Source organism: Ceratotherium simum, chromosome 31 (assembly GCF_057802395.1).
Source record: "Ceratotherium simum simum isolate JZ-2026a chromosome 31, ASM5780239v1, whole genome shotgun sequence".
In the NCBI taxonomy this organism is placed as follows: Eukaryota; Metazoa; Chordata; class Mammalia; order Perissodactyla; family Rhinocerotidae; genus Ceratotherium; species Ceratotherium simum.
In genome coordinates, this window is record NC_141930.1 from 5,522,388 (window position 1) to 5,594,476 (window position 72,089).

The 72,089-nt window shown below is 35.2% G+C and overlaps 1 long non-coding RNA gene across 4 annotated transcripts; it reads left to right on the plus strand.

The window, feature by feature from the left end:
* Positions 1 to 7,986: 7,986 nt before the first annotated feature.
* On the plus strand, positions 7,987 to 51,317 carry LOC147913005 (uncharacterized). 4 transcript variants are annotated; one of them, XR_015549211.1, is made up of 3 exons: positions 43,657 to 48,832; positions 49,444 to 49,584; positions 50,993 to 51,317. It is a non-coding gene; the product is annotated as an uncharacterized LOC147913005 (long non-coding RNA). The 4 variants fall into 4 exon arrangements; XR_015549212.1 differs by lacking the exon at positions 43,657 to 48,832 and adding an exon at positions 7,987 to 8,085 and having other exon boundaries at positions 49,444 to 51,317; XR_015549210.1 differs by lacking the exon at positions 43,657 to 48,832 and adding an exon at positions 7,987 to 8,081 and having other exon boundaries at positions 49,444 to 51,317.
* Positions 51,318 to 72,089: the final 20,772 nt, after the last annotated feature.

The following is a 72,089-nucleotide window of genomic DNA, read 5'->3' on the forward strand; positions in this document are numbered from 1 at the left end:
TGCCAATCCTCCTCTTTTTTGCTGAGGAAGATTGGGCCTGGGCTAACATCTGTGCCCATCTTCCTCCATTTTATGTGGGACGCAGCCACAGCATGGCTTGATGAGTGGTGCACAGGTCCATGCCCAGGATCCAAACCTGTGAACCCCGGGCCACCAGAAGACGAGCCCGTGAACTTAACCAGTACGCCACTGGGCCAGCCCCAGTGTTATGCCTTTTTTTAAGTAGTTTTATGTAGGAACTGTCAGCATGTTGAAGTGTGGAGTTGTAACTCTGTGTGGACCGTGGACAGTCAACAATACGTACTTAAAAGTTGCACTATTGCAAAATGGGTGCATTCTCCAGGTACTTGCGCACTATTTTTCTGTACTTCAGGTCCTGTACCAGAAACATTTTCTTTTATTGTTACTTGCTTTTTAAACCTTGTTTAGGCACCTAAAGAAAATCTGCTCATTGCAGAATTTGCCTCAAATCCGTTCCAAGTTGTATATTTGGTTTCCAATCAAAAAATTACAAATTTACCTCAAAATAAAAAATAAGATAAAACAAACGTTATGTAATAATAATAAAAAAATTCCTGCAAAAGGATGTTTACCTCACCCCAAATCTACGCTGCATGCTCCCACACTCCATTCTTAACAGCCCACACTTGGCCTCTACCATTCAGTAACTATTCTAGCTGAAATCTTCTTACTGGTGTCTGGCTGCACCTGCCATAAACCAGCAAGCATTCTTCATTTTTTCACATCTTAATGTGCTTGCCCTTATGAGGCTAGTTGTTTTCCCTGTAAACTCAGCTCTCTGATGGCTTCAAATAAATTTGTGAACTTGTATTTTAATCAGCTTTTTTTGTTGTTGCAACAGTAGCAGTGAAACTACATCTTTGAGTGGAAATTGCAATAACTTTTGAGTGATTCGTGGTGAGATAACTATTAATCTTCCTTGTAGGCAAAATAAAATAACTATGGTCATTTCTCATCTCATTTCAAAATATCATAAATATTCACCCCTTAAAATAACATAATCTGGGGGAGAGAAGATGGCAGTGTAGGCAGACTCTGAACTCACATTCTCCCATGGACACAGACAATTTACAACTACTGGTGGAAAAATTACCCTGAGAGAGAACTGAGAACTGGATAAGAGGAACTCCTGCAACAAACGACAATCCTAATTGAAGTGGAAGAGGCAGAAATTCCCTTCTGGAGAGAAAAAACACCGCCTTCACAAGCCGCAGCACCTCATAGCAGCCCAGGAGCAGCCCAGAGTTACGCAGCCCTCCCTGGAGGAGCAGAGCCCTGAGCCGGGAGCGGTCCCACTGTAGGCATGTTTTGGACTCAGCACAATCAAGATCAGTGGCATAATATCTGACTTTGCTTGCTACTAAAACATTGAGGAGTTTACCCCCAGAAAAGCTGGTTCATAAAGATATTAAAACCAGCTCTTACAGGGCCCACGCACAAACTCACCCATTTCAGAAAGCAACCTAAAATCACCAGAAAGAAAGGTGTATAGTGCTTTGGTGAAAAGAGACTCACCTGATAGGCTCTGAGTGCATCTCAGTGAGAGGTGAGACCTCTCCAGGGACTGGGACATTGGTGGTGGCCGTTGTTGTGGCCTGGGGTGGGTGTGCTGACACAGACACTGGCAGACTCTGTTGGAGTTCTCCATGGGGCCTGCCAGCCCAGGTCTGCCCCACCAACTAGAGCACAGATTTAATCCAGCTCAGCCAGGGCAGGCAGCCCACCCTAGGGACTGGCCCCACCCAACTACAAGCCCTAGGACAAATTTTGGGCCTGCTAAGTGAGCTGCCTAGATTCTCTGCAGACTGGCGAGTAGGTCCACCTCTGTGGGGCAGGGTGTGTGCAAGGAGTGGGTGGAGAGTGTGGGGCTCCCATCTTGGAGAGACTGGGTCCACTTCAGGAGGTTGGGGCATGTACACAGGGCCGGACTGTGTTGACTGTGTGTGTGGACCTGTGGGCAGTGGGGCTTGTCAGCTGCAGAAGACTTGTGCTTCTCAAAGACCCACATAAGGGGGTTTGCCCCACCTTCCAAAGCCTCAAATAATTGGGTGCTCCTGTGCCTGAGGCCAGCCCCACCCAGCTGCAATCCTCAGAGAGCTGACAAGAGCCCTAAAGGCTGGAGGCTTATAGCAATTGTAAGCCCCTGAGCCTAACAACCTGCCATGCTGGGGGCCTACTCACTTAAAAGAAATACTGCAACACAAATGTGGTATTAGAACTTGCAGCCAACTGTGCTGTGGCTCCCCACACCTGATAAAGAGACTGAAGGGCCCACAATAACTGCAAGAAGCTGAGCATTACACCAGCTGGCCAGGGGCGTAGCTCAGCCTCCCTTGGCACCTACAGGGAGAGCAAACACGCCACAACAGATGGACACATGTAGCCCACATAGGAGTCACTCCTGGAACATTCAGAACTGAGAAATAATAGAAATAATAAAAATCAGAGGAGAAATAAATGAAATAGAGACTAAAATAACAATAGAAAAAAATTAATAAAACCAACAGCTCGTTCTTTGAAAAGATAAACAAAATGAACAAACCTTCAGTTACACTCACCAAGAAAAAGAGAGAGAAGGCTCAAATAAGTAAAATCAGAAGTGAAAGAGGAGAAATTACAATGGACACCTCAGAAATACAAAGATTATAAGAGAATACTATGAAAAATTATATGCCAACAAATTGGAGAAGCTAGAAGAAATGGATAAATCTTATTCAACTCTCACAACCTTCCAAAACTGGATCAAGAAGAAATAGAGAATTTGAATAGGCCAGTCACCAGTAAGGAGATTGAAACAGTAATCAAAAACCTCCCCAAAAATAAAAGTCCAGGACCTGATGGCTTCCCTGGTGAATTCTACCAAACATTCAAAGAAGACTTAATACCAATCCTTCTCAAACTCTTCCAAAATTGAGAAAGGGGGGAAGCTCCCTAACTCATTCTAGGAAGCTGACCTTACCCTGATGCCAAAACTAGACAAGGACAACACAAAAAAAGAAAATTACAGGCCAATATCATTGACGAATATTGATGCAAAAATTCTCAACAAAATACTAGCAAATTGAATACAACAATACATTGAAAAGATTATACACCATGATCAGGTGAGATTTATTCCAGGGATGCAGGGATAGTTCAACATTCGCAAATCAATCAACGTGATACACCACATTAATAAAATGAAGAATAAAAATCACATGATCATCTCAATAGATGCAGAGAAAGCATTTGACAAGATGCAGCATCCATTTATTAAAAAACTCTGAATAAAATGGGTATAGAAGGAAACTACCTCAACATAATAAAGGCCATATATGACAAACCCACAGTGAATATCATCCTCAATGGTGAAAAACAGAAAGCTATCCCTCTAAGAACAGGAACCAGGCAAGGATGCCCACTGTCACCACTCCTATTTAACATAGTACTGGTAGTCCTAGCCAGAGCAATCAGGCAAGAAAAAGAAATAAAAGGGATCTAAATTGGAAAGGAAGAAATGAAACTGTCACTATTTGCAGATGACATGATTTTAAATATAGAAAATCCTAAAGAATCCACCAGAAAACTTTTAGCAGTGATAAACGAATACCGTAATGTTGCAGACACAAAATCAACATACGAAAATCAGTTGCATTTCTATACACTAACAACGAAGTAGCAGAAAGAGAAATTAAAAATACCATCCCATTTACAATTGCAACAAAAAGAATAAAATACCTAGGAATAAACTTAACCAAAGAGGTGAATGATCTGTACACTGAAAACTATAAAACATTGCTGAAAGAAATCGAAGAAGACACAACGAAATGGAAAGATATTCTGTGCTCTTGGATTGGAAGAATTAACATAGCTAAGATGTCCATACTGCCTAAGCAATCTATAGATTCAGTGCAATCCCTATCAAAGTTCCAACAACATTTTTCACAGAAATAGAACAAAGAATCCTAAAATTTGTATGGAACAACAAAAGACCCTGAATAGCTAAAGGAATCCTGAGAAAAAAGAACAAAGCTGGAGGTATCACACTCCCTGATTTCAAAATATACTACAAAGCTATAGTAACCAAAACAGCATGGTACTGGCACAAAAACAGACACACAGATCAATGGAATAGAATCGAAATCCCAGAAATAAACCCACACATCTATGGACAGCTAATCTTCGACAAAGGAGCCAAGAACATACAATGGAGAAAAGAAAGTCTCTTCAATAAATGGTGTTGGGAAAACTGGACAGCCACATGCAGAAAAATGAAAGTAGACCCTTACCTTACACCACATACAAAAATTAACTCCAAATGGATTAAAGACTTGACTGTAAGACCTGAAACTATGAAACTTCTAGAAGAAAACAGGCAGTACGCTCTTCTACATCGGTCATAGCAACGTATTTTCAAGCACCATGTCTGACTGGGCAAGAGAAACAATAGAAAAAATAAACAAATGGGACTACATCAAACTAAAAAGCTTCTGCACAGCAAAGGAAACCATCAACAAAACGAAAAGAATTGGGAGAAGATATTTGCAAACCATACATCTGATAAGGGCTTAATCTCCAAAATATATAAAGAACTCATGCATCTCAACAACAGAAAAACTAACAACCCAATTAAAAAATGGGCAAAAGACCTGAACAGACATTTCTCCAAAGAAGATATACCGATGGCCAACAGACACATGAAAAGATGTTCAACATCTTTAACTACCAGGGAAATGCAAATCAAAACTACAATGAGATATCACCTCACGCCCGTCAGAATGGCTATAATTAACAAGACAGGAAACAACAAGTGTTGGAGAGGAAGTGAAGAGAAGGGAACTCTTATACACTGCTGGTGGGAGTGCATACTGGTGCAGCCACTATGGAAAACAGTATGGAGATTCCTCAAAAAATTAAGGATAGAACTACCATACGATCCAGCCATTCCACTGCTGGGTATTTATCCAAAGAACTTGAAAACACCAATGCATAAAGATACATGCACCCCTGTGTTCATTGCAGCGTTATTCACAATAGCCAAGACCTGAAAGCAACCTAAGTGCCCATCAAGGGACGAATGGATAAAGATGATGTGGTTTATATACACAATGGAATACTACTCAATCATAAGAAACCATGAAATCCAGTCATTTTTGACAACATGGATGGACATTGAGGGTATTATGCAAAGTGAAATAAGTGAGAGGGAGAAGGTTAAATACCATATGATCTCACTCATTATGTAGCAGATAATAACAACAACAAACAAACACATTGAGACAGAGATTGGATTGGTGGTTACCAGAGGGACAGCGGGGAGGGAGGAGGGAGAAAGGGATGATTAGGCACATGTGTGTGGTGATGGATTGTAATTAGTATTTGGGTGGTGACCATGAGAACATGATGTAATCCATGCAGAAATAGAAGTATAATGATGTACACCTGAAATTTATACAATGCTATAAACCAATGTTACTGCAATGAACAAAAAATAAAATAAAATAAAAACATAACATAAATCTGTAAATCCAACAATCAAGCATATGTAATTTATAATATATAAAATACATTAAATCTGAAGAAAACTGTGAGAATGATGTAGTTAACTTTTTTGTGCTTTGTAATTCTTTTTAGAATGTGTCACTTGTTTTATTCTTAGGTTATGTTATCCATAGGGAAGAAAAATGTCACTGACTATTGAAACTCCACATAACCCTCATGGTAACTGTCGTCCATTAAGTGGACAACAATATAGACTTTTTCAGTCTTTTGTTGTATCATCTCAATGCAAGGCCTTCTTCATGATTATAGAAGCAAGGAAGAGAGGAACTGGGCAAGTGCACCTCAGCTTTCCTCTACCTGAGCCTAGAAGTGACTCATCATTTCTGCTCTCATTTCACGTGTCAGAAGTAGTTACTTCGTCCTGCCTAACTGCAAAGGGCTACGGAGTAGAATCTTACAATAGCTTGGAATGGGGAAGAACTGGATGTTGGTAGGCATAAATCATCTCTATGACGGTTATAATAGATGTACACCATTATTAGCATACAAACTAAGTGTATTAAATATTAGTAAAGCTTCTTAAGTGATAATAGAAATAAGAGTTTAATATTTTCTTCTCACATCTCAGGAGACTCCTTTAGTTACCTTTTGGAAACAGAAATAAACTGTACTGCAATCTTTATAGGGTACTACAAGCAAATAAATGAGAAAAGACATACAGTGTTCATGTGATGCTGCTGAAACATATAATGAGAAGCAAAGAATGAGCTGAGACTTCCAAGACAACTGGCAGTTAACGAGGCAAAGCTGAAGAGTGGGAAGAATGTCCCAGTTACAACTAGAACTTACAATCAAATAATCTTTCTGATTCTGTTACAAGAGAAGGACAGAATTGATATCCAGAGACATATAGCAGTTTCTGCCAAAATAAGGTTATAGAGCTAAATCGTAAGTTAATTATTTTATTTGTAGAATAGCCTGTTCAATCAAATAACATTTTATATTATGTAAAATTTTAGTATTGCTGAACAAAGAAACTTAAAAGACAAATAAAATCCTGCATCTCTATACTTAATTGGTAGTGGACATTAATCAGAAATAGGCACTTTTGTATTATCTGTAAATTGAAACTCAAATGGATTAAGGCATATATTACGAATGATCCTTAGTGTCCTCTTTTGCAAAAAATTAAACAAATAATGAATCCCAAAAGCAAACCTATGGCCCTATAGATTTGGCCTTTGTCCTTGTTACCTTTTCAAATTCCGTTCATCAGAAAATAACAAGCAGTAATACATTTAACACAAATTTATTTTTCTTTGGTGTTCAGTTGGTTTTCCTATAAAAATGTTGGCATTTTTGCTATGATAATTCTACAGTGGTTATTTACGTATCTCAGCCACATCATTTAAGGGATAGATGGACAGGTTTAAAAAAAAAAAAAAAACCATGAAATTTTGTATATTTTCATGACCTATATTTGGCAAGAATTTTATATAATGGATGACAAAATGAAATTTGGATTAAGTGAGGCCAAAGCTTAAAATAAAGCTGCAATATATTCAACCAACTTGAACAACCTGTGAAATCGAGCTAATAGAACTTGTCCTATATAGTTGCAGTGAGGAATAAACTACATAATTTGTGTAAAATACTTAGCACAATGCTTAGAAAGCCAACTTATTCCAAATTGTTGTACGATAAGAATAAAATGGACCAAGGTAAGAAATCAACACTTTTATGCATTTTTCTTTTTTTTGGTGATAAACTATTAGCATCGTAATGATTGCTAATTTCTTTGAGTAACTGATTTTAAGAGAACAAGAAATGCAACATTATGGTAAACATTTTGTTTTGTTTTTAGTTTTATTTTTTTTAAATATATTTATTCTTCACATCTGTTGAGATTATTATTATCTTTAATCAATAAATACATCCTTTATTTGGTTGTCATGGACTGGATACTGGATGCAAAGAGATAAGCTAAAGGATCTGCTGAAGAAATCTAGGTGTGAGATAGTAAGAATTTGGGTAGTGAGGATGGAGAGAAGCAAATTTGAATGATATTTATAAGTAGTTCTGAAGAGTTTTATAACTAATTGGTTAAAGATTAGAGAGGAAGTAGTCACAGATCACACATGAGTTTTCACCTTAGGCAACACACAATCACCTTTCAAATGAGAAGGAAAAAAAGAGAGGAATTTATTCAATTTCTCTTAAACTTATTTTTCAAAGCATAAATAAGCATTTGATTGCTCTCTGTGAGAACCCAAGCATGTCTTGAATTATACGCTGTTGGAGGAGGTAATCGGGAGGATGTGAGTGCTGACTGACCGTCCAGCTGGACCCGGGCAATCGAAGGTTCCTCACCCCCTCCCCTGCCCTTGGAATGTACACTCTGTCTACCTTTCCCACAGTGGGAGCTGTTCCAAGGACACAGCCTTGAGAGAGCAAGTTGTTATTGAGACCATCTGGACTAAACACATGACTGAACCCAGTTAAGGCCTCTACATAAACTTTAAACTTCTGATGGCAGGTAGAGAGATCTGCTCTTCCTGTGGCCTCCCAAGACAAGCCTCGTAAGTAAGTCCTCTGTTTATTGAAACTGCCCCCTATTGATCTGGAGTGTCTGCTTCTTTCTTCGGTCTCTCTTTCCCCTCTGTGTATGGGGCCAGTTTGCAAAGCAATGTACACTTTAAGCCATATTACTTTCCTTTTTGTTTATGTTATTGCTTTCCTGTAAAAGTTGGTGCATTACCTTCTTAAAAAACATTTAGAGACTTTGGAATTTTGCTGTTTTATTAATAATATATTGAAGAAATTAGGATGTGTAGAATATGAATGGCATGTTTATACAGCACTTTTTGAAGTGGGTAAAGTGTTCTGTCAGTTTAGACCTACTATTAGATTTTTTAAAAATCACAATGATGTTTATCAGGGGTTCTTTCCACTATATAAAACTTTTATAAACAACTTTAAGATTTTTTTTTAAGAATGGTTTGTCTTTATAGCTGTTTTGAATAGAAAATCGGAGTACAGTTATCAATGCTTGAAAAAATTTTGGAAGTGGAAATATGCGTTCAACCATTTCATATTCAAGCTGCTGATAAAATCAGCCGGAGTCAATAAAAATTATGTGGGAATGTTGAAAGAATACAACATGTATAGTTTATTTTGCTTAATTTCACCTGGCTCAACTATTGATCCAAATTATCATCCTTTCTTATGGGAGTCTTAAACTGCCATATAGAGCACAATTTTTATGCGTAAAAGTTTAATAGCCCAAATATAAGGAATTCTTCAAAAAAAGATGATCAATATATCCCATATTTAATCTTTCCTCTTGCAGTATTTTACAGATACTTGTATTACTACTCATTCTGAATGTACAAAATGCTTTGTCAGTCTCTTCACCTTTATTCATAATTTTTAAACTCTAGCCCTTAGAACCAAATAGATAAATAAATAAAAGCAAAATGTCATTCCTCTGACATTTTTGGCTGAAAATCAAAAGAAGAATATATACTATTTTATTTTTCACATTTGCTGTGCGAAAACCCAGCCAATACTAGACTTTTTACACATAGAGGAGAAATTAAATGTCCTGTCCAACACCAACATTCCACTTTTCCTTATGCTAGTCACTGGTTTACCAAAAGAAACATGTTGTTATATAAGTCTCTCAATACAGGAAAATATCAAGTGGCTAAGTGGTCTGCTCAGAAGAAAACTAATCCATTTCAGTGACAGCATTAAAATTTTTTCAATCAATTCAAAATGTAGTATTGAAAATAAAGAGGAAAATGACTTAATTATATTGAACAGCAAAAATAAAAAACCAGCCCCTTCAAATGGAATCAAATGTAATTGTATATTTTTTTCACTCTCTCTCATTACCATTTTTATATTGTTTTTACTTACTCAAACTTTATTTGGTTTATTGTTCATCTTCCATTTAGAAGTAAGATGCTATTCTCAGGAATGGAAACATTTTAAGTACAGTAGTTCCAAAAAATGAATTACTTCATGGGTATAGTAAATATTGCATATTATAAATCCCCTTTCCTCAAAATAGGTTGGGGCATGAGCTTTGGAAATAAGGGAGAAACAAAAAAATGTAAGATTGGAAAATATATTATACATAAACTTTGTACTACTTCTCAGCCTCATCCAACTATATCTTTCTTTATCTTGGCTCTCATGTTACTCATGTGAAGCTGCCCTGTTACATCTGGACTTCAGTAAAACAAACACCATGCAGATTTTGGAATCTAACTTCATGAGCATCCAATACGGAAGAATAGAGGAGAGAGTTCCCACGTGGGGTGTTGCATAAGCAACAGGAAATAAGATCAGAGAGAGCCAGGAAATACATACATGCTGCTCTTTTCTCTCTAACCTGGTATGATCAGTGATGTATTTCTCCTTTCAACCTTTCCAGAGCAAATTTGTCTGCAGAGCAACTGGCTGTCAATGTTACGTCTCTTGGGGTGGCCAGAATGATAACACAATCACACTGCTTCATATCTTTCTTTGCTTGATTTCTTTTTTTTTTTTTTCATTATCTTCATTATCTTGGGCCTGCACATCTCAAATGAAGTGTTAGCTTTAGTTATTGACTTATGCTCTGTTTAAAGAGGAGTAAGGTTAAGGAAGAAAATAACTACTCCAGGTTAGGTCACAGATGAATGCTGTCTGTAGATATCCCCATATCCCCATTTCTTTTATAACTTTATTTTCTCTTGAAAAGAAAAGGAGTGAGAAGGAAAGATATCTGTGAAGAGAGGTAAATGAGTGAGAAATTTCTTATACACAGTCAGGCATTTCTTACCCCACACAGTCAATCCAGCTTTCTTTTGATTGGCGTTAGCTAGTACATCTTTTCCCAGCCTTTTACTTTTCATGTACTTGTGTTTTCGCATTTAAAGTGGATTTCTTGTAGGCTGCATAGAGTAAGAGGTTTCATTTTTATTCAATCTGGCAACCTCTGCCTTTTAATTGGTGTCTTTTGACTATTTATATTTAACGTGACTATCGATATGATTTGGTTTGAATTTATCATCTCGCTATTTGCTTTCTTTTTGTCTCATCTCTTCTTCTCCCCAACCCTTTCTCTGTTTCTCCTTTCTATTTGATTTAATTGAATATATTTTCATGATTGATTTTAATGGGTTTCATTTGCTTCTTACCTCTATCTCTTTGTTTTCTTTTCAAGAATTTACAATCACTGTTCTAGTATTTACAGAATAAAACTTTAATATATCACAGTTTACCGTCTAGGAATAGTAAACCACTTCACATACAGTATCAGAACCTTAGTACAATTCCAATTTCTTCTGAAGCTTGTGCTATATTGTATGTTCTAGTTTATCTTATTGTATAAACTCCACAATCCATTGTTATTATTTTTCCTTTAAACACTTAATTGTCTTTTACATATATACAAAAAATAAGAAAAATATTTTAAAAATATTTATTCAAATATCTTCTTTTTTCATTGCTTTTTCTTTTTTAGGTTAATCCTAATTCTGTTCACGTCATTTTTTCATATGCCTGAAGAGATTTCTTTACTTTTGCTTGTTGTATTGTCCAGCTGGTGATGTATTCTTTAAAGTTTTGTGTGTTTGAAAATGTTTTTATTTCAATTTTTTAAAGTCAATTTTGGTGGGCACGTAATTCAAACTTATTCTTCATTTTCTATTAGCATTTTTGGAATATTGTTCCACTGTCTTCTGCCTTGAGTTGTCATCTGTTACTCTAATTTTGTTTCTCTGTATATTTGTCTTTTTCCTCTAAAGGCTTTCAATATTTTCTCTTCATAACTAGTTTTCATCAAAGTAGTACGTGTACATATATGTGGTCTTCTTTAAGTGCCTTCTGCTTGGAGTTCATTGAGATTCTTAGATTGGTAGGTTTACTGCTTTCGTCAAATTTTTAAGCATTCTCAACCATTATTTCTTCCCTTCTTTGGGGACTCCAATTACACTTGTTTTAGACCACTTAATATTGTTCAAATGTGCACTGATGGTCTGTTTTATTATTATTTTATATATTTTTTCTGTTTCATTTTGAATATTTTCTATTGCTAGAGTTTGTGTTCCCTAGTCATTGATGCCACAGTGTCTAATCTGATGAGTATATTCCCCCTCAGACAGTATTTTTCATCACTATAAATTCAGTATGAGTGTTAAGTATATCGTCCATTTCTTTTCTTATCATATGCATGTTTTGCTCCATCTTTTTGAACAAATAAAGTTTATTTGTACTATATACGCTTTCCTACTATTTCTAACATTTGTCTCATTTCTGGGGTTGTTTCCATTGACTGGTACTTCTTTTTTGCCATATTATTGGTTGTATTTTCCTGCTACTTTGCATACCTGATTTTGTTTTTTAATTAGAGGACAGGTATTGTGAATTGTTCCTATATTTTTAAAATTATCATTTCCAGGTCACTAAGACAAGGTGAATTAGAAAAGAGACGGAGAAGGAGCAGCCAGTGAAGTGAGACGAAAGCCAGGGGAGTAGGGGCTAAAATAGTAATTATAGTCTGTGATCAAATGTTCACAGTTGCCCATTTTTACCCTCTGCTTTGCCTTGGCCAAACATCAGTCAGGCATCTCTAATCCTCACAGACCCCTGCACTTTCACTTGCTCTCAAACTTGAGCAAGCACTAAAAAGGGGAACATATCCCTTTTCAGGTTATTCTGAGTATCTTCTAACAACAGGAGACAGATTTCATGTCAAACTATGATCATTCTCCCTTTTGATTACCAATTTGAACTTAAAGCGTCTGCTAAGCATTGTCTATCCTTCCCTATAACATAAGAACTTTTTTCTGTTTTATTTTGAGATGCTTGCATATTTCTGAGATTGGAACATTCTCCCTATTGGACTATTCTTTTGGAAAAAAATTTCTACTTATTTAACTCTGGATTTGTTTTTATTTGACAATTGTCTTTATATCTAATTCAATGTTACATATATACATACATCTACAGCATAGTAAAAGGTAGTACCATGATGACATACTGAGTCAGTGTATGTGACAATCATACTCATCTATTCAGCACCTAAAACGAGCCAGGCATTTTTCTAGACCAGAAGTCAACAAATTACAAGCCACAACAAAGTGTGTTGATTTGTTTTTTTTCTGTGGATACTTTCACAGTTGTGACAGAGAATGTGTGGCTAGGAAAGCCTAAAATATTTACTATCTATCTTTCGAGAAACAGTTTGCAACTCGTTTTCTCGACACTCAATATACCTGGAAACAAGACAACATTTTTAATCACAAAGAGATTATGATCCTCTTTTGTAATCTCTATATAATTTTTATAAAATAAACTGAAAGATTTTCTTGAGTGATTGCTTAAATAGAATGCTAGCTAGATGGCTACAGGAAACATGATCATTCATCTGTGTATCCCTGTATATCTAGATTAATGCTTGTTAAATACTAGTGTTCTTGTTTGTCAAAGAAGGGAGAGGACAGAAAGAAGACAGGAGGGAACTGGGAGAAAGGAGAAGAGAGGGAATAGGAAGATAGGAAGGAAGGTATATTTGATAATATAAAAAAGCAATTATTTCAAATATATATTCATCAATTTGACTTCCATCATGTAATTTTCTTGATAACATATGTATTTGTTGACCAAAATATGATTTCTTAGAATTGTGAGTGCTTCTAATGCACTCATGACCATGGGGGCATTATTGTAATAATTTCTATGTTCTGTGAATTTCACAAAAAAACTTTGTTTTTATTGTGAAATTTATTTGATGCTGTGTATATTATTTCCGTATTATCATTCAAAGGTAAATAATTCATTTCTTTTAAAATTATATTTTATGACTTGTATTTATTCTTTATGTAAATTTTGTTTCTACTACAATATTTTTAAGGATTTTAATACAAATTCTTTGGGGCCTTACCAGAGATGAGTATCATGTAATATTAGCTATGTCATTAAAAATCCAATAAATCATTAAAAGTAACTCCAGTAGAGATAAAATAAGTAAAAATACATCTTATTAAAAATCTTGATTATGGAATATAAGATACCCATAAAACTATGGGTTTTTAAGCAAAAGGTTGATGATAGTACTCCAGGGTCAACTCCTTAATTATATTTTGGTAAAATTAATATTAAAATCAATTTATATTCCAAGATAATTTACCAACTAATAATAGAGAGAAGAGTCTTTAAAGCAGGGCAGTGCCTAAGGAATGTCAAAATAGGACAATAATTCGCTGAAGATAATTAACGAAAGATCACAAGTTGAGAGTATCTTGCAAATTAAAGGAAAAAGTTAAACTGCTGTGATTTCCAGGAAGCACATATATTAAGTTATTCAATTTACTTAAATTATTGCATTTACTATTTTTTGAAAACATGAAATCATTCTTCAAATTTCATTAATGTTAATTTTTCTTTTTCTTAAATTATGACATGTAAGCAGTTCAAACAGTTTTAAAGCGTCGAAAGCCTTATGCCATCAATATCAATAAAAAATGCTCCTTTTCAGCCCTTCCTCAACCCCTCTCCTTTCCTAGAGGAAACTGCTCTCAACAGTTAGACATGTGTACGTACTTGTGTGTGTTGTGTGTGTGTATGTGTATGTTTTGCCATTTACTGCCATCTATTGAAAACAATAATGAATAATCATATCTCCTAATTCTTTGCTTTAAAACTTTTTAGTCACTTCCTTTATGGGAAATGAAGATATCAGCTCACTTTCAAACTCATGCTTTTCCCTCATTCATCCTCCCCATAACATTATATCTTCAATTTTGGTTAAATTCATATTCAGTATTTTGGTTATTGTAACTACATAAACATTATTTAATACAGATCCAAATAGTTTTATTTTCCTTCTTGAATTTTTATTTTCACTGGAGTTAGCCACTATTTTTTCCTTTTGTCTCTGTTATTTTTCATGCCCCTCTTGCTAATCCAACCTAAACTCGATGAGACGTTTGTGAATTGATCTGTTAAAGCAGAAAAGGTATCTGCATTTTTTATAGCTCCTTCTTGAACCCTCTGATGTCCTGTTCCATTTCAAATGTTTTGCTCTCTAGACCTGCTGTCCTGCTGTCCTCAAAGGATTTCTACTTGTCAACATTCTAGGAATTTCCTTCTCCTCTCACTTCAGATGAGGTCTGTGAGTGTTGGATCTCTTGTTCTCGCTCTCTCTTTTGTTTAGTTGTTCATATTTGGTGGAACACAGTCTCAATGAATTTTCTGAAGTTGTGTGGAAGGTAAGTGTAACATACATGATGATGTCTTTATGATACCATCACATTTGATTGAAAATCTTACTAATAGTATAAATTTGTTTGAAAATAATTTTTACTCAGAGTAATGAATACATTTCTTCACTGTCTTCTGGATTCCAGTGATACAATGAACTCTACTATCATTTTTTTCAGTTCTTGTAATGTAACTGATTTTGCTTCTGGAAATTGTTAGAATCTTCTCATCATCTGTCACATTCTAAAATGAGACAATTATATACTTTAGCATTAGTCTTTTTTTATTCCTTGTGCAAAGTACTTAGACAGCATTTTCAATCTAAGAATTCATAAGCGTCAGATCTAGAAAACATTCCTGATACTTTGATGATTTTTTTTTTCTTGGTTCTTTGTAGAATGCCTATGTCAGACTTTGTATCTCCTACATTTATAGTCTAGTTTTCTTAGCCTTACTCTTCTTATTGACTTCCATTTATTTTACATTCTTCTATTTTTTAGTAGAATAATTCAACTTCATCTTACATTCTCTCTATGGACTTCTAAATTTGGACCATCATATTTTAATTTCCAGGATCTATTTTCCGTTTTCTTTTCTTTTTTTTTTTTTTTAAAGATTTTATTTATTTATTTTTTCCCCCCAAATCCCCAGTAGATAGTTGTATGTCATAGCTGCACATTCTTCTAGTTGCTGTATGTGGGACGCGGCCTCAGCGTGGCCGGAGAAGCGGTGTGTCAGTGCACGCCCGGGATCCGAACCCGGGCCGCCAGCAGCAGAGCGCACGCACTTAAACACTAAGCCACGGGGCCGGCCCCCCATTTTCTGATTATTACTTTTTCAACAGCATTTGGTATTTGTACCATGAATACCACACATCCTTTCTCCAAAAGCCTTTATTATAACTTATTCAACTTGTCTTCTTACCTCTTCATTGATTTTGTTGCTTCTGAGCTCCCTTTCCCTGTTCAATTGCATTTGCCTCTGGCTTCCATTTTGGAATTTTTCCTTGAATATTTGGTAATCCTTGGCTGTCCATTCTTATTTAAAAGGGATACACTAGTTTATTTCTGGGCTTTGTATACTGTTCTATTGATCTATGTGTCTGTTTTTATGCTAATAACATAGTGTCTTGATTACTACAGCTTTTTAATATAGTCTGAAATCAGAAAGTGTGATGCCTCCAGCTTTGTTCTTCCTTCTCAAGATTGGGTTGGCCATTGGGGATCTTTTGTGGTTCATACAAATTTTAAGATTTTTTTTTCTATTTCTGTGAAAAAATCCATTAGACTTTTGATAGGGATTATGTTGAATCTGTAAATTGCTTTAAGTAGTATGGACATTTTAACCCTATTAATTCTTCCTATCCATGAGCATGGACTATCTTTCCATTTATTTTATCCTCTTCAATTTCTTTCATTAATTTCTTATAGTTTTCAGTGTACAGATCTTTCACCTCCTTGGTTAAATTTATTCCTAGTATTTTATTCTGTTTGATGCAATTGTAAATGAGACTGTTTTCTTAATTTCTCATTCTGATAGTTTATTTTTAGTGTATAGAAATGAATCTGATTTTCTTTGTTTTTGTTTTTTTGGTGAGGAAGTTTGGCCCTAAGCTAATATCCATTGCCAATCTTCCTGTTTTTGCTTGAGGAAGATTGTCCTTGAGCTGACATTTGTGCCAGTCTTCCTCCAATTTGTATGTGGGATGCCACCACAGCATGGCTTGACAAGCAGTGTGTAGGTCCACACCCAGGATGCAAACCAGCAAACCCCAGGCCGCTGAAGCAGAGCACACGAGCCGGCCCTTGAAATGCATCTGATTGTTGTATGTTGAGTTTGTATTATGCAACTCTATGTATTGGATAATTGAAATTTGCTAACACAGTAGAACTTAAATATTTTCACCAAAAAGAAAAAAATTAAATGAATAAACATGTGTGGTGATGAATGAATTAATTAACTAGATGAGGGTAATGCGTTCCTAATGTATACGTATATTAAATCACTAAGATGTACATTTTAAGGACCTTGCAATTTTATTTGTCAATTATACCTCAGTAAAGCTCAAATTTTTTAAAAAGAAAAAGTGATGTACTGAAAGATTGATTGGAACTATTTTGTGTGTTAGAAATGGAGGTGGCCATAGATCATTCAGATCCTCTACTAAAAAAAAATTGGGTGACCAGTCAGCTTTTTCACTAGGAAATCCAAAGTAGAAATATTTTCTTCAATTTCTACAGAAAAAGAAGAGGTAAATCCAATCTCCAGCTTTGTGATATATGCTTCATAGTTGTGATCTGAAGGTTGGAAAGGTGTATGGGATGAGGGTATCACCATTCAATATGCAGAATATTTAACCTCTCTGATTTAGAATGTCTATCTCTCACTCTTCTTGTTCTTAGGATCTTAAACTTTTATTTTTTTATTTTATTTTTTTTTGCTGAGGACGATTCACCATGAGCTAATACCTGTTGCCAGTCTTCCTCTATTTTGTATGTGGGTCACCACAGCATGGCCACTGACAAGTGGTGTAGGTCCATTCACGGGAACTGAACCCAGGCCACCAAAGCAGAGCACATCGAACTTAACCACTAGGCCATTGGGGCTGGTCCTTTTAATTTTTATGTCTTTCTTGATTTACTTTATCTGGATAAGAGATGGGGATAGTAATCACGTGATTTCTTGGATTAAGTAATTTAGTTTTAGTATATTGCTTTAAAATCTGATGCTATGTAGGTAGAAATCATTCAACAAGTTATCATTGACATCTAAAATGTTCTTTTGAAAAATTAAATTGTTTTACTTAATGGTAAAAAATGCAAAGATTAATGAAGACAAGCATTTATTTTTAGTTTTTACTTTATATCTGGAAATTTTCTTATTTCTCGTTCAAGCTTTGTCAGAGACTAACGATTTTCCTTTAAGCATTGTCAGAAATTAATTTTCTCATTGTTGTACGTTTTCGGTACAACACACACACATACATATTCACACACATAACCTCATGGTGCCCTATTGCAGCACTAGTTGTTGTAGCATTATGTAGATTTCAAGAAGTTATTGGTGGGAAGTAGTTAGAAGAGTTATTTCTTATTCCCAGTCTCTTTATTTACTTACCATATGTTGTGTAACTATGCTATCTAGTTAATGGATTAACAATTTTAGTATGTTTGATGTATCAAAACAATATGAAATATTTTTGGTCAAATTTCTGAAACACTATAATAAAAACATTTGTTAAAATTCAAAGAAATATTTTCTTTTAAAATTTAGAATTGCTCTTCCTGTAAAACCCACATTTTGGGGGCTAGCCCAGTGGTGTAGCAATTAAGTTCACATGCTCCACTTTGGTGGCCTGGGGTTCAAGGGTTCGGACCCCGGGTGCAGACCTATGCACCGCTTTTCAAGCCTTGTTGTGGTGGCGTCCCATATAAAGTAAAGGAAGTTGGGCACAGATGTTAGCCCAGGGCCAATCTTCCTCAGCAAAAAGAGGAAGATTGGCAATGGATGTTGGCTCAGGGCTAATCTTCCTCACGCACACACACACAAAAAACACATTTTATTTTATAATACTATATTAACTGACCTTCACTTACTCTTTAATAAAACAAACAAAATAAAAATATTGTATGTAAAGTAAGAAAAGACAATATTAACTTAATTCTAAACCCTTTTCTCAAAGTGAAATAAAAAGTAGGATGAAGGCATAATGGTATAAAAATAGACTTGTAAAATGTTTTCATGATATTTTATTGCACCCTAGATATGCAAACTCGTTATCCTTACCTATCTTGATTTTATTTCAGAACTTTGGTGACACAATTATGCTTAGGGAAATTTAAAATATTTTTTAGATTTAACAAAAATGTACAAAACTTAACTTTTTCCAAGAAACTTAACATCCTAACATCATTAGTCTCCCTGCTATATCGCCAATAAAGACCTTAACTTTCTTGAATAATGCATTGCTAAACATATTTTATAGCAATACCATTTAAACATTAAATTAAGTTTAGTCAGCAAAATATTTTGCTAGAGGAAGCTATGCAGGACAATGGATTATTTTTTTTCCCTAAATGGAAAAGAGTTGTTTGTGTGTAGCGAGATGCTAGATTCACATGAGTCTATAATTTCTTATTTTAATTCAAAGCTAGCCTGTTTAATTAGTAGATTCATCTAAGAATTGTCTCCATTTTACATAGTAGGTGACACAGAGGAGGAAAATTGAAAAGATAGGAAAGGTCAACATTAGGTTACTTACATAAAAAATGCTGAGATATTTTTGAGAGAGAATATTCCAAATCTCTAGTAATTCCATGCCAATTAGACTATTTTGAACAAGATCAGCTATGAAAAAATGATTCCTTGAGGACTTACTTTCTAAACCTATTTTATTTGGATACTATAATCGATAAATATATGTACTAGGTCTAGAAGAAATAGCACAATTCCTTCATTATTTCCTGTGAATTCTCAGGCTGTATGGCTTATCTAAAGAAGGTTAGTCATCTATACTAAGATTTCAGAACTGCTTTTACCTACATGACAAAGGATGTGATGGTGCATAACTTGAATAGAACTAAAATATCTAACCATAACCCGTTTGCCATGATATGTCCATACGATCATGCCATGTAGCATAGCCTTAAAATATTAATTCTTCTGAAAACTCTGCTGGAAATTGGAATCACCTATTCCTTGTGTCTTGCTCAATTTACTTATGGACATATAGATAATAAAAAATCTCCAAGTGCTTTTTGTGACATCTACAGTCTATAATCAATTAATTTAAAAATCTTTAATACTTAATGGTTGACATAGAGAAAATTAGCCATTTTTTCCACAAGATAATTTATTAAGGGCACACACATATTGTACATATGCTTAATTCTGTATTTTCTCCCTGTTGGAAATAAGTACTCACTGATATGCTTCCATTTTATTATGGAAATATGCCTACATGACATCCTAGAACAATTCTCAAATACGTTATATTAATAAAATGTTGAGTTTATCAACCAACTCTGATGAAATACAAAGCTTAGCATTTGTATTTCTCTGCTTATTAAATGTAATAGATTTAATGTAATTGAACTGAACATTGGGTCATATAGATTAAAAAAATTCATTTTTTTCCTAAATAAAAGACAATTACTTTAAATCAATTAGCACAGACATTCCTGTATCTTTCTGATAATATCTAATAGCTTACTTGTAATCAAGTAAGGAAACAAAAAATATCTATGATAGATTCATTTTATAGTGAGAGAAAAGCACTCATTCAACATCACTATTTTTAATAAGATATGTCCACGGCTGAAATTTTTATTTCCCCACAGAACAGGTGCTTTCAAATAGTTTAGTCATTAGAAATATTTATATATTCTAACTTCATTGGAAGAGAAATACATTCAGTATAATCTTCTTATGCATCAAATATACTCTTACACCTGGCAGTATGGATAATATTTCTAGGGCACATTCCTTGATATTATTAACCTTATAACGCAATCGAGTAGGGGTGAATATCTTCTTCTTATGTTTTATAATGTGTTATCAAACATCTACTCTTCAAAAGAAACATTCTTCTTATTTGACATTTACTCTCCTTAGAGACTAAGTTGTCTTTGATATAAAATTTGCCACATTCTATTATAATTGTCTAAGCCTTCATTTGGAAATGTTCTATATTCTCTTGACACTCTGTCCCAGCTATCAATTTATTGCCTCTCCACTCCAAATTCATTCTTTACTACCTGCTCGGCAATAATGGACCACTGCCATATGGACACATGATAAATCTTCCACTGAACTTTCTCCAAAGGGCTGTGGCCATAAACAAGAGTGACTGAATGGAGAAAATAAAATACCTCTATCTTTTAGAGATTTTGAGACACTTGTTCTAAATGTACATTGATTATTAGGGACCCAAAATCCCACTGTGTTCCACCAAAGTGGGGACTTAATGGTGCTCTGGTAATAAATGAAGTCATAAGTCTGACTCACAGTGGGTCCAGCTGGTCCATAGGCCCATCATGTGTTTTCCCCCAGTTCCTGAATCTATAACTGGAACAGACATACTTAGTAATGGGAAGAATCCTCACATCAGCTTCCTGACTCATGGGGTGAGGGTCATTCTACAAGCTAAGTGAAGTTCTTGAAATTTTCTCGTACCAAGAAAGTAAACCAGAAGGAATACCGCAGAGATTAATTCCACATAAAAGACTAAAAAGAAAAAATGTGTTGACATCTATCTCAGTTCCATTTAACCCATCAGTATGACTGCTGCTGAAGTCAGGTGGATCTTGGAAAATTGGTGTGGACCATCACAAACATCATCAGGTGATGACTCCCATGCACCTGCTGTCCCTGATGTAGCATCTTTACTGGAGAAAATCAGCACATCCCCTGGTCCTTGGTATCCAGCTATTTACCTGACTCAGATCTTTTTTTTAAATACAGATTTGCAAGGACTACCTGAAGTAGTTTGCTCTTACTCACAGGGCTACAATATAACTTCACTTTGTTGCCGCAAGACTACGTAAATTCTCCTGCTCTCTGACACAGTTATAGTCCCCAGAGATCTTAATCATTTTGGCACTCCGCAAAACATCACACTGGTCCACTATACCGAGGACATTACGTTGGTTAGACCCGATGAGCTGTAAACACAGGTACTTTAGTGCCTTATTAAGACATTCGGTAACTAAAGGGTGGGAGACAAAATCCAGAAAAATTCAGGGACAGTATGTCAGGGAAGTTTCTGTGGGACTAATGATATGGCGGATTAATGAAAGACCCCACTCAAGGTGGAAGACAAGTTGCTTCAGCTTGTACCATCTATCAATTAAAAAAAAAGCAAAGATTTGATAAGATTTCTGTAATTTTGGAGGCAACACAAACAAAATTGGAATGTGTTACTTTGACCCAAGTAGTCATCCAGTTTCAAGTGGGTATAAGAGCAGCACACAGATTTTGCAGCAATTTCACACTGTGACGACAGCTTGGTGTCGTCTGACCCACCTGGTCATAAGGTTGAGTGGGCAGAGCAACAGTCAATCATCAAATGAAAATGGTATATAGAAGACCAAGCTTGGGCAGGTCCAGAAGGTACTACAATCAGTTGTATAAGCAAGTAGCCGAGACTCCTTGAGTACCAACTCTGGTTGTATTGCCTTCTCTTCAACAATCCATGCTGATGACCTCCTGACAACTATTGATTGTGGGAGGAAAAATTTGAGTCTGGTTTACAGATGGGAGTTCAAATGTGTGGGATGTATATGGAAACTGAGTAGCCAAAGAGAAGGCTGTACAAATTACGCATTCATTGCCTTTCAGCTCCAGACTTACATTCCAGAACCTCTGCTATGATAATGGCCTGGATTCTGACTCCTGGTATGATATATGGTCGAGTAACCTTGTGGGAATGTGAGGACATCTGGGGATGCTGTGCCCCAGCCACACACCCAGAGCGGTCAGTCTCTTGGCAAACTCTCAGCTCCAGCCACTGCCTGGTGGTCAACCTCCTGGGGCTCTCTTGTTATGGATGTTGTGTACTCCAGGCCTCATGAGAGCACTAGTGTACCCTCTTCTCGGTGGGCCCCTCCAACAGCCATGGCACCACTGCACCTAGAGGTCTGTTTCTTGTACCTCTCCCCATGTGGACATTGTATGCCCTGGACTTTGAGCTCACAGCAGTGCCTTGACCGGCTCTGTGTGCCCACCTGACAAACTGTGGCAAAGGCTCTTTCCTTGATAACCCAGAGAACTTCTTTGCCTTTTACGCACAAAGTTGAAGTGCAACTTGTGAGTTGCAACCACACCTTCTCCAATGAGGTATGAATCTCAGCTTTGGTAAAGAGGCCTCCCTTCCAAATTTGATTTTCTTTGGGACACTCCTTCGGCCCTAGGGTACCCTTTAGAGCTCTCTTTACATGTTTATATTTACTTTCCTAGCATAGCTTAATAATTCTCTATATTAAATTTCTCCTATTAAATTGCTATGCGATTTCTTTCTTTTTATTGGATACAGAATGATACATACTCATTTTATTATTTAAAGACTATTATTAAATGGAAATAGGGGTGTTCTCCTGAAAGTGTGACTATTCTTTGATTTCGCATGACTGTTCTCCATCGCTCATTTCCAGTCTTTCATTCTGTAGTTCTACACCAGGTTGAAGGAAGAGCCCCACAGCCTAAACTTTTTCCAACTATGTATTGAATAATCATAGTTACATTGCTCTTTCCAAAGAATCAGTGCCAGCTACAACACGTTTGCTAAAGTCCCTAATCTCAGTACTTTCCCTTTAAACTAGGACTCCTCTCTCTTAACCTTTCCAAATTAATCTTAGGGTTTATTTTTATTAACTGTCCTCTTTCCTGCAAAGAGATTTATCTGAAACTCTCTATGAGGGAATCAATTTTCCTTCTCATCTTTACTGGAAGGAGAGGGCAGGCATCCTTTTCTTTCAATTTGCATATAGTTGTCTCTGGGTATCTGCAGGGGATTGATTCCAGGAACCCCGTGGATACCAAAATCCACAGATGCTCAAGTCTCTTATATAAATGGCATAATATTTGCATATAACTTACACACACACCCCCATACTTTAAATCATCTCTAGATTACTTATAGTACCTAATACAATGTAAATAGTTGTTATACGGTATTGTTTAGGGAATAATGACAAGAAAAAGTCTGTACGTGTTCAGTACAGACACAACCATCATAGGCCTTTGGCTTCACAGTTGGTTGAATCTGTGGATGCAGGACCTGTGGATACAGAGGGCCGACTGTGTATACAATCCAGGATTAGATTTAACATCTTTGCTTCTCGTATACAGCTCGTCTGTGTTTTCTGTCAAATCTTTCTAGGAGCACCTAGGCCCTCTTAATCTGTTTTACATCCCTAGATGAGAATGTGGTCTTTTGGGTGCTCAACATGATTTAACCAATGAGAGGCAGATATTTGGAATAGTCTCTTCAAAAAAAAAAAAAACTATGCACACAAATATCACATATTACAAGGTTAAGTTCTTATAGATTTATGAGCTTAGCCCCAAGGATAAAAGGGCAGTGGCATAGTCAAAACTAATTATCTTATAATTCTGACCAGGGGCATAGTGGTTGAGTTCAGCGTGTTCCGCTTAGGTGGCCTGGGGTTCACGGGTTCAGATCCAGGCACCAACCTACACCACTCATCAGCCATGCTGTGGCAGTGACCCACATACAAAATAGAGGAGGATTGGCACAGGTGTTAGCTCGGGGCCAATCTTCCTCAAGCAATAAACGAGGAAGATTGGCAACAAATATTAACTTAGGGTAAAATCTTCCTTGGCAAAAAAAAAAAAAAAAAATCCTGACACGAATCTATCAGTTCAAAAAGTGTCATCAACGGATGTGCACTGCATTAGGAATCCGAAGGACAAGAAGGAAAAACTGTTGCCAGGATGCATTGCATGCACACCAGCAATGGTAGCTCTATTAATGGCAGTCTCACTAAATGCTGTGACTTTGAGTAAGTGTACCAGAGGATAATCCTTGTCGTTGGTATGTGGTCTTCTGTCCCATCAATCCCAAAGTTATCTGAATGCTATAGATGTATTATGAATGGAATTAAATTAAGAGTCTCATCACCAATGTCCAGAGTTTAAGGATATGACATGAAGCCAAACTAGTGACTGGTGAGATGAAATTCCAGGTGGAGAACAGATAGACTATGGCCTGAGATTATTAGATCATCAGGGGAGGATTACTTTTTTCTGGGGCCAGAGCTGGGAGGAATAAATTGTGACAGTAGAATATTTTTACTTCAAAGCAGTAAAGCAAAATAACATTTGAAACATGAAACTACCATTCATAGAGTACATTGCAAATTATGAATAGAATATATATGTATATGAATGAGGTGACCGTGAGTGGTAGTTTCTATGCCTCACTGGCAGAGCTTCCATCTTCCTTCCTATGAAAGGAAATTCAATTTAGGGAATTGTCCTAAAAACAGCTAAATAAAAAGCAAAAATTTTACAAAAAACACCAGACACATGAAACCCGAATCATTTTATTTAAACCCGAGTTTCATGTAAACAGGAAAAGAAAATCTAGCAGAAATCACAACACAGTAGAATATGGATAAAACCACAATGTAAACTATTAAAATCCAAGTAATTTGTATTAGCTAGCCCTGGTAGTCTTGTGGTTAAGCTTCGGCACTCTCACGGCTACACCCCATGTTCATTTCCTCGTCGGGGACTCACAACACTCGTCTGTCAGTTGTCATACTGTGGTGGCTGCGTGTTGCTGTGATGCTGAAAGCTATGCCACTAGTATTTCAAATAACAGTAGGCCCGCCCCTGGTGGACAGGTTTCAGCAGAGCTTCTACACTAAGCCAGACTAGGAAGAAGGACCTGGCCCCCCACTTCCAAAAAAAATGGCCATGAAAACCCTATGAATTGCAGTGGAGCATCGTCTGACATAGCACCAGAAGATAAGATGATAATGCAAAAAGATGAGAGGACAGCAGTGTTCAGATCTGCTGTACACAGGGTCACTAGGAGTCAGAATCCACTCAAGAGCACTAACAACAAAATTTATACATTATTAAAGAATACAAAATGTCAGTGGCAAGTCTCGTCATTAGATATTAAGTATAAAAATGAATATAAACATTTAAATATTAAAACCCACCATACAACATTTGTTATATAAAGCACAGATTTAAGACGAATTTAGGAGACGTTATTTTACTAAGGAAAATTATAGAACATAGAATTCTCCCTAGCTAGTAGTCTGATTCGTCTGATTAATTATCTAAAATTTTAGGGAAAGATCTGTTGCTACCAGACTCTTTAAATCTTGCAATAAGTAGTGAGCCTCAATCACTGCTAACCTATTGATTCTGATTAATCCTGTAGTGATTAAAATGCATTAAATGATCTTTAATGCACTAAGTGATTTCTTGAATTTCTAATGTAAATTGAAATTCAAGAAACTTGGAATGATATATGAACTCATTTTAGAAATTCTGAACAGGGTTTTAATATTTTCTGCCTTTTTATTTCTTGGTAAACATCAATCTGTGGATTGTAATATGAAGTTTCAAAAGACTAAAGATAAAGAAAATAGAAATTTACCCATCCCAATTCTATAACAAATCTAAGAGGAAAAATAAATAAAAATATCCCTGTTTTAAATAACTTTTTATTTATAAAAGTCATTGTAATTTTATATGTATATTTAAAAGGTATTTAAATAGTATAACTAAGAGTTTACATTTTTTAAGATACAAGATTTTTTCTTTTTTTTAAAACATTTTTTTAAAGCAATTTTATGTTCACAACAAAATTCACAGGAAGGCAGAGACTTCCCATATATGTCCTTCTCCCACACATGCATAGCCTCCCCCATTATCAACATCTCATACCAGAGTGGATTATTAGCTGCAATTGATGAACCTATATTGACACATCCTAATCACCCGAAGTTCATAGCTGACATTACAGTTCACTTTTGGTGTTGCACAGTCTATGGGTTTGAAAAAATGTATGATATGCATCAATCATTTTAGTATCATACAGAGTATTTTAACTTCCTTAAAAATCCTCTGTGCTCCACACTTTTATGCCCACCCCTCCAACCCCTGACAACCACTGATTATTTTACTGTCTCCATAATCATGTCTTTTCCAAAACATCATAAAATTGGAGTCCTGTAGTGTGTAGCCTTTTCAGATTGGCTTTTTCATAGTAATATGAATACTAATATGCATCTAAGTTTCCCCATGTCTTTTCATGGCATGATAGCTCATCTCATTTTTCAGCACTGAATAATATTCCATTGTCTGCATGTACACAGTTCATTAATCTATTGACCTACCTTGGTTGCTTCCAAGTTTTGGCAATTAAGAATAATGCCGTTGTAAGCATTCTTGTGCAGTTTTTTGTGTTGACCTAATTTCTCAACTCCTTTGGGTAAATACCAAAGAAAGCAATTGCCGGATCCTATGGTAAGAGTATGTTTAGCTTTCTAAGAAACCACCAAACTGTCTTTCAAAGTGGCTATACTATTTTGCATTCCCTCCAGCAATGAATGACGGTTTCTGTTGCTCCACATCCTTGGCAGCATTTGGTGTTGTCAGTGTTCTGATTTCAGCCGTTCTAATAGGTGTGTAGGGTTATCTTGTTTTAATTTGCATTTCCTGATGATAAACGATGTGGAACATCATCTTATTCTCTTATTTGCCATCCGTATATCTTTTTTAGTGAGGTGTCTGCTAAGGTCTTTGGCCCATTTTTTAGTAGGGTTGTTTGTTTTCTTATTCTTGAGTTTTGACAGTTCTTTGTATATTTTGAAGAAGAGTCCTTTATCAGATGTATCTTTTCCAAGTATTTTCTCCCAGTCTGTAGTTTGTTTTCTCATTCTCTTGCCATTATCTTTTGCAGAGCAGAACTTTTTAATGTTAAGTAAATCTAGCTTCTTCATTATTTCTTTTGCAGATCACGCCTTTGCTGTTGTATCTAAAGTCATTGCCATTCTCAAGGTCATCTAGGTTTTCTCGTATGTTATCTTCTAGGAGTTTTATAGTTTTGCATTTTACGCAAGACTCTCTCTTTTCTAGACACTTTCTCTTTATTAATATGTCAATAATGTACATGAAGGTGTTCATGAACTTGACTGAAACATGTTTTTATGAATACAAACACAATATAATGATAGTTTGTCTTTTTCACTACTTCAGCACATGTGTTTATGAATCTAATTTAGTATTTGTATTAGGAAGCATCTATTTTAAATATATTTGTGGGAAATGAATTTATTTAAATCTTAAATGTACTTAAAAATGAAAAATGGTGCAAACACTTGTAATTCTCATAGATGCATTCAACATGCATATTTTGAGACAAAAAAGCTAATTTAAATGATCATAATTTAAACTTTTTAATTAAGTATTTTCATTGACATCTTCTGCAAAATTCTTTCATGTGTAGTTCTCAGATCTTCAGAATACCCACAGCTCCAAGTCAAAACTAATTAAAGTTAGGTTATAAAGCCACAATTGAGATTGTTAACTTAATTGGTTATTTGGGAATTATATCTTTTAGAAAAATGTTTTCTAAGGTTTTTCTATTGCCTGTTTTTTGAATATATCATTGATGTTTTAGTAGTTTATTACATTAAAAAAGAAGTGACATGTTAATGTGCAATGTTGATATGTATAAATAAGCCTAAAATGGATTATTTTATAAATGGAATAATTCTCCTATGCAGAAAAGAAATTTTGAAAGTAATGAATTAAGGTGAAAAAATTACTAGAATTAGAATTATAATCAATGTTAAATACAGAAGCAAATGTAGGGAAAGAGTAAAATCTTGTACGTACAAGATATCACAGCCTAATTTAGCAATGTTAATGTGCAGATGAAAACAATATACTTATTTTTTCCAAAACATTCAATTTTTAACTAATTTTAGATTTAAGAAAAGTGGCATAAATAGTACACACAGTTTACCTGTATTCCTTATCACTTTCCCCTAATATTAATGACTGATACAATAAAAATATAATTATCATCAACAAAAAATTAACTTTGGTACAATATTATTGACTAAACTATATACCTTACTCTCTTATTTCACCATCTTTTCTACTAGTGTTATTTTTCTGTTCCAGGATCCTACTGAGAATTTCACATTGCACTTCATTATAATTTCTCCTTAATCTCTTCCAGATCATAGCATTTCTTGAGTCTTTCCTTGTCGTTATGATCTTGACACTTAGGAAGAGTACTGATCAGTTATTTTCAGAATGTCCTAAACTTGGATTTGTCTGATATTTTCCCATGATTGGAATGAGGCTCTGCATTTTAGGCAAGACTACTACAAAAAGGATATTGTGCTCTTCTCATTATATCATGGCTTGGAGTTCATGATGCCAATATGTCTTCTTACTAGAGTTTTATTTTATTGTTTTATTGTCTTGTTACTGGAGTTTTATTTTATTGTTTTATTTATTTTATCACTTGGTTAACTTGGTGTCTGTTGGGTTACTCAACTGTGAAGTTACTACTTTGGCTTTCATATTTAATAAACATCTTGGATAACATATTTGAGAATATGGATATATTATTTCTTCTCAAACTTTTGAGCACACAAAGCAATGTGGCTTCTTCATTCTTCTGCTCTTTGAGGTTGCCCAGAGTCACAGAGGTCCTGTCCAATGACTATGGCCATGTTTCTTGCATTGCTTTAAGCCTTTTTGGTTCTAGTGTGTCACATCTTATATCTGCACCCTGGCTATGCATGCAGCTATCTAATCCCACTTTAATGTATATGAGTAAATTAAATATTCAAAATATAGGCACATGTACATTTAGTAATATTTTGGAAGTTTTATATTTAAATGTATTTAAAATTATATTTGAATATTTTTATTTTGTTTTCACATATACACAAATGCACAAAGTAGCTATTAATATCCCCTCTTAAAAGTGAGACATTGAGACTTGCTAAAGAAAATTGAGATTACTAAAATCACAAGCATAGCTAGTATTTAATACTAAAATTATCTGAAAATTAATTCATCTGGTTGTTGTGATTGTGATTTTTACCTGATAACTCAATGTTCTAATTTTCTATTTTGCATATTAACATGGAGAGGAATATTATGTTGCCCTAATTGGTCACCTTATTACGTGATGAATGGCTGGGACAGGTACAGAGTTATGCCGGTGGGTGAATGTTCAGCAGGTACACTCATGTCTTCAGGGTTCTTGGCTGCACATGTGCTGCAGATGGGCATCGTGCCTTTGTAGTTAAGGCCACTGAGCTACAGACAGCTGGTGGCTTCACAGGAATCTCTGGGCTGGAGGTTCTATCCCTTTATCATCTTTTCTCTCCTCTGCTGACTATCTGATGCTCACTGTCAATCATCACTTGAAATCTTTCCCACAAGATTCTGTTTCTACCACTTTCTTATGTGTATTTTCTTTTTGTGTCTTTTAGAAAATAATCTCCAGGCTTTATTATTTCTCTAGAGCTACATGACCTTGATATAAAAAGCTATTCAGAGCATTCTTTTCCTTAAATCCACAAATTAGCCTTTCATTGTTTGTGAGATATTATCTGGAACCTCTGATAAGTGTTGCATTTGTATGTTGTTTAAATCCATGACTTTTTAAACTGCGTGTTTGTGAGATCAGTGCCACCCCAGAAGTTTAAGGATATTAAGGATTTGGGACTTTCTTTTTCCTCAGGATTTTTCCCTACCCTTGAACTTCAGTTATTTTCTGATTCATTTCATCTTCACTGACTTGTTCCTGTTTCTCTTTATTCATCTTTTCTGACAATTACTTAGTGTCGTGACTTCTAGCCCCTTTTTAAAGTAAAATCTAGTATCAACAAATTTCTCTATTCTCTTCCTGTCTATATATAAACTTCTTCTTCAATACTTTTATTTTTGTACCTTTTTCCACTGATTTTTAGGCTATTTACACAAGTTGGTTTATTAATCAGTTGTTTGAAATCCAGCATTGCCTGTTTTAGTCTTTACTGTCTCCAGTAGTAGATTTTAATCTAGCTATTTTTATTTTTTTCTTTGAAAATCTCATTTACTTTATCCCTTTTCCTACTTATCTTATTCTGGGCATTTCATTCCAGGTTATTGTCTTCTTATAGCGTTCTACTCCTTTATATAAAGAGTATCTCTTCTTTCGTTCTACTGAAGGACTACACGAGTTCATAACATTTTTCTTTGCATCCTTATGAATAGATTTTTTCCAATAAAATTTTTAGAGTTTTTGAGTCCTTGAGTTCCTACTCCCCCTTCCTAGTCCCGCTGGATAATTCACAGAATACAAGTTGTTGTATTTATTACTTTTTTTCATTTAATTATATTCTTACAAAGCAAACTTCATTTAACTCTTTCTTTGCCTGTTTCCTTTGTGTGTGTAGACACATATGTAACTATGTGCATTGTGCTTGGGCCAATGTGGGGTGAAATAAGTTTCTCAAATCTATAGTTGCAGATTGTTGTGAACAGAAATCAGCTTATTTCTATGTTTCAGACACATTTATCTTTTTCAAAATTTTTTCCCATTCTTGTTGCACCCAGCAAACATTGCTATTATGATTTATTTCTCCAATTTTGAGTCCTGAATCCAAAATTATGTTTATTCCTATTATATTTCCAAAAACATATAGTGGGACCTTCCATTCTCCCTCCCCCTAAACCTCTGCAGCAACTCACCTTTCTGTCTGTTTTCTTTCTAATAGTATTTCTGAATAGATACATAAAGACATTGGGAAAAAAAATACTCTGCCAACACCTGAAGCATGGCTCACATGGAAAAGATGTGTAGATCAATGTTTTCAGTTTTTAGGAACAGTTGTTCTCACATAGAGGTCAGAGAATAAAAAATGTGCAAACAGTGTTGCCAGCATTTTTCATAATTTTTTTCATAGTGTGCTTTCACATTTTAATATAATACAAATAATTTTAGAGTTAATGGGCCTTCTATGTCTGCTACCCCCTTTTGAATTCTAGAAGCTTTATCCATTATATTTAGTTTTTAGTAATTTTGTGGTTCTTCTATTTAGTCTAGGTATTTTTGTGCCAGTTTGAAAGCAGCTACTATTTAGATATCTTATTTATCCAGAAATGTTTATATTTGACATTTACTTCACTGAAAAGTTATTCAATAAACCAATAAATTTGTTCTATTTTGCCACTATCTCATTGATTTGCGCTAACTAGACGTCTTTGAATGCTACGATTTAGCCTTTACCACATAAAAGAGTCTTTAAAAACTCAAAAATATCCCCTCTGGTTCCACTGCACAGTGACACATAGTGGAAAATATAATTATTATAAACGTATTAATATATACTTTTAATCAACAACTGAATAGCAGCCTGCTGTGCTAATTATTTTTGGTACATGAAGACTGATTGCATTTTCCTAATTAAACATTTTTTCTTAGTATTTTTTACATTTACATATTCACTGAATCATGAAAATTTACTTTGCTGTTTCTAAAACTTATATTTAGAAGTAAAAAAATATATATATAAAATTTCTCTTTCTATAACAACCAGTAGATAAAATATATCAGAAAATATAGATATTGGACACATCAGAGTAGGTTTATTATAAAGCCGTTTCAAATTTTATTTAGGTCTTAATTCTAAGAGGTGGCAAAAGAAATAACTTACAAAATTCTAGTAAGACACAAATGTAAGACAATATATAATTTTTGATTTTTTATCATCGATTTAACAATATTTTTGAAAATATAATTTGTCTAGGTGTTGAATTCAAAAATGAAATAATATCTCTACTAGTCATGCTACATAGGATACAAAGTAGGAGGAGCCTCAGTTTGCATGAGACAGAAGGGGAGAGATTCCAAAGTATGTAGCAGAGGCACTGAGGCTTCAAATACAAAGTAGGGTTGTACCATGGTAAAAGATGATGGATTGAGAAAAGTGATTTTAAGATCCAGCAAATTTTGTGCAAACAGGGAAAAAAATATTTAATTGCAGAAAACTTCCAGCAACTGAAGTACTTCGATTTGACTGAAATATTAATCAAGCTAAAGATTGACTAATTAATTAATAGGAGTTATGAGAGGTGAGGCAATGGAGTTAGAGGCCAGGTCATCAATACCCTTCCATGTCAATCAAAGAAGTTAAGATTATTATCCTATTATCTTATGTATAGTGAAAAGAAGGAAGACCTTTGAAAAACTTTGTCTTGGTGATTATCAGCATAAGAAAACTTACACTACATGGAATGTGCAGGAAAGATGGGAAGGAAGGGAAGAGCTTGTGGGAAAGAACAGAAAAGAGCAAGGAAACTAGGAGAACGTCTTTGCAAAGTCACTGGAGAGACTATCCTTTCCCCATTGTGTATTCTTGGTGCCCTTGCCAAAAATTAATAGACTGTACATGCTTTGGCTTATTTCTGGGCTCTCTGTTCTGTTCCATTGGTCCTTGTGTCTGTTTTTAGTTTGAAATCAGGGAACACGATACCTCCAACTTTATTATTCTTTCTCAAGATTGCTTTGGCTAGTCAGGATCTTTTGTGGTTCCATACAAATTCTAAAATTATTTGATCTGGTTCTGTGAAAAAACAACATCTAGATCAAGAGTCAGCAACTTATTATTATTAATATATTTTTATTATATTTTAAATAGTTACAAATTTTTTCTTTTTGTGAAAGTACCATTATTTATTCCATTACTCTAATATTGATAAATTTAGATTAAATTATACTTACTTTGCATTATAACACCATCAAAAATAATATTACTGTAAATATACAGTAATCTCAAAGAAAATTTATTTCTACAGATTTAGTATATAGAATAGGATTCTTAGATCAAAACATACGGCAATTTTGAATTTTAATAAGTGAGCCAAATTCTTTCAAAATGGTTTTTTACTCATTTACATTCCCATTAATACACTAATAGTATGTACAGAGTGCCTACTTTTTTTATTTCCTTATGTTCCTTGAGTTTTTTGTTTGTGTGACTGTTTTTGCCCATTTCAAAGTTAAAAATATCATTCCTCAATTTGCATTTCACCAATTTCTAATAAGTTGGAAAAAACTTTCAAATTATTACTTACCTCTGTTTACTCTTCTATGAATTACATGTTACTATTCTTCTAAATACAACATATTGTATTATTTCTTGTTCTTACTTTAGGAATTCCATGTGTATTAGAGATATTAACCTTTTATACGGTATATAAGTTGTACATATTATTGTAGTAAATTGCTTGCAGTTATGGACCCCATTCCTCACCCCTATCTCTATCCACACCCCTTGCAATCTAACTTGCAGTTCCTCCATTAATGGATACAGTATATTCCCCACACTTTGTATTCAGGTTCACTTTGTAATTTACTTTGGCCAATAGAGCTCAATAGAAAACAGTGATGTGGGGCTGGCCCGGTGGCATAGTGGTTAAGATTGGTGAGCTCCACTTTGGAGGCCCGGGTTTGCGGGTTCAGATCCCAGGTGTGGACCTGTACCACTCATCAAACCATGTTGTGGCGGCAACCCACATACAAAATAGAGGAAGATGGACACAGATGGTAGCTCAGGGTTAATCTTCCTCAGCCAGAAAAAAAGAAAAGAAAGAAACGGGTGATGTGCCAGTTTTGAGCCTAAGCCTCAAGAAGCCTTACACACTGCAGCTCATTCTTCCAGAAACCTGCTACCACTACGTGAACAAACCCAGATCACCCTACTGGAGGAGGTAAGACAAATGCCCCAGTTACCCCTGTTGCCTCAGCCAACAGTCAACCCATCTCCTGACATAGGAATGAGCCCTTCCGGGACCAGGTATCCCCCAGTCACCGGCTATTTTGCCACAAGCGCATAAACAAGGCTAGTCAAGATCAACTAAGCCTGACTCAGATCAGCAGAACTAACAGAGAACCACAGAATTGGGAGTAATAATAAGTAGTTTATTTTTTCATGACACTACGATTTGAAGTATTTTAGGCATTTATAGATAACTGATAGAAATTTCAATCTTTTGATTTTTATCATATTTTTATGCCTCTATATTCAAATCTTGGTTTAGATAGTCTTCTGCTCCATGGGTTATAAAATCATTTTTTGATAATTTATTCTAAACTCTTAAAATTATAGCTTTGATTCTTTTGAAATTTATTTTATATATACTTTATTATTTTCCAAATAGGAAGCCAATTCAATATCACCATTTAGTGAATCCTTTTTCAACTGAATTGCAATAGTACCTATAATCACGTGTCACATGTGATTTGATCAGGTCTCAGCACCATTCTACTTTTATTGCAATTGTTTTGCTTTCCTTTTTTGTAAGGTAGTACAGAAATCACACATTACTATTGTCTTTCAAAAAATTCAAGCACGTGTGATTTTAAATTTGGAATTATTTTTACAGAATAAAAATAATGTCATTTTGTTGAAAATTTCATTAAATTTGCATGCTAATAGAATAAAAAATCAAAATGGTAAGAAAATGCTAATCCTAAATTTGCAGTTTACTTATTGTACAGGCATAAGTTCATTCAGTAATGACTTTTTTTTCATGGCATTCACTCAAATATCCAGATCAGGAGTCAGACTTAATTTAGACCAGGATCTTGATATCCACAAACTCTAAAATCAAGTCCCTATAGAGAAACGGATATAGAATAGGCCGTTCATGCAGTGATAAACAAAGGAACTGTATTTGAAACAAAAACAAGTCACCCCTCTCTTAACATGGTGATATATTACCATCTGAGCCTGAATATAGAGAAGATATGATTGTATGTTAAATTAATTCCACCTTACAAAGGCATAGGATCACCTGGCCAGATCAATGAACATGAGACTGGATTCAGGATAGAGTTCTTCATAGATTGTGCTAGAGCATGGATTTTCCCTCAGGATATCATAGGTCTTCTGTAAGGGAAGCCAAACTGAATCTCATTCGAAGAAAAACATGACTTAAAATATTGGGAAGACCAAATCCAAATACCTAAAACTAAAGGATGAGTTTCAGGATTAGAATTCTCATTTATCCATTCATTCAACCCATATTTCTTTTATTAAGTATATATTATATACCAGCAATAATTACTAAAAGCTGTCTTGTGTTCTAGTGAGAGTATATAGATAGCAAAACACTATATACGCACACAGAGATACTATATATACACATATACAAAGAGAGAATAAGAGATGTGTATATCCATAAGAAGCACATTCCAGAATGAGAAAAAAAAATAGCAAGTTCAAAGGCCAGGATATTCCAACATGAGCTTGGAAGGTTAAAGAAACATAAGCAAACTAAAGTAGCTGGAGAGGAGAGAGCCAGAGTGAGTTAGTAGATAATCAGATCAGAATAGTGGATGAAATCAAATTCTATATGTTGTCTAATCCCTTTTACTGATTTTGACTTTTACTCTATTAGTGTGGGAATGCATTTAAGTAGCTAGAGCAGAGGAGTTATATAATCGAATTTAAATATTAGGAGGATCACCTTGGCTGGCACATGGAGAATAAACTACAAGGACGAGGATGGAAGAAGAAAGAACAATCAAGAAAGTATTAGAATAATTCTATTAATAGGTGATGATGTCTCAGAAGAGAGTGGTAGAAACGTATCTCATGAACAGTGATAAAATTCTCAGCATATTTTGAAGTTAAATTTTGCAGAATTTATCCATTTCCTTCATGTGAGTATGTAAGAAAGAAACTTAAACAATGACTCTAAGAATTTTAAGCCTTAGTAAAGGGAAATTTTTTTTGATAAGGAGAGATGGGGTGAGAAGGTTTTTGGGGGAGAGAATGTTTTTGGTCATGTTAAGTTTAAAAGTTGGACGTAAAATAGATGGTAAATAGGGAGTTGTATAGATGTGAAAGTCTGGTTAGAGATGTATATTTGAGAGCTGTTAGCACACTGATGGTATATCAAGCCATAAGCGCGGATAGGATGCGTAAAGATGAGGAGAATTCTATTGAGTCCTGTGGCGGTCCAATATGAACACAGCAGAGAGACAATAAATAAAACTGAGAGTGATCAGCTGTTGAATTACAATAGAACCAATTGAAAATGGTGTTCTGGAAACTAAGGAGGTACAGTATTTCCTGAAAGACAAAGTGATCCATTGTCACATGCCTCTGATAGGTCAAGTAAAATGAGGACTGAGAAATGATCAGTGGACTTGGCAACTTGGAAGTCACCTGTGACTTTAATAAGATATTTTCTAAAAACCTAATTGCAGTGGTTTCAAGAATGACTGAAGGAGGGGATGCGGACTTCACAAGAATAAGAAATTATTCTGAGGGATTTTTCTGTGAAGTTGTGCTGAGAAACATGTAGGTAGTTAAAGATGAAATGTGTAATCATGGGATCTTTTAAAATATGAGGATATTATAGCACGTTCTATGATGATGGAAATGATGCAATAGAGACGAGGGCATATATTACAGAAGATAATTGGGACAATTGTTCAAGTTGTACCTTTAGGTAGGCCAAAGGTGTGGAAGCTTCCAAATGAGAACCTGACTGTGTACGAGAAAGGGGAATTCATGCCAAGTAACAGCGACAAGCGTGTGTGATACAATGAGGACAAGGGCGAAGTATGAAAGAGTTATTGAGAATAGATGGAGATTGAATGAAACAGGGAACTATACAGAATTCCTGGGAAGGACTTACAGTTAGTTGAGGTTTTTCTCTAGTGTTGAGCTGCCTGTCTACAGTGGCAAAGTACATAGAGAGTTGAATTGAACCAGTTGGTATTTTTGCCATTTGAAGGAGAGAAGGAGTGAGGGACAAGGAGATGTAAGAGGTATACCAGGGAATGATTATAATCATGGACAATGGAATATATCCCCCACAGAGAGGGAAATGAAAGTGTGTGTTGTAGGGGGTGCAGTTAGGAACAGTGAGCAGTTGGTGCTCCTAGCAATCTGATAAGTGTTGAAAAATTGTAGCAGTTAGGTAAATAGAGACGGCTACAAGGTAAAGAGGTGATGGAATGACACAGGGATGTTTGGAATTGAGATTTTTGAGGGATTCCAAGTTGCTTGGTGTGGGCTAAGATGATTGGAGTGGGTAGTTAAAGTAGGTTGAGGGACAAGATCTTTGGAAGAGAAGACTTGGAAGTCCAGGCTATTGGAAAAAATATTAGTCACTAAGAAATTGTGCAGTAGAGAGATCTACATGTACTGGATGTCAAAATCTTTAAGAAATGAGTGTCGATAATCTCTGGCTCTAGAGATGACTGGAAGGAGGAGGGTTAGTAAAGTACTGTCAGAGGGGCTCCAGATTTATGAATTTATTTCATAATAAACCCCAAATATTGAAATACACTGTGTACACAATGAGAAAAGAAATAAAATAAAGTAAATTAGATGAAATAGCGCTCATTTTCAAGGGATCTTGAAACAACTAGCAGTAACTAACCTGAGGAAATATATTTTGTATTCTAGTACATGAAAGGTAAAGGTAGACTTAAGAATAAATACTATGTACTTTTAAAGTTAAGATAAGAAAATAAAATTCTCTCAGGAAGAATTTAAGAGTATGAAAAAAGATTTAAGTGTGTGAAGGAGAACTTTCTTGATCGGAACATAGAAACTGCTTTGCTGTCTAGGATCCAATTGCAGGTCTTCAGTAACTGAATATTTTTTTAAGATTCTAGGTAAAACTTCTGTTGTTTTTGGTAGACTGAAGAAAAGTGAAAGGATGGGTGTTACCACAAAGTTTCTTCCAAGTGTTCAAATATATTTTCGGAGTTCTGTACAAAGTTTTGTTAAATACATAAAATTATTTTAAGAACTGTAATCATTGTGATTTATTCATGTAATTGCTGTAGTCAGAGTCAAATAATAGAAAAGTAATAAACAGCTAATGTATATGTATACATGTCATTGTTATAGTTGCTGCTTAATTTTTTTCTGCTAGTTGTTGCCACTGCATAACTTCTCCAAAGTTTATCTAATGGTCTCCGTTCCTCACTTTGTATATAGAAAATCTCTGCTCTTAAAATGGTTTTGAATAGTCATAGCATTCATAATATACTATGGATAGCTTTATAGAAAGACTGAGCAATAGGAATTTGTTATGAATAATTTATATGTAATGATTTCCAAAACAAAGTTATAAAACATAAACTAAAAATAAAATGGTTTTGTTTGGCCTGAGGTAAGACAAAAAAATGTTTGAACCGAAAACTTGTAAGCTACTTAGAGTTATGTAAAACAGTAAAAATATACACTTTGTTGTGTGCTGTTTTTAGGTCCTTACCATAACAACGAGTAGAGATTTTTCTCTCATTTACCTATAATTCAATATTACTGAAATTTGTTTCAGCTTAGTATTAAACATTAAAAATAAGAGGAAGACAAATGAATCGACAGGGGTCAATTTCTTCCACTCCACAGTCTTTAAATCTCTGGGGGACTCAGAAATAACCTGACGTCCCACACTGTTAGCAAAATGGAATCAGTATGTATGACTGTAAAAATAATCTGAGGAATAAATGAAGCCTCCTACTCTAATAAACATGCTCGAGGAAGCTAGCCTTGAAAAATACAGTTTCTTGCTTGAAGCAAATGCGCTGTGAGAAATGGAATTCTGCATCTCCAACTGTTTCATGCTTAGGCAGAGGCCGAGGGCTGCAAGAGATGAATCGTGTAACTTCCTGCTTTATGTTTGCTCCTTCGTGTTGGGGAGACCCAGAGGCAGCAAGGGTTCTGCACATGATAATTCTACTGTATAAGAACTTCTCTTTAATTTAAAAATGACAATGATGATAATAATAAAGATAATGAACTGCAACTAAGTTATTTTTGTTTACTCAAGCATGATACCATTCCTTAGCTATCGAACTAAAGATAGGATTTTTATATGATTATATGGTGATTCATTATAACAAAAACAACAATAATAGAACAAATATTTATTAAGGATCCAGCATATGCCAGACACTGATTTTCAGTGCTTTAACATGGATTATTTCATGTCATCCTCACTATAACCCCATGGCATAGGTACTATTACTAGCTACTATTTACTAATTGGATAAAGAGATGTAGAGATTTGGAGAAATTAAGTGAACTGTTAACTATCATATAGGTAATAATTTCTGGATATTACAACTAAAATCTGGGAATATAACAACCCCAGGCTGAAACTATGATCTTAGTCATCAGTCTTCTTTCACTCTGATAGGACTGCCAGATCATTTTTTTTTTTTTGAAATTTTTATTTTTTATTTTTTATTTATTTTTTGAATTTTTTGTTTATTGCAGTATCATTGGTTTACAACATCGTAAAAATTTAAGGTGTACATCACTACACCTCCAGTTCTGCACAGTTCAGATCATTTTTTAAAAATTTTTCCTATAAGATTTCTGACTGCATGATAATAATTCCCATCTTTCCTTGATGTAGTTAATATAAGAGCAGGATGTGAATCTATGACATACAACTATCTACTGGGGCTTTGGGGGGAAAAAACTGAATAAATAAAATCTTTAAAAAAAAAAAAAAATATAAGAGCTATTCCATATTGGTCCAGAAACAGAAAACTGTTTCTTACAATAAAATTTTTTATAGTTATCTTCAGTAACGGGAGACAGAGATATAGGTTCCTAAGCTTCTCTGCTTCACCTATAAATTATTCTAATTTAGAAAAACATTTAAGCACTTTATAAATTTATTCCTATTTTTAGCCTATTTAGCTTCTTAAAAAATTGGGACGTGAGTTCATTACTTACTGCATAACCCTCTTTACTACTTCCTCAAATTCGTTTTAAGAAATACTTACTTTGAAATTTGATGGTTTAACCACAGGTCCTATGTTCAAAGACTTGAAGAGCAAGTTCATGCTTTTGCATTCTTTCAACAAATATTCGGTAACTGCTGCCTTACAGCTAATTACTATGGGTTTAGTGCTAAGAATGCTACTATCATAATTCTCTTTTTACCTTTGCCTTGAGATTCGCTAATAGTGGATTTATCACCTTAACGAGCAACCAACATAATAGGTAAATCCATTGTATCCTTTTCATCTTATACTCTTCCCTGTAGCCTTTAACACTGTTGACTACTCACTCTGTGGAAGAATTTTTATCCTAGAATCCATGTCACTAAACTCTCCTCATTTTCCTTTTGCCCATCTGATACTTCAAAATATCCTTTCTGCACTGCTTTGTCTCTATCTATGCCATAGATTTTCAGAACTTAATTCTAGGCACATTTCCATTCTCACTAGACTCACATTCAATGAGAGATATGATCTACCATCTGTGAAATCAAGTACTCGTATTATGTAATATGCTAAATCTGTATTTCCTTCCCAGAATTCTCTGTTGAGCTCTAGATCAAGTTCTTCTTGGACACCTCCACTTGATGTACAAAAAGCCAATCAAATTCAAGGTACTAAAAGGTGAACTTATCAACTCTACCTACCCCTCCAAAAATTCTCCTCCTTTTGCAACATGACCTCAACCCTTGCCCAAACCAATCCCGTATCCTCTTTTCTCATTCTTCATAGGCAATCCCATCACCATGCCCAGTTAAGTCTACCACCTCAAACATCACCAGTCCCTTTACTGATGTCTATTTTCCTAAAAATCATTATAAGTCCTTTTATCATTTGTTCCTCCTTCTTTCTCTATCTGGCCACACATACATCTTGCACTTGACATTTCTGCCACACTATACCACTTGTGGTTCTCCCAATGACTCCATTGTCACTTTGTCTAAGCATCTCACTTGGCATGGAGCACTCATTCTCATCCTTCTCCCCAACACTTCCCATCCCTGTTTTTGCGCTTTATCTACCTAACTTTTATTCATCGCCTTTAGTCCACAGATTAGAATTTCTACCTACAGAACATATTCCTTGATAATTGAATACTGAATTAGGTGACCCTATCCTGTTCTCTAATGGAAATTTGTATTTCATCCATTATTGCCTATCAGATACATTATAATTGCCTTTTTAGTTATTATTATTCCTTGAGATTCCATGTCTTTTAAGGCAAATAGAATAGTTTGCCATTGCAGCTTCAGGATCTAGCATAGTAAATTTTTCAAAATGGATTTACAAAATTAATAAATAAACTACAAGCTAAATGAATCTTTTTCTTCAAACAATTCACATATATATGACTACGGTCATAGATGCTGATTAAAAATACTCTTATAAACAGCACTGAAATTAAAATGAGGATTTTTTTTCTCTACTGAATTTTAAACAATTTAACTCCATTGGGGGAAAAAATTTAACCCCACCCCAGAGGTCTTTCTTTAAAAGAATACTAGATTACAAAATCCTTGTTTCCTTACTGCTAAGGCCTTTATCTGGGCTTTCAAAGATCCTATTATGTGACAATCTGGATAGATTTTGAGGATATTAAACTAAGCGAAATAAGTCAGATAGATAAAGTAAAATACCATGTGATTTCACTCATAAGTAGAAGACAAAAACAACAACAACAACAAACAAACACATATATACAGAGATTAGATTGGTGGTTACCAGAAGGGAAGGGGGGGGAGGAAGAGGGTGAAAGGGGTGATCGGGCACATGTGTGTGGTGATGGATGGTAATTAGTCTTTGGGTGGTGAACATGATGTAGTCTACACAGAAATCGAAATATAATGATGTAGATCTGAAATTTATATACTGTTATAAACCAATGCTACCTCATTAAAAAAAAAGATCCTGTTGTTACAGAGACTTCTTATTTCAGAAAAGTATGTCTATTTCCAGTCCCACACAATTAACCAGTCTGCTTACCATCAACTCAATCCTAAAATTTTCTACTTAAGAGTGAATATTTACTTTTATCGTGATTACTTAATACATATACATATACTATTAATTTTTAAATTATTTTCATGACTTTTTGATGATTTCGTAGTAGGGATTTTAGATAATCTATTATAAAGCATGATGTATTAGACTTTTAAGACAAGAAATGCTCATTAAAGACAGTTTTATGTCAAATATTTAGAAGAAAACTTGTTTCTACCTTTTTTTCTTAGTAAAAAAATGCCTCACTTTTTTTCATGTAAAACAAACACAAATATATGTGATACTTCACATTAAATAAAAAGTTTCTTTGTACTTCCAATTCAAATATTTCCAGGTCATTAAAAATGGAAACATTGTTATAATTGTTGTAATAGCATTTCACAAATGTTTATAGTTATTTATAGTGTTTGGATTTAATAGAACATAGCATAGAATAAATAGTAAAATTGATAGCATTAAAAAAAGAATATTTTATTTTCTGATATGTGGAAACAAGGGTAACACAAACGTTCTCTTAAGGACACACTACTGTGAATATCTCTAATCTAAAAACCAGCAGGTAGCAAATACTCATGTCGCCTAACGTTAGCAGTATCTGTGCAGTTGGAGATATTGTGATTCATTCTTGACTGAGTATATAGAAAAGGAAGATTCATAATTGCTTGAACATAAAATTCCAACCCTCCCTTGAAAAACTATAAGTAGCTACTCTTATAATGAATCAAAAAAATTTCTTTTTCTTTTGAGCATTTTGTATACTTTATAAACTCAATTTTCACTGAAGAAAGAAAAAGGTTTTCACAGGGGTCAATTAAAAGAAAGTAAATATAGTGCAATGAAAATGGTGATTTTTAAAAATCTGACAGACATGGATTGCTGTGTTTGCTTTTCCACAAACTAGTTGTGTGACCTCGGCCAAATTATACAACTTAGAGAATGTCCATTTTCTTTCATAAAAAATGAGAGTATATTACCTACCTCCACAGTAATGTGAGAATTCAACCAGATAATATGTATGTATTAGGTGTCTTGCATAAAATGGTCACTGTAGTGAATTTTTCTGTCTCTTCTTACCCTTTTAATTGCCTGGATTTTAAATTCAAAATGGATGAATAGATTTATTATTATTTTAACTTCTGGAGAAATCACTATAATTTACCTTCTATTAAGGAAAGAATTATACTAATCATCAAATAAAATAGCTGCTAAACTTGTTAATTACTTAAGTGATCAGAAACTACTTTTTACTTATATCCATTTCCTTCATCTTTTGTCTTTGTTTTTGATACATCTCAGTTCATGACACACTATTATCATAGTATTTTTGAGAGCTCTCTCTTGTTTTATTCTTCCCTTTCTTTCTTATATCAATCTCTCTCCTCCTAGAAGTATCCATTTTACTATGCATTTATATATATAAATATTTATATTGATAAATTATAGTTACATATAATATATAAAATATATAATATATGCAATGTGCATATGTGTATATATACAACATATATATGTATATAGATATACATATATGTGTGTGTATAAAATGTATATGTGAATATATATAAGGTATACAAGGGAGATATATATATATGTATAGATACTCAAGAATAACATTCGTGATTATATTGTGTGTGCTTAATCCACATAAATGCTTGGTGTTACGTTGTGTAAATCAAACTTATTGCTATTACCCACCTCGTCTCCTCCATTTATTCATCCATTGGCTCATTTAATCACTTATTTTTATCAGTATAAATTTTCAGATACTCATTTTTTTCTTTGGATTATAATCCAATACTATTGCCATTTATTTTGTTACAGATTTGGCCATTGGGAGCTCACATATTTGGCTCCTGTGTCCTTGTGACATGCCCTAATTTTTTTCCTTTTTTTTTAGTATTCTCTTACATTCTGGTATTACAAGATACTCTAAGTTCATCTGGTATTTTCCCTGCCTCAGCCCTTAAGCTATCCATTTCTAAGCTATCCATTTCTCTGAGGGGCCCCAATTCCTTCCATTGGAGAACTGTATTTAGAAACAAAGATACAGGTGCTGGCATGCTAGCTGCCCCTAATAGGCTGCTGTCTATAGGTCCTCCCAGAAGACACAGCTAGGAAATCTACATATATACATACTAACCCATTTATACATACAACTCAATATGTATTTCTGTATCCATTCATATGTATGTACACTAAAATCTATATGAATTTGTAGAGATATGACTGGCTCTAATCCATCACCACAGAGTTGTCTCCCCTTTCTTACTTTCTATTTCTTTCTCTGACTATAAAACCTCCTGTTTTCTGTCATCTAAAATGTATTAACTTATTTGTTCTTTTCATTTTTTGAGTATATGGGGATTAAAGGGTAGAATAAGGAAAGTAATATGTTTGCATTTTTTAAATGGTAGTTTTTAAAAATTTTAATATCAGATTATTTCATTCATATACACATACACACACTCAGGCACACAAATTGATTTTTGTCTATTGGTCTTATCGTCTGCAAACTTGCTAACCTCACTTATTATTTCAAGTAGATATTTTGTAGATTCTATAGGATTTTCCTCAACTATCAGGTCATCTGAGAACAAAAACAGTGCAAACAAAGAGAATTTAATTCTTTCTTATGAATCTGTATGATTTTTTTTTTTTACCTTATTACACTGGATAATTCTCCAGAGTAATGTTGAATAGCAGCGGCGAAAGCTACAATCCTTTCCTTGCCCCTGAGTTTAGAAAGAGGTATTAAATCTTCCACCATTGAGTATTATGATGTTTGTGTCTTTCGTAAATGTTGTTATTTGGTTGGGGGATATTCTTTCTATTTGTTGAGAATTTTCATTAGGAATTGATGTTCGATTTTGTCAAATGTTTTTCTGCATCTATATAGGGAATCATATTATTTTTCTTCCTTATTCTGTTAATGTGATGAATTATATTGATTTTTAAATGTCAAAACAACTCTGCATTCCTAAGATAAATCCTTCTTGGTCATGATGTATTAACTTACATGTAGTTGAATAAGATTTTCAAAAATTGTATTAATAATTTTATATCTATGTTCATGTAACATTATTTTGTCATCATTTCTTTGGTTTTATCATAAGGGTAATGCTGACTTTATTAAGAGGGAAAGTATTTACTCCCTCAGTTTTATGGAAAAGTTTGTGTAGAATTGTATTGAATTCTATTATTTATTTTTTAAAAGTTTTGGAGAATTTATCAGGGAAGCCATTTGGACATGGAATTTTATTTGTAGGACTGTCTTTAAATAGTTCAATTTCCTTAATAGTGAAAGGGCTATGAAGTTATCTGTTTTGTTTTGTTTTGTTTTTGGTGAGGAAAATTGGCCCTGAGTTAACATTTTTTGCCATTCTTCCTCTTTTTGCTTGAGAGAGATTGCCCTTGAGCTAACATCTGTGCCAATCTTCCTCTATTTTGTAGATAGGACACCGCCACAGCATGGCTTGATGAGCAGTGTGTGTAGGTCTACGCTCAGGATCCGAACCCGTGAACCTCAGGCCACTGAAGTGGAGCGTGCAAATTTAACCACTACACCACTGGGCCAGCCTCTATCTGTTTCTTTTGTAAATAGCTTTATTAAGAAATGACGTACAATAAACTGCACGTATTATTATTCACTTTTATAAGTTACACACACATATATTTGTGTAACAGTCAACATAGTAATGAAGATATTGTAACCCCAAAAAGTTTATTTGTGCTGGCCATGTTTTTTCAAGCTTACGTCTCCACTAACAAGTAACTCAAATCTTTCCTGAGGTATTTCACACCTGTTGTTCCTACTTGTATTAGATTGTTCAGATTTTTTATTATAGTTTACCATGAAATATATAGAAATACCGGGCGATGCCCCAAGAGAGTTCTTAGGTTGCTTGTATTCTCTTCTCTACCCTCGACAAGTAGCAGCAAGCTGATTTTCTCTGGATAATCCACTTTAATCATCCCAGTCGACATTTTATCCTATCTTCTGTCTATTGGTCCAGAGTTCAACCGACCCAATATCGTCGTGTCAGTCTCAAATCCCAATTCAATGTAACTCTTTTCATGTTTTCTTGTTGCAAGCACAAGAATCAAATGTTGAGAAATAATTAGACACAGTGATCAGTGGCATCTCTCCCATTTCCACCTACTGATTCCTCTGACTACAAAAGAAACAGTGCCATATTCCGTTCACTGATTCAGAGCATATATCTCCTGCTGTAAGAGAAAAATCCAAACTCAGAAGTTCTTGTTTCCTAGCTGGTACCATAAGTGAGTCCTAAATAAGTTACTGTATCTTTCTGTGTGGTCAGGTGTTATCAATGATGGAATGTACTTCTTGCTATGAAATGACTTACTTGCTCAGAAGCAATGCTATAAGAAATGACATAGCTTAGAAGCAGGTTTTTAGCAATTCTGTGGTTAGCATTACAAATGAAACATGGCAAGCAGGGAAGGCAAATCCATACCCAGACTAAGTATCTATTCTAATGTGAACAAATTATTGTGATAGAAGACATTAAATAAAATCAAAATACAGTCAAGTAACTGGCTGTCCCCTACCCTTTCCCTCCACCCTGATTATGATGTCTTTTAGTATTCACATTGGTTTCTGCTCCTGGCAGAGTGGGCAGGCAGTAGTGATGGTAATGCGATCAGCTGTGATAAGGATGGTCCATATGTTTGACTTCACGCAACTCCTTGATGTCTGCTACCAAGATGTAATGGGTTCGTGGAATCACCAAGCCATTGTGGATGGACTGATGCTAAACTCCATTTACCATCTGAACCCTAGAAGTCCCCCTCTGTGACCCAGGGATCAACATTTTCTAAAGTCAGTGTCCAATAATCACTGGACATGGTGACAATTTCTTGTTGACATAGAATGAAACTTGGGTAAACAGTTGTATCTTCCTTTGGGGAAGACCAGGAAGATTTTGGTGATATTTCAGAGTGTTTCCACTAGAATATGAAGGGGCTTCATTCAAGGAGCTCTGCGTACATTAACTGATTCAGGTATGGAAACGTTGATGAGACACTGAAACTATCAAGCTGACTAAAGATTATTTTCTGTTAGCCAGAACTAAAGACTTTTTATTTGTTTATGCTGTTGTTTGTGTTTTGTGGACTTTTGAGGGTTGTCTACAAAATCGGGGACACCATGAACAATCTGCCAACTTTAAAGACCCCTGCATGTGAAAGCATTCTCGTTACTGCATTAGCCCTGCTGTCTACGACAATACCCATTACTTCTGGGAGTTATGGGCTGAACTTTGACTCTGCGTGCCAGAATCTCATCATTATCACTAAAATCAGGGAGTCCCTTTTAATGGCAATATCTCCCATATTTCTCAGGACTTCAGAGAAAAGTAACTACAGTACTTCTCTTGTTAAATAAACTTTTTAGTTTAGATTGGTCCTAGATTCACAGAAAAATTGGGAAGAGAGAACAGAAAGTCCTCATATACTCCACACCCAGTTTCTCCTCTAATTATTATCTTCCATTAGTATTGTACATTTTTCACAATTAATGACCAATATTGATACGTTATTATTAACTAAATTTCACATTTTATTCAGATTTCCTTAGTTTTACCTAATGCATTTTTTTGTGTTCCAGGATCCCATCAAAGATACTACATTATATTTAGTCATCAGGTACCCTTAAGCCCCTCTTGGCTATGAGAGTTACTAAGTACATTTCAAGGTTATTGACACTACTCAAAATATTTATCAATGTCATTATTAACGGAGATCCTTTTGACCCCCATAATGGACATAATTAATGAATAGGTTAATGAATTATCTTTCACTTTCCCTTAGTTCAGTATACACCAAGGCTGAGTTTATGATTTAATCAACCAACCAAGTAAACAATTTGAACCATTCCTCATCAATCAATCTATCACAACACTTTGAAATTAATTTTTAAGAGCGCCCATATTGATAAATCCAACCTCATCCTGAATTCTTTCCTCTCTTTTGTGCAGTATCTACAGAATCCACTCCTACACACATTCCCCAGAATTTTGCCAATAGAAACAGGAAATTTGAAGTTCTTTTGATATTCAAAATGTTTCCTCTGAGTTGGCTTCATGTGGTTCATGGAGTGACACTAGGATCTGGACGAACGATGAGAGTTTGTCACAATGAGGCCTAAGGAACATTGATATCCTCTTGCAAGATGTGTCAGTGACGGTTCATTCCGGGCAGCAAAATCAGAATGAGTATTACAGAGTAACGATTTGTTGTAGGAATAATATCTTGCACTAATATGGAAGAAGCTGCGGAAGTTAGGGCCCACAAGAGAAGACGAAAGATGAAGGGGAACTCACTCACCAGCCCTCCCGCTGCCAGGTATGTCAGAGAGGGACTCTGAAGGGGAACTGATGGACTGGTCTGTGGAAGCCTATTACCCTGAGGCTACAGTGGAGCTACTGATGGCCAGTGGGGACAGCAATGAAGGAGAATTAGACATACATTGTCGTAGAGTGAGAACAAACGGCAATCCATTGGAATTTCCACATGTGTCTGTCTCCAGGAGGAGAAAAAAGACCAGCTGGAATCTGGCGGCATCTCCACATCCGTCTCTCATCACCTCTATCCATGATGGCCTTCAGAGAGCAACAGCTACTGAGACTCACTTCTGCTTTCAAAACCTCTTGCAAATTTCAGTTTTGCTCAACTTTAGCCTGGAAGCATGCGATAAAGGGGATTCTGGGAACCTTCACTCTGTCTTAGGCAAGTTGATACAGTATTAAACCATCACAAACCCCATTTCAGCATAGCACATGAACTCGAGCTGTATCTGAGTTTCAGGTATGCAAGCTCTGTAGTAGCAAGAATAATAGAGTATTTTGGGACACATTAGAACGTCCATGGTTATGTTAGCTCAGAGCCGGTCTTCCTCAGCAAAAAGAGGAGGATTAACGTGGATGTTAGCTCAGTCTGATCTTCCTCACACACAAAAAAAAGAATGTCCATGGTTTTCCAACTCTGAATTGAGCAATTATCACTTTGAGCCTAACATCTCTGCCTTAAATTCTCCACTATAATTATAAGCAGCCCACTCCATACTTCTCATGTTACTTGGTTCCAAAGCATTAGCCACTTGATCCAGCAAAGCTTGTCTTCAAAATCCTTCATGCAGGAAACCACGAGTTAATTTAACTGTTTTGTCACCGAATGTCCTGGACTTCCCAGGTCCCTTTTTCTAAGGTTCATGGATTCTCGCACGGTTCAAACAAGCCAAGAGAAATAACCTTTTGTAAATTCTTATTTTCTTGAGGTCTGTTACAGGGAATCACTTCCAGATTCTAATTATTTTATTAATGAGCATTCTTGGTTTATAGGCAACATCATTATATGCGGCAGTTTTAAGAATGAAGAAACTTTTTGAGGCATATGTGGCCCAAAGCATGATTAGGAGGATTGAAGAAGGAGACTCTAAGCTGATCTTCTAGAGATGACTCCAAAAAAAGCGCATTATAAAGGTGAGTAGAGAAGAGCTTCTGTCTCTCACCACTGTCAGGAAACTGTCGGGTCAGGTTGCTGCTGTCTGGAACCATGCCACCACTCCCTGAGCTGTACCAGCAAGGAGGATGCTTCACACCCCCAAGTAACCCAGCTCTGAGTCTACATCTGGCTGAACTGGATTAATTATCAGAATTACATCAAGGACCCTTTCTGCCAAGGAGATATCAGAAATGCAGATTTTAGCTTTCCACTCTCTTCCATTCGGAAAGTCCTGCCAGAAGGTGGTCTAGGGCTGATGTGGAGCAATCCACACCCGGTAGTTGCTAAACCAGACTTAGCCCGTCAAATGTGCCAGCTGCCTGCTCTGAGTCTGGACCAAGTGATGCCAGTAAGCGGGACTAGCAGCGATTCCTTCCTGGAGGTGGCAGCAGCAGCTTGCTCTCATGTGTTTTAGGCCCAGAAGTGCTGGCAAAGTGGCAACTCAGAGCCACGAGTCCCAGTGCAAGCTGCAGATTTCAGGGCTCAGCTGCACCTTCAGCGTCAGCAGTGTTCTCGCCATCCTAATGGAGCAGCCTAGTTCGCTGTGACTCTGGCTCCATAACCTCCTCCTTGTGATTCTTATTTTCCAAAATGTGTTCTGCAGGTTTCCTCAAAAGTCTTTAGGGCCGGCCCCGTGGCTTAGCGGTTGAGTGCGCGTGCTCCGCTGCTGGTGGCCCGGGTTCGGATCCCGGGCGCGCACCGACGCACCGGTTCTCCAGCCGTGCTGAGGCCGCGTCGCACATACAGCAACTAGAAGGATGTGCAACTAGGACATACAACTATCTACTGGGGCTTTGGGGGAAAAAATAAATAAATAAAATCTTAAAAAAAATAAATAAATAAAAGTAAGCGTTCTTTAAAAAAAAAAACTCTTTAAGCTACACGATACTCTTTCATTAAATTGCTTTTACTGCTTAAATCAGGTAAGATTTCTATTCTTGGCGAGGTAAGTGACCTAAATGTGCCAAATTAAATGATTTCTATTTTTTCTAATTGCTGTAGATAACGTTATCAATAGAAAAAAGATTGATAGTTTAGTTTTCTGCAGACAGATTACTGTCAGGAGAATGGGTTAGTAAGGTCATCAAAGACAAGCCCTTTAAAACACATAGCTATTGTTTTGTAGATAATTTCATTGACACATATTATATATAAGATACAGATTTTAGATCGTATTTATGATTCTTTTAAATTGCAATTGTATGTACATTTTGTATGGAGATTGTTATAATCCTACATATAAAAAAATATTGTATCATTTACTATGAAGTAAGCACACATTTTCCTCACAGCTTTTTTTTTTTTTTTTTTTTGCTGAGGAAGATTTGCCCTGAGCTAATATCTGTGCCAATCTTCCTTTATTTTGTATGTGTGTCACTGCTACAGGATGGGTGCCGATAAGTGGTGTAGGTCCACACCCGGGAACTGAACTTGGGCCGCCAAAGCAGAGCACACCAAGCTGAACCATTAGGCCACAGGGCTGGCCCTCCTCTTACAGCTTCTAAAAGGGAGTATGCAGTACCACAGACACAATGCATGACTGAAAGTAAGAAGATGAGGGTTTGATAAGTCACTTACATTCTATTGGTTTTAAATTTCTCATCTGTTAAATGGGAATTAGATGATTTGTAGAACATTGTCTCTAAAATTCTATGATAATGTGTAATTTTAATAACTTAAATAATTATACATTAAAGTAAGTTTCAAAAACTGAAGTTGTATGTATCAATCATTTCGTGTATATACTATCGCTCAGGAAAGATACCTCTGTATCACTATTTTATAGGCAATACTTTGTTTAAAATGTGAATTAACTGATTTCCTGAAAGCAATTGGCTAAAGCTGATTTGTCATTTGTATCAAGCTTGGCCTGCTGCCTCCTAAATCCATTTCTTGCCCTAGCCTGGCTGCTTGGTATCATAAGCCATCTGATTCCTACTGGCTGTAGTTCCCAGGCTGTTCTGTTACAGTCTCACAGCTGGACCCTGCCAGTGCCTTACAAATCATAGGGCAGGAGAAAGGCCAAAGTGAGTCTCTCTCTCTGTGTCTCTCTGATTGTGTGTCTCTGTCTGTCTGTCTCTGTCTCTCTCTCTTCTACCTTGAGCAGTGTTTCTGGCAGCTGCTCGATTTCCTCCTTTGACTTCTGAGCTAATTTCATATTTTTTAAACCTTTCAGTAGTAACATTATGGCCACTTTTCACAAAAAAAAATCAGTTTATCTGGTGAATATAACACTAGTAAACACAATAATTTTCAAAATACTTTGCAGTCGTCTGTCGCTTAACGATGGCGATACATTCTGAGAAATGTGTCATTAGGCGATTTCATTGTTGTGTGAACATCATAGAGTGTACTTACACAAACAAACCTGGACAGTAGAGCCTACTAGGGCTCTATGCTACTAATCTTATGGGACCACCATCGTACATGTGGTCCACCCTTGACTGAAATGTCACTATGCAGTGCATGACTGTATGCAAATGTTTTATTTAATATTTTATTTTTTATCACACCCGAGCATTTTGATTCCAGAAAAGGAATATTTAAATGGCAGGAATCTTCCATGAATATTTCATGGACATTATTTTCATTGGAGAAAATATGCTCAGATGACTAATAAATACCAAAAGTGTAAAACACTTTCCACAAACATAACTTGTATCCTCTGGAGAGTAGTGTCACATTCACCACTGTATATTAACAAATCATTGTAGAGAAAGACGTATGAGATTTCCTTGAGGTTGACTTGTTTTTCTCATATAAGCATATCAATTAGTGCAAAAACAGTTAAATGTAATTCAATTTTAATGTTCTAAACTAAAACCTATATTATAATTTAATGTATGGATTTAGGTTTGAATTTTTCCTCATCTCTAAAGGAAAATCTAGGGTCATTTAAAAAGAAACATTATGTTTTCTAGAGGCATTCAACAGTTTAAGTTTACTCTACTATCCCAATTTAATTTAAAATGCACTTCTCTATTAACTTATTATGTCAATGAAACTATATCACATACTGTATTAGCTTTCTATTGCTGTCCTAACAAATTCCATAGATGTAACAACTTGAAACAATACCCCTTTATTATTTCACAGTTCTGTATGTCAGAAGTCTGGTTGAGCTCAACTGGGTACTCTGCTTAACGTCTCTCAAGGCTGGAATCCAAACGTTAGCGAACCTGGCCTCTTATCCGGGGGCTTGAGGAGAGAATCTGCATGCAGCCTTTTTCAGGTTTCTGGTAGAATTCAATTCCGTGTGGTTGTAGGATTGAGGTCCGCTTTTCTTTGGCTAGGGAACTAACAATTAGCTAGGGGTCATTCTTAGCTTCTTGAGACCTACCACATCCCTTGACTGTGGCCTCTTCCATCTTCGAAACCAACAGTGGTGCACTGAATCTCTCTGACTTCCACTTTCCACATCTTTTTAACTTCCTCTCTCCTCAGAGTCAGGAGAAAGCTCCTGTGAACACCTTGGACCTATCAAGGTAATCTCCTGATTTTAAGCTCAACTTATCAGTAAACTTAATTACCTCTACAAAATCCCTTTTGCCTTGTATTGTAACAAATTCACTGGCATGACACTTGGGGGCAGAAGACGTGGGAGCAAAAATTCTCCCTACCACACATATAAATCTTAGAGAAAAGAAAGATGTGTTAAAACAATAAGCTAGACAAATCTCAAGAAAATAGAAAAACAGACAAAATGAGCAAATTCTTTGATGTGGGATTAAATGGAGGATTTTTTGAAGGCTTAGATATGTAAATATACAATATATTCTGAGAGAGATTTGATAAAGCATTTACAATATCAATTTAACCACAGACCCTTGTTTTTGACAAATATATTTAATAATAACAGTTCTATGGCATTGGATTTTAGAAATGCTGGTATATACAAATCCCGTATATGAATGTATATGCTAAATTCCTAAAAAAAAACTACTGTGTAAAATAGAACAATCCCTTAAAAGAAGCATTCACCCTATTTAAATATTACTTCTTTAGCCCAAAAACCTAAGGATGATCAATTGTGGTATAAATATCAATATATTATAAGATATCAATAGAACTAATGATCTCAACAGATGGTAAAAAGACTTTCAATAAAATCCGTTACCTACAATTAATGAAGAAATTCTCTTAAAATATTAAAGCATATACATACTTATATAGCTAAGTTAGGAATACATATCTCTCACTAATAGACAAAATGATATTTAAGGTTCAAAAAGTAGAGCTATATCATACAAATATTAAGAAAAAAGCAATGAAGGTGAAGCCAGGTACCTGAGGGTTACTGTAAATATTCAATAAGAACATGAGGGGCCGGCCCCCTGGCTTAGTGGTTAAGTGCGTGTGCTCCACTACTGGCGGCCCGGGTTTGGATCCTGGGTGCGCACCAATGCACTGCTTCTCCGGCCATGCTGAGGCGGCGTCCCACATACAGCAACTAGAGGGATGTGCAACTATGACATACAACTATCTACTGGGGCTTTGGGGAAAAAAAGGAGGAGGATTGGCAAAAGATGTTAGCTCAGAGCCAGTCTTCCTCAGCAAAAAGACGAGGATTGGCATGGATGTTAGCTCAGGGCTGATCTTCCTCACAAAAAAAAAAGAAAAAAAGAGCATGATTACCTTTCAACTGTGTTCCCAACACAAACATAGATGAAAAGAAATTAATCTTGTTAATTTGCTGTTTTCTTGTTTAACCTGGGAGGTGACTCAAGGGTCACAAGGATTTATGAGCTTTTCTTACAGAAGAAAAACAATGTCTTCAAGGAAGTTATAACCACCAGATAACCAGCCCCCAACTGCCGTTGATGACCACAAGTCTGATTGCCCAATCAGGGCAATCTGGAGTTTAAGAATCTGGGTTTATCTGGAGTGAAAGAAACCCAGATTTTCCCCTTGTTTCTTTGAAACTTCTCTTCCCAAGCCCATAGCTCTACAAATACCCCCTGCTTTCTTCTTTCATTAAGGTGGATTTAAGAGAACCTATCCTCCCACCTTCTCATTTTAGCCAATTTGAATAAAGCTTTCTCCATCTCCAAGCACCAATGTCTCAGTGATTGGCTTACTGGGCTTGGGGTACATGGACTTGAGATTAAGAGGTGCAGTATCAAGGTCTGCTATAACTATTATTTATTATTGTTGTTCTAAATGTGTTCACCAATGCAAGAAAAGTGAAATATAAACAAGAAATAAAGAAAAACTTCCTTCAAATTCTACAACCCCAGTGATCCATGAGGATCAATATACTTCTGTCACGAGCTTTCATTATTCTCCTACTCTCTTCAAATAGGGGCTGCTGAGTTTTAACATTTTTAGCCTAAGTATGTCCATTTATTTTTCTAATACTTGTACAACCAACCTCGCTTCCTTAATTATATGTTTCTATCATTTATTTTCACTTTTTTTCAAACTCAGACTTTTTGCTCTCTGAATATCTTCCTCTTTCAAGTAGGATTCCTCACAGAGAGGAAGATAAAAAATCAATAAGAAGATAAGATAGGATGTCAATAATTTCTGGGTCTGAAAAAAAATCTGTTATTCAAACAGATCTCCATCTTCACTTACCTGAGTAGAATTATTAAAACAGTTGGTTCCATTCCATTAGGTAAAAATCAAACACATGCCTGGATTATATTTATTGTTGCCTTGTCTGTCTCCCCTTTGGTTTTTCTCTTCTCAACTATAACTTTTCTTAGATTCCTAACTCAATAAATTTCTCAAACATGTTCCCTTGGGGAATATGCCATGTTATTCCTTCCTCCTGCAATAACTGCATCATCTTGAATCTCATCCAACACTGCTTAAAGTATTTGATGTGATCTGACAGGTAATCTCTTTTCCACTCCTATCTAAACCACCAAGTATAGATTACTCAGTCAGCAAAGAGTGGGTTATCATTTTTTCTTCATGTCTTAGATGAGGGTGTCTCAATAATTTCTTGAATCCAAGGTTCCTCAAAGATCCACAAACCATACCTTTCTTCCCACTATAGGCTTATTGGACCGCAGTCAACTTTCATGACTTTGTAATAGTGAAAATAGCCCTCTTTCATTAAACCATTTAGAATATTTACATAAGTTACTAATTCCGTTTTCCTTTCTTTTCTGTTTAGTCTGGCCACCGAGGTCTATACCTATTCATTTCTTGATCCAGCTTCTATTCTGAGTTAAAAAGTCAAAACTCATTCATGTGGGTATTGTTTTTGCATTTTTGTTTGTTTGTGATTATTTGATATTATAACTCTGTTTCCCCTTGAGATTGTTTTAGAATATCTAATTTCTAGGCTCAGAGTATATCAAATGTAAGATTTTTTAAAAGGTTTAAAGAATGGGTTAAATTTTAATTGGTCCAAAAATACGACTTTCCTTCACATCTACTGACTGAGTTTCTGAAACCTCAATGGTAGTAGTGATTGGAATGTGACAGCAGAGTGTGCTGGGCTCTAAGTCTCTAAGTTTGAATCTCTCCAAAATTTGTTCTTCATCATGCATGTCAAAAAAAAGAAGTTAATAAGGAGTAGCATTTGGGATTTAGTGCCACCTAAAATGTCTATTTTCACCAATTCCAGAGCCAAAATTTCATACACTAGTATGTTCAACTTTTTTGAGTGTGTCCCAAAGTTGAACATAACAAATTATGTATTTCTGACTAAAAAATATAATAAAGGAGAATGTAGATAAAAACTCTCCCCAGTGTGAACCCACCAATGTCTAGTTAATCTCACGTTTTATATTAGCTACTGTGTGTCCACTTTCCTGGCTTTCCACGTAAGGAATTTGAAATCCCTGGAGATGGGAAAGGCAATTCTTACTTCAAATCAGCAGGAGACTTATACTTTATTCAAAGAAAGACACTTTTATCTGAGGCCAAGATCAAATTCTTACTCGTTTTGAAGTCTCCAACAAATCTTTCATGACCTGTGCTCAAAGACACCTAACCAAGCCATATTTCACTTGTAAAGAGCTTCAAGTCATCAAGTCCACATCTACCTAGAGCAGCTGTCACCTCTCCGAAGGATGTAGAGTCCACAATATTTTTTGTGCCAGCTGACACGCCCCATCAGCCCATCTCTGATTTCAGCTGTGGGTGTGGTAGACAATTTCCCCAAAGCTCAAACTTTCTCTGATATTTTACCCCACATTATCTTGGTAAGGCATGCCATTTTTCTCCTCAGTGCCTTCTCTTCAGCTGTGGAAAACCGCTCTGCTCACAAGGAAGGTCCATTGGAAGTGTGGGGAGTAAATGCTCCCTCCAGCAAAAATTGACAAATGAGGGACAGGCACTGATCGACAAATGTCCCAGTCTCCTGTTTTTTAATTGCTGCTATGGACTGAATTGTGCCATCCTCAAAAAGTTCATATGTTGAAGCCCTAAACCCAATGTGGCTGTATTTGGAGATAAGGCTCTAAGGTGTTAATTAAGGTTAAATGAGGTTGTAAGGGTGGGGCCCTAATCTGATGGGACTGGTGGTCTCATAAGAAGAGGAAGAGAGGGAGAGTTCTCTCTCCTTCTGTGCACACACACAAAGAAGGGATCATGTGAGCACGTAGGGAGATGGCAGCCTCCTATACGCCAAGAGGACAGATCTCAGAATGAAACCTATTTTGCCAGCATCTCGGTCTTGGACTTCCCAGCCTCCAGGACTGTGAGGAAATAAATTTCTGTTGTTCAAGCCCCCTAGTCTGTGGTATTTGTATCGCAGTAGTTATGGCAGCCTGATATAACTAACACAGTTGGAGAACTCTGAGAGCCTTCGAAGAGGGATTTAGTAACTACTGTAATTTTGAGGCAGTGCTAAGTTTAAACTATGTTTTGACATCTCTACAGCTTCTGTTGGTGAAAAATTCACAGGTATTGTTAATATTACCATGTCCTGTTGTTTAAATCCATAATTAACAAATCCTAATTTTCTTGAAGAGGTGTAATTTTTTTTCCATCCAAGTTCACGGAACTCCCATATGGCAACAAAGGACCCCTTGTGAGTTCATGTACAACAGATTGAAAAATAGAGTAACTGTGTGTTTGTTCATGGTTGAAAATAAATTCTGGCTCCATATTTATTTTGGGGTTAGGGAAAATAATAAATAATGATCTACGTTACTCATCTGTAAGACAGGAAGAGTAATAACACCTGCTTAATAAAGTTACCGTATGAGATAAACATAAAGTGCTTAGGAGGGAGCTGTGCAGGATAAATCCTCAATATGTATTGGTCGTTGTTACTATTCATCTTATTATTGGTACCTTACAGATGAGAAATCTGATGCTTAGAGAGACTGGATGACTCACCCATTTCTGTATGTCAGCAATGGTGAAGCCATAATCTGTATACAGGCAGTCTGCCTCACTCTTAATCATTACTCTCTTCACTTGCACAAAACGGGGCATTTTCAATTCCAGACTAGAAACTGATCATAACACTTCAATTTAGATGCTGCTAAATCGGCACCATAGGATCAATAATACTGTCCTGTTTATACCTTAATCAAAAAAGAATCTCAATGCCACCTGTGCCCTTACTATCCGCATCCTTGAAAACCAGCCCTGTGAGGCTTGGTGGGCAGCACAGTTGAACAGAGCCCCACGGCCTCCAGCTCTTTCTGAATAGGGAGGTGTCAGAGGACACGGTGCCTTGCAGGAAAAACGAGCATCAGCCTCAGGACACCAGCATTAACCATCCACACACATCAGCACAATATTAATTTTGTGTTACAAACTTGTGGCTTAATCTGGTCCTGTGATAAAGGAGTTTGGATCATTTTTCTCATTTTTGGAAATTCTTACAGAATATCCATAAAGAAAGGAAGAATAACTTGAGAACAGAGCTGGAATCCTTAATCGCTGGCCACAACGGAACAAGTATGGTAGAGTTACTTCCTTCTGGATTTTTTTTTTCTTGCCTCAATCATAAACCAGGGACCAGAATAAAACTTAACCTCACAGCAGTGATGAAGAAGTCATTCCCATTTTTTCCTGAAAGGGTCAATACTCTTACTTGGGACCTTCAGCACAAAAGTTCCGAATTCCTTAATGAGGACTGAGCCACCTTATCTTTCAGAGTTGCAGGCCAGTTTCACATGTAAATTGAGCAGGGGCTCCTACATTATTGGTTAGAATTCTTTTAGAGATTTCTAGCATCTGTTACAATCAGACAATTCTCAGAAGTGTCACTTCTCAGAGCTGCCATGTCACACAAATGCAGGGAGCCCCCTTTCAGATTATAATCTATGTGAATAACATCGCCCACAATTGTGCAGCGTAAAACCTTCATGGTCGTAGGCAGAGTCCTATGAGGATATCACGGTTGCTATGAATTCTAGTTTGACTGACCAAAACAGCACAGAGCACAGAGGGGCAATCTAATGCAGCCACTCGATGATCTATTTAAGGAATAGATATTTCAGTTGCAGCACTCACATTAATTAAAGATGATATGGAAAGTGATCCAATACATCACACTATTATTAACGTAATTACTATTATTATCATTATTAATGGTAATTACAAGGGGGTATTCAATAATTTTCTATAAAACATCAATGTGTCCTTTATTTTTTGAAAAAGCATGTACTTACTATAAGAAATGGAAATGACACAGAAAAAGACAAAGAAAATAAATAATTAGAAAACCTAATGATTTCATCACTGTTAACTTTTGGTGAACATCCTTCTAGATATATATATATATAAATAGATATTCAAATAAATAAATACAAACGTATATTTTTAAATTGTACACAGGTAGATTCATAAATACCATCTGTTAGACAACCTAGAGTTTTTATAATACTATACACATGGACGTCTGTCCATTTTAATAAATATCATTATTTTGAATAGTTTCCTAATATTACATTTTCTAATATTTCGCACTGTGGTTATCAACTCCTCTATTATTGAAAATTTGACATTTGTTTTTTTCTCCTAAATAAATTATGCTGTAATAAGCATTTCTGAATGTATATATTTTTTATAATTTTCATTTTATGTTTTCATACATACTGCCAAACTGGACTTCAAAAAGGTTGAACCAATTTATAGTTAAACCAAAGGAAAATAGAAAGCTTCCATTTCTAAATTAACCAACACTCAATCATTAATAAAATTCTAAAAATTGTTTTTTTCTACTCGGATGTATCAATTGAGCACCAAAAATGAAAAGAAAAAGTCCTAAAGAACAGAACTATACCATCTTTGCTAGACATGCAAAACAGTAGCTCAAAATACTTTTAGCAGCCCTTATAGCGCACCACTCAAATTCATCTTAAGTGTAAGAGTCTGCAAAACGATTAGAGATGACCAGTGAGTGAGAATTTCTTTGAAGATGGTGCTCTGAAGACTTCCCGCCATGTCTGTCACTGCCTTAACCTTCATCTGAGTGAGGCTTCAGGAGAACTGCTAGGTGAGACGAGAGTGCTCTCTGTGCCGTGGCCTGTGCAACACACGACACAGGGTTTAGTGCCTGACGCTGACTGAGAAAAGGTGAAAAACAAGAGGCAGGTAGGCTTGTCCATCATGTCAGAATAAAAAAGCGATGGTGGATGCATCCTGCATTTTCAGTTTCTGGTTTTGCAAAAATGCAAACTTTCCCCAAGGGCAAAATGGGCACCACAGAAAGGTGTTAAGCACGAGGTATTTTGAGAAACCCTCTAGAAGAGATCTGCCTGCCAACGGGGACCAGAAAGGCTGATTTCCTTTCCCATGAGAAAGGCTGTTTGTGGTGTCCGAGGGAAGCACGGGGAAAATTTAAGAGGTTACCTGGCACCCCTGACCCTAACCTTGGACTCACAATCACAACAGAACCAGCTCCCTAAAATTCTGCCCTTTTCTACTCACCTCCCGTTCCCTCTGAGCCTGATCCTACAGGAGAACTGAAATAGCACCTAGTGAAGAAGGGAGGAGGCGGAATGAAAAAGACTATAGAAACTCTCTGTCCCAACATTTCCTCCTGCAAATTTCAGAGCATAGATCAGGCCTGAGCTGGGGAAAGATTGAGGTTGAATAGGAATTTGAGAAAGTAGGGGGAACTTCAAAACGAATGAGAGATTGAAATTCTGAGGTTAGATTATATTGGAGTTCTTAGAACCTGAAAATAAAATTGTTTATTAACAAATGAAATTGATCACAAAAGTTAAGATCTCTACCAAAGATGTTACAGAGAGTTTGAAATGTAGTCATGAGAAAGAATATCTAATAATTCCCACATAGTTTGAGGGCCTAGTCTTTGTCAATCAGCAGGCAACGCAGCTATTAGAATTCTTATATAATATTCTGCCTTTAATTTCTTCATAAGGGGCTTATTTCTCTCTCTCTCTCTCTCTCTCTCTCTCTGGAAGCTTTTAGAATCTGTTTTTTTATTCCAAGATGTTGCTTAAGTGGTAGCATCATTTTTCTGCTAGCGAATCTTTCTATTTTGTCTTTCACTTTATTGTTCTAAATTTATCTTAATTCTGTTATATCATTTATTTTTTATTCATGTTATTTTTTATAAAATAGTCCCAAGTTTTTCTAACTTCCTAGAAAATGTGTAAAGTTGTTTTAAATTTTCCTTTTTTCCTAAGACTAAACATTCTATAATATTTTCTTTCTTTGGTTCTTATGTGCTGTATTACTTGCCTTGTTTTGTGCTATAGATTTTTACAATAAATATCCAGTGATATTTTCCTGCCTTTTTTCCCCTAAGGGGGAAACTTTCTAGGGCTGTTATTTCCCAAAAATTGTGTGGAGATAGTCTAATGATCTTCTAACTACATTTTGTGTTTGCCTCGTATGCAAATAAAAACAATTTGCATTTATTTGTAGAGCTGGACAATGATTTTTACATCCAGTTGTCTGCAGGAGGTACACAGAGAACTAGAAAAAGAACGGGAATCAGAAAAATCATGATCTAGTGGTTTTTACCCCTCTAGGGTCTTCTCTAAAGTGTTTGAGGCACCTGAACCTGAAACTCACCATGTTGGAGGATTGCCCTGTTCAGATGGAGATAGACTTTGGCTGGGTAATGGAGGATTGGATGTAGCTATCAAGTAGGTTTAATAAAACCCCATCTTGCCCATGCAGGAGATTAAGACAAAGAAAGAAGAGTATGTGTTTTGGTTAGGCTCTTCTTCGCCCTCGCTTTCCTTGCTGCTGCTGATCATTTCCACAGCCGCCTCCTTCAGCTGCAATGGCTGACTAGATTTCAGTGACATTCCCACGCTGAGGTCATGTGGCAGCATTTCTCTCCAACTCCAAGTTTAAGAGCCTGATATCTGTGTATTGATCATGCATACTCTCTTGGATTTATGCAGATTGTAGTATATCTCCTCAATATTCCTTAAATTGTGGTATGAAATCTGGTACTTTCCTAAACTTAAATGAAGTTTTAATCAATATTTTTGATTCACTGGATTCATGCCACTAAATATCAGGGATTGGCATTTTTTGAAATATGCATTAATTTATCCATATTTGCTAAACATAGTCACCTAGAAATTAAGACATATTTTTTAGTCACCATCTTTGCTAAAATTGATCACATTTATGCTGCTTTTATATTATATTATTTCATTTTTTTACATTTGAAGAAATGCATAATAAAAATTCAAAGATTTCTAAGATGGCACTTGTGGACTATCCTAAGAATTTACCCCAAAAGTTAGCTGGTATCTAAATAAATACTTTTTCCCATCCAGGCATTTAGTGCTAGAGACAATTTTCATATTCATTAGTGAAATACATTAGCTATATTTCCAGCTAGATTCTTCCAAAATTCTTGGTTAGCTTGTTTAGAAATGATTCAAAACGTAACAGATATAGTTGCGTTGGTCATTAAGGATTTTTACATTCTGTGATAAAATCTAGGAGATCTTGATGACAATTCTAAAACAGAAGGTAAAGGTAAATAAGATTGCTTCAATGATACATAATTTCCTGAATGAAGGTGGAACAAAACAATACCTCAAAGTCTCTTTCAGTTTTACGATTATTCAAACTTCCGAGGGTTATGCTACCTATACTGCTGAGGTCACCACCACTATCAGATATGTGCAAGTTACAAACACTGCTTTTACTTGGACTTTGATTAAGTGAGTTTAATCATGACATCACTTAGCCACAGACCATAATATCATCTGATTTTTTCTTTCCAAGTAGAAATTTTCATGTGCTCTATTGCTATTTAACACAAATTAATGTTTTGGAACTTAGGCTTATATAAAATATGGAGGATTTGCCTTTAAATATTAAGCATATTCACAAATCGCTTTGAACAATTTTCTCTATATCAGAACAATCGGAAAATAAGAAATCATTTTTTAAAATTTATTTTCTGGTATTCATGATTAAAAGAGACCAATATTATCTGGCATCATTTATAGTCTATATATCATAAAAACTTATAAATTTGCTACATTGCACCCAAGTATGTATATATACATATATATACATAAATAGATTATACTACATATATGACCTAGCAAAAAAGCCATTCATTAATAGTTTATATTTTTGTATTGAAATGAATATTTGAATATGAATATTCAAACAAATGATTTGAATATCCAACTTAATATTCAAATTAATGCTAATATGGGTACAAATTAAATGCATCATTTTTGCCTCCAAGGCAATGATTCTGAAGAGTATTCTAAGGGCAATAAAATGTAGTGCTGAGTTTAATGTTTTATAATTTACTCTAATCAATTTGGAATAATCATATATTTTTTTTTTTTTGTGAGGAAGATCAGCCCTGAGCTAACATCCGTGCTAATCCTCTTCTTTTTTGCGGAGGAAGACCGGCTCTGAGCTAACATCTATTGCCAATCCTCCTCCTTTTTTTCCCCAAAGCCCCAGTAGATAGTTGTGTGTCATAGTTGCACATCCTTCTAGTTGCTGTATGTGGGATGCAGCCCCAGCATGGCCGGAGAAGCAGTGCATCGGTCCACGCCCGGGATCCGAACTCGGGCCGCTAGTAGCAGAGCGCGTGCACTTAACCACTAAGCCACCGGGATGGCCCAATCATATCTTTTTAAGTCTATCTAATCAGTAACTATGATTTATCTACCTACCTAGCTAGCTATATAGACTCTCTATATGATTTGCAGGTAAAAATACAATTCAGGGACATAAGTAGGAAATGGGGAATCTCAATCACAGCCAAGCTCCATCACACTAACATATATTCCACTTGACAGAAGCATTTTACCTGAATAAGTAGCCCTGATACTCTATTAATAACATTTATTGGAAATTTTCAGCCAAGGTAAACAGAATTTATTCTTCCAAGTACATCATTGTTTGAAGGACATTAACAATGCCTAATCTGTACAGACTCTGGTCTTCATGACCCTGTTTTATGAGCTAGTGGATATGCTGAGATAGTTATTTACAACCCCAAATCACAAACCTCATCCAATTGAAAGGAAAGACATTTATTTCTTCACACACAATATTACGGCAATTTCTGGGGACTCAAAGAGTGAATAAATACAATAACTTAAGTTTATGTACTTTCTACTATAACTTTGGAGAGTTAAAAGGCAATGTGAGTTGCACTAAGCTCCTGGCATGTTTAGTAACAATCAAAGCAGAAGAGAAATATATATATATACATATATGTATATATATATATTTAACATTTATTTAACGGGAAATATATATATATTTAACATGTATATTTATATGTAAATATATATTTATACTTTTACGCTAATATAAAGTATTGCCATATTAACATATAATACTATTTAATATATAATAATCAGGACTAGAGTTGTATAAGAAGACTGTGGAATTCATGTGATTGGTTTCATATATGATGCTTTCTCTAGAACAAATTACTGCCTTGCTTCCACAATCATTCAGCATTTCTTATAAATTTCGGAGCCCAAAATCTAGTGTTTTGGTGTGTCATGTAAGGAATTATATAACACATTGTATATTTAATGCAAGGTCTTTTGGCACCAACTACCTCCCATATTATGTAAACATTATGTTGATTTAATATTATGTGAATTGTGTATTATTTAGAAATGTGTCGAAATCACTAAATATTTTGAATGTAAACTTAGCCACTGTAACTCAAATAACCTCTCATTATTCGTGATGATTATAGAAAGTATTTTTCTGCGAGAACACCAAGTACAGTATCCTGTTAAAATGAGAGAAAATTATGTTATGATAATAAAGATTTCTAACTTTAAACAGGTACCAGATTTGTACTATCAAGAATCGCAGCGAAATATGAAATCTAATTACGAATTTTAAAGCATAATCTCAAAACATTAACTAAAGTGCCATCTGTATATTCCAAAGTAGTTAGATGCATTTTTTATGCCACTAATTGCAAATTCTTTATGACAACTTTCTAGAAAATTAAAGATCAAATTAGAAACAAAGGGATATTATAATATTTACAACAACACAAATAAGGAAATGGAAACTTGAAGTAATGTGACTTTCTCAGAGTCACAAAACCAGGGAATCACAGAAATAGAGTTGTAACCAGTTCTCTAGCAATAGACTAGCAATGTATTCATGGACCATAGACTTGAGTGTCTTTTCTAATCTAAATGCCATATCCTAAAGGCTTTTTGACCCTCTGAAAGTCATTTAATCTCTTTCAATCTTAGTTTTCTTATTTAAAAAAGGAAGAAAAAAGCAAAAACTGCAACAAAAACAAAAAACAAGATCAATGATAATACAGCATGAGATTTTGTGAAAATGATACAAGATAAGCTTGAGAACTTAGTGGGTTAAGGGCTTAGTCTAATGCTTTGCACACGGCGGTATGAAATGAATATTAGCTATTATTTTCGTTGTATTTGCTTCTATTAATATTATGACTCCCAGTACAGTACATTTTCACTACACTTGGCTGTCAGTCTCAGCCATCAATGTAGAAGTTCCCTAGTCACCACATAAATATCCATCATCAAATAACTCAGAGGGAGGGACACCTGTCCCTCAGTGTCATGGCTTTGTACCTCATTGGGACCTTGAATATGTTGACTCCACACCACTAGTATAATTAACCTGTTACAAGCTCCCTTAAAGACTTGTTCCTTCTTACCCATCTCTGTATTTAAAGTAGCAAAATTCCACACCTGTTTCCAATCAAATTGTTAACTATTGGTACCCATACCAGGTTAAACAGTTGAATATTGTCTGAGAAAAATCACAGAGCCACACTGTTTGTCTCTCTTTCAATTCATGTAGACCCTCAACACTACCTGAAAATTCTCCCACACCTTGCTAGTATGTTCTTTCTCTCCATCTCCACAGCAACTAGTTCTGACCTTCTCCTCACATGTCAAACTTCCAGCTCTGCTCTCTAGGATTCCTCCCCTGCAAGAGCTAGACACATTGTCTCAAACTTCCTCATGAAAATCAAAGCAATCAGTCATGAGCTCCTTCATTGCCCCCCAACAAATCTGTACACTTACCTAACCCGGACACCCTCCCTGCATTTTCTCCAGTTACAGGAGTCAAGGTGGCTCCTCTCCTGTGGAAGGCCAGCCCCTCCACTTGCACCTGGACCCCGTCCACTTGCACCTCTCAAGAACCTGCTCCTGTAATAGTCCCTTCTCCTCATGCATTATTAATACATTCCTCTCTATTGAATATAAAGATGCTCTTGTGTTCACCCATGACAAAGAAATAAACCAAAACAAATAAATAAAACAAAACGAGGCAGGGCTACACTTTCCACTCACCCCATGTTTCCTTCCATGCAACACTCTATTTCCCTTTAACTTTTCATGGAAAAACTCTTGTTAGACCTGTATATTATCTACAGTCACTAAATTCTTAGTTAGACCTGTATATTATCTACCAATCACTAAATTCACTTCTTTAACTTCCAATTTCCTCATCCCACTCAAAATTGCTTTTGTCCAAATGATGCTACTGATAGTAATCTTATCAAGGTCACCAATGGTCTCATGTATGTTATCCACCCCAATTGACCTCTAGGTGGAATTTTTCACATTTCAGTATTCCCTCCCTTTCAAAAATACTGTTTTTGCTTGTCGTTAATGACACCATATTCATCTGTTTTTCTTCTATTTATTGGTTGCTGCTCCTTAATTTTCTTGTCTCTTCAAATATAAATTTTATAGCTTCCTAAATTAGGCCAGAGACCTTCTCTTTCCTGTGTACTCTGTCCCAAGATTACATAACCAGCCCCATGGATTTAAAATGAATTTGTTGCTCTCTATGTGGTGTTGACTCTCAATGTTATGTTTCTAGTATTGACTTTTTTCATTAAGGTCTGCTATCAGATTTGCATATAGAATTATTTATTTGATTTTACTAATTAAATAAATTTTATTTAGCAAAATTTGGCTACCTGGTTATTCTCTCAAATACCATGTGAGCAAAGCATAACTCTTATTTCTACTCCCAAAAAAGAAGCAAGGAAACAAACAAACCTGACCCACCTAAGCTATCTCAGAAAAAGACTTCCCTGATCCTCTTTCCACTCGTGCTTCCCATAATCTGTCTTGTCCACCTAGCTGGAGTGATCTTTTAAACATAAAAACCACAAGCTATTTTTCTTTTTAAGATCCAACAAATGATATAAAATGGAATCATATAAATACTTAATCCAAAAGGAGACAGAAAAAAGAAAAAAGAGAAGATAGAATACATGAGATAACAATTAGCAAAATAACACATTTAAACCTAAGAACATTAATAATCATATTAAATTTAGAGGTATAAACACTCAAATTGAAAGATAGAGATTATCATATTGCATAAAAAAGTAAGACTTAAATCTATACTTCCTACCTGAAACCCACTTTATACAAGTAGGTCAAAAGTTAATGGATGGAGACAGAAAATAGAATAGTGCTTACCAGAGGCTTGGGTAAAGGAGAAATGGGGTGTTATTTTTTAATGAGTATAGAATTTCAGTTTGAGATGATGACAAAGGTCTGGAGATGGATAGTGGTGATGGTTGCACAACATTGTGAATGTACTTAATGCTGCTGAATTGTATGGTCAAAATGCTAAATTTTATGTTATATATATTTTACCACAATAAAAAAATTAACATATAAAGAAAAAAGCGTCCCATGCTAACACTAAATAAAAGAATGTTGAAGTGGCTATATAAATGTTAGAAAAAATAGAATTCATAACAAACAATAAATTAGAGAAAAATACAGAAATTTTATCAAAATACATCAGAGAATAAACACATCATCAAGAGGACAAAACTATCTTAAACGTATATGCACCTAATAACCGAGCACCAAAATATATGAAGCAGAATCTATTAAACAGACTGCAAGGAGAAACAGACAAATCCAAAATTGTAACCGGGAATTTCAGTACACGTTTCTCGATAATTGACAGAACAAGTAGACAGAAAATCTGTATAGCTATAACAAATTTAAACAACACTATTAAACAGTTTGACCTCATTGACTTTCTAGAACATTCTACCCAACAACAGTAGAATGTATATTATTTTGAAGTGCACGAGGAAAAAAAAATCCAAGATGGGGGCCTGTCCGGTAGCGTAGCGGTTAAGTTCACGTGCTCCCTTTCGGTGGCCCAGGGTTCACAGGTTCAGATCTCAAGGCACCACTTATCAAGCTGTGCAGTGTCCCATATAAAGTAGAGGAAGGTGGGCACGGATGTCAGCCCAGGGCCAGTCTTCCTCAGCAAAAAGAGGAGGATTGGCAACAGATGTCAGCTCAGGGCTAATCTTCCTCACACACACACACACGCACACACACGCACACAGACACAAAATCCAAGATGGACCATTTTCTGGGTCATAAAACATGTTTCATAAGATCAAAAGGGTTCGAATCAGACAAAGTGTGTTTTCTAATTACAGTGGGATTAAATTAGAAATCAATTATGGGAAGATGCTTGAGAAATATCCCAATAATTGAAAACTGAACAACACATTCTATATTAAAAAAAAAATGGGTGAAAGAAGGAAAAAATGAAAGTTAGAAAATGTTTTTAATTGAATGAATATGTAAACTCAATATATCAAAATTATTGGAATACAGATAAAACAGTGGTAGGAGGGAAATTTATAGTACTGAATCCCAATATTAGAAAAAAAAAGATGTCACATCAGTGACCTCAGATGCCATTTTAAGATATTAGAAAAAGAACAAGATTAATTCACAGAACAGCTAAAATATATTAATAAAAATCAAAGAGGAAAACAAAACAATAGAGAAAATCAATCAAATCAAATTCTGTTTTTGAGATCAACGAAATTGACAAAAGTCTAGCCAAAATGATAAGAAAAAAAATGAAAGAATACGTAAATTACCAATATAAAAATAAGATATGGCATCTCTACTGACTCTACACACATTACTTAGATAATAAGGGCATATTGTGAATAAGCTTAAGTCGATAAATTTGACAACTTAGATGAAACAGACAAATCCCTGTGATACAGAAACAACTAAAGATCATCCATAAGGAACAGATTACCTAAATAGCTCTATATCTATTAAAGAAATTGAATTTGTGGCTAAAATCTTCATAAGAAGAAAACTCCAGGGCTAGATGGCCTCACTAGTGAAATTTACCAAAAATTTTGGGAAGAAATCACATCAATTTTATACAAACTCTTCCAACAAATTCAAAAGGAAGGGAACTTCACATAGCATTCTATGAAGTCAGCATCACTCTGATATAAAAACTTGACAAGGACATTAGAAGAAAAGAAAAAAAGAAAAATATCTAATGTCCCCCATAAATAGAAGTTAAAGTTCTCAATAAAAATTTAGCAAATCAAATTCAACAATACATAGAAAGGACAACACATCACGACTAAATGGGGTTTATGTCAGGATGACAAGGTTGTTTCACCCTTCAAGACTCAACCAATGTAACTCACCATATTAACAAATAAATAAGAAAAACAATACACTCATCTCAATAGACACATAAAAAAGCATTTGGCAAAATCTACTATACAATCCTGGTAAGAACATTCAGAAAACCACAAATAGAAGGGTACTTCATCTTGATGAAAGACATTTATAAAAACCTACGGCTAACATCATACTTAACGGTAAAGAACAATGCAAGAATATTCCCTGTCATCACTTCTATTCAATGCTGTACTGGAGAATGCAGCCTACGCAGTGAGAGAAAATAAAACAAAATGAATCAGGATTAGAAGAAAAGAAGCAAAACTACATTTGCAGATGACATGATCTTTTACCTTGCAACCTTGCTAAACTCACTTATTCATTCAATTTTATTCCCTAAAGCAACTATCCACAAAAACATTGAAGAACAAACATGAAGTGGAACTCACAGTAAATAGTTTTTTCTTAATTTAAAGTAAATGAAAATAGTGTAAACTTATACCATAATAGATTGTATTTATAGCAGTTCTACGTAAGTCTACACCACGCTTGTCCAAGTGGTTTATTTACTTCTGGATTTCAGTGACTGCACTGAGTAGTCTAGTGAATGAAATAAAGGTATGATGTAAAAATTAAGTACATTTACTGATTTTTATTTTAATTAAGAAACTTAGACGGAGACAGCAAAATAGCCTCATGACTGCTAGGTTTAACCTGACTTTCTCTTAAGAAAATGTTTTATTTTTTAAACTTTGATTATTTGCAGGAAATCATTGATACAGTTTTCATTTAAGAAAACAAACTTTATTTTACATATTACCATAACCATATTCCAACTGAGCGAGTCCAGAAGAACAGATTCCAGATCATCTTAAATCTCTATTCTGCTTCCATTTGGGCTGCAAGCCCTTTCACAGTCTCTCTCTGCACACAGCCTTTTTGAAGTCAGTGGAAACCCCCAGTTCAAATCAACAATATGAGGGTATGAAACTGAATGGAGAAAGTGACCCTTGAGATAATATTGCTCTTGAAATTGAAAAGTTATCTTGGTTATTTCAGAACTCAATACAACACATTTCCTATTTCAAGGGCAGTAAAGTTATGTGTTAAAAAGTGCTTCTAAAACAGCCTTCATATGCAGCCACACACTGGTGTATTAAAACTCGATTGAGATACTAGGAATGAAGGTAATAAAAATAAAAGTAAACAGACTAGCATTAAAGTAGTTTTATGAACTGGTTGTTAAGTGGAATAATTGTTTTGAAACTACTGGAATGCAAAGAAAACAAAAAAAACCCTACCGTATCCATTTTTAAATAACTTGAGAAAACTAGCTTATTAAAACTTAATTGGAGTAACTCTATATATTTTTATATAGTGGTAAAATATAACATTTAAATTTGATATTTTATCCATTTTGTAGTGTAAAATACAGTGGCATTAATTATATTCACAATGTTGTACAGCCATCACCACTATCTACTTCCAAAATTTTTCATCACCTCGAACAGAAATCTGTATCCATTAAGCAATAGTTCCTCATTCCCTCTACCCCAGTCCCTGATAACCTCTAATCTACTCTCCATCTCTTTGAATTTGCTTGTTCTAGATATTTTATATAAGTGGAATCATGCAATATCTGTCCTTTTGTGCCTGGCTTATTTCATTTAGCATAATATTTTCACGGTTCATCCATGTTGTAGCATGTACCATAATTTCATTCATTTTCATGGATGACTAATAATCTACCTATATATCACATTTTGTTTATCCATTCACCGATTTAGATCTTTTGATCCATTTTGATTTATGTTTTATATATGGTGTAAGATCAGGGTCTAACTTCATTCTTTACATGTACATATCCAGCTTCTCTAGCCCCATTTTTTGAGGAGTGGGGAACAACCTTTCCCCACTGAAAGGTCTTGGCGTCTCTGCCTATGACAATTGACCATGTAAGTGAGGGTTTGTTTCTGGGGTGTCAATTTTATTCCCATGGTCTATACATCTATCCTTATGTCAGTACCACACTATTTTGATTAATGGAGCTTTGTAATCAGTTTGAAGTTGTGAAGAATGGGTTAAACTTTGTTATTCTTTTCCAAGATTATTTCAAGTTTGTTTTGACAGGGTCCCTTAAAATTCCATATTAAATTCAGGACGGGGTTTTCTATTTCTGCCCAAAATGCCATTGAAACTTTGATAGGGATTGCATTGAATCTGTGTTTGAGTAGCAGGGTCATTTTAACAAAATTGTGTTTTCATATCCATGAATGGGAAGTCTTTCCATTTATTTGGGTCTTTAATTTCTTTCTGTAGTGTTTTGTAGTTTTCAATGTACAAGCCTTGTACCTCCTTGGTTACATTTATGCCTAAGTATTTTATTCTTTTTATATTTTTGAAATGGATTTGTTTTCTTAATTTCCTTTCAGATTGTTCATTGCTATTATATAGAAATATAGCTAATTTTTGCAAGTTTATTTTTAATCTATCAAATTTGCTGAATTTTTAAATTATATATAACAGTATTTTGCAGATTATTTAGGGTATTATACATATAAAATCATGTCATCTATGAATAGAGACAATTTTATTTCCAATTTAGATGGCTTTTATTCATATTTCTTGCCTAA